This window comes from Glycine max, chromosome 18 (genome assembly GCF_000004515.6).
Source record: "Glycine max cultivar Williams 82 chromosome 18, Glycine_max_v4.0, whole genome shotgun sequence".
In the NCBI taxonomy this organism is placed as follows: Eukaryota; Viridiplantae; Streptophyta; class Magnoliopsida; order Fabales; family Fabaceae; genus Glycine; species Glycine max.
This window is the reverse complement of record NC_038254.2, coordinates 8,165,392-8,237,480: the sequence shown is the minus strand read 5'-3', so window position 1 is coordinate 8,237,480 and position 72,089 is coordinate 8,165,392. Positions and strand designations below refer to the sequence as shown.

Sequence of the window (72,089 nt, the reverse complement as noted above, 5' to 3'; positions counted from 1 at the left end):
GAATGGTTTAACTCCCAATAAGTTGAATAACCTCATTTCTTACAGGGATCTACAAAGATTTCTAGCAGAAAGTACAGCCAGGAATGAATCAACCAATTCCATAATTTGTAATGAAGTCTGCCAGCTTAAATCATCTCTTCTAGAGGGAATTTTAGTGGTAAGTTTCCTTGTCCATTTTTACAAGTGCAGTAGCTCAATGACCTGGGAGGTGTCTTGTTTTTTTAACTATATTTTTTTTCTTTTCCTTGATGAGTAAATTCTATGGTGCCACAACTATATATACTCTTGTTGGGGGTCTTAGTCATTCTTTTTCATTTGCTCCCCTAAAATGGATTTAGTGCAACACACATGTGGGCTTTATTTAACTCTGTGTTGTCACCCTGTTAACTTTTCACATTGCCTCCAAGGATGAACAAAAATAAAACTTTCGTTCTTCTGAGTTGTTTCCATGCGGAAAATATATTGGAGACCTGAACTGAGGAGGCCTTGTATAAGATCCTTTTGTATTATATATGCTACTTTGTTGATTTTTCTTTAGATCGAATGTTGTAATTTTATTTTCTTAATGCATTTTCGTTTGATGTAAGATGTAGTTGTTATCCTTTCTAGAATAGGGATTTTGTGCAACACTCACATGGGCTTTATTTATCTCATGGTTGTCACCTTCATATTGATATGATCTAGTATAGTACTATAGTTGAATTCACAGTGTCCAAGCCTAAGAGTCGAGTCCTGTTTTGATGGGTAGCATGACATCTTTTAAAATCTAATTTTTTGGCTTCAATATGGAATAAGCAACATATATATTCTTTGTTATGAATTTGCATGTGCATTTAAGTTTTTATAGGTGCTACTATGAAAAGTTCATATAAAATTACTTATGTTGTTCCAGTAGAATTTGTGTTATGTATGCTTCAATTATACAATGTAGACTGTTTGATTATTTGTCTTTTTTCATCTTTTTTTGTCGTATATTTCCTCTCAAGTTAATTACCATTAATTTTGGGATCTTTGTATGGTTCTATTGCTTAGGGTGAAATTTATGTTTTTCTTCTTTGCCTTTACCCAAATGAATCGGGAAAAGTTGATAAAGATGGCTGGTTTAGTTAGAACTGGGGGAAAGGGCACCGTGAGAAGGTATATCTATACACTTAACCTGAGCTTTCAATGAAATGTCAGTATTTCCAATATTAGATTTAACTTAAGATGCTTTGGTAAATCTTGTTTCATTGGATGTATCATCCTTAGTCTCATATGGATGTATGACTTACTTTTTAGTATTTTCTCTCCTATTATCTAAAGAGTTTTGGCTTTTGAAATTATGATACTTGTTTATTTGGAAACTTGGCTCAAGATCTGAGGCAAATGAATAAGCTGAAAACACAGGTTTCTACATCGATTGTAAATTAACCGACGTTGGCTATGCTCATTCTAAGTCGTTGCTTACGACAGCAACGACGTAGAAAACACAGGTTTCTACATCGATCGTAGACTAACCGATGTAGAAACTAGTGTTTTCTACGTCGTTGCTAGCTAAGTAACAATTTGCTTTATGACGTGTTTCTAAGACGGTCCTTTTATGACCGTCGTAGAAGGTTTCGCATTCAACGACACTACTTTCAAAGACAGTCGTCCACCGTCTTTGAAAATCGTTTTCCACCGATGTAAAACGCTATTTTTGTAGTAGTGAGTATAACAAAAATTTTAGGTTTAAGTTATGAAGATTTGCCGAGCAATGTCAGATCCTGCTTATTATATTTCGGAATGTATCCGGAGGACTATGAAGTTAGATCTGATAGATTGATTGGACATTGGATAGCAGAAGGGTTTGTCAAACATGAAACTGGAAAAACTTTGGAAGAAGTTGCCCAACAATATTTATCAGGGTTGGTCGGTAGAAGTTTGGTACAAGTATCCTCACTTAGAATTGATGGCAAAGTTAAAAGGTGTCACGTTCATGACTTAATACATGACATGATACTTAAAAAAATCCAGGATACAGGGTTTTGTCAGTATATTGGCAGACATGATCAATCTATGTCAAGTGGGATTGTCTGACACCTGACAATTGCAACCGATGATTTATGTGAAAGTATAAGAAGCTCACCCATTCGGTCAATTCTTATCACCACAGGAAAATATGAAAAATTATCTGAACACTTGGTAAACAAGATCCCTACAAATTACATGCTACTGAAGGTACTGGATTAAGTTATGTTCCTCAAAATTTGGGGAATTCATGCCACTTGAAGTATTTAAGCTTTCGCAATACAGGGATAGAAATTCTACCAAAATCCATTGGTAAGCTCCAGAATTTGGAGATTAGTAGGCTTAAAATGCTACGTCATCTTCTGGCTGATTCTACGTGTTCAATTCAATGGAAGGATATTGGAGGCATGACATCCTTACATGAGATACCTACAGTGACTATAGATGATGATGGAGTGGTCTTTAGAGAGGTAGAAAAGCTAAAGCAGTTAAGGAATCTGATGGTGGTAAACTTTAGGGGAAAACACCTAAAGACTTTGTGTTCCTTAATAAATGATATGCCACTCTTGGAGAAACTAGCTATTGGTGCAGCTGATGAGAGTGAAGTAATTGACTTGTACCTTATGTCACCTATGTCTACACTTAGGAAGCTTGTCCTACGTGGGACGTTAACAAGGTTGCCAAATTGGATTTCATAGTTCCAAAATCTAGTGCAACTGTATTTGGCAGGCTCCAAGTTGACTAATGACGCATTGAAATCACTAAAAGATATGCCAAGGTTAATGTTCCTCTGTTTCGCTCACAATGCTTATGAAGGTCAAACTTTGCATTTTGAACGTGGATGGTTTCAAAAAGTAAAGACACTGCACGTCATATGTTTGGATAAGTTGAAGTCCATCCTTATCGACAGAGGAGCACTGTGTTCTTTGGAAGAAATTGTTTTACGAGACCTCTCCCAACTCAAAACAGTACCCTCTGGAATTCAACACTTGGAGAAGCTTAAAGATCTCTATATTGTGGACATGCCAACTGGATTTGAGCAGCGCATTGCTCCTGATGGAGGACAAGACTACTGGATCATCCAAGATGTGCCCCATGTAGGTATTTGGAGCAGGGATGCTGAAGAACCTTTGCATATATTCGGCAGAAGTCATCACTAAGATGCATCCATCTTTGAAAATAGAAGGTTTGTCTTTTTCACATTAATAACTTTGTTGAATGACATTCATGTTCCATTATGATTGAAGCCCAATAATGTGGTTTTTTAATAGATTAGATTGTGTTAATTTTAATGCTTTGAAGTATGCCAGGGAAGATAGTAAGAGGTGTTCCAATGTTTTCCGTGTTCCAATCTTATGGTTTTTTAAGTGTTATAACGCCCATTTTAGCGTTATAAACGCCAACACAGTATGAAGAAACTGTAAATAGTGTTCCTACACATGCAGACAATTATTGGCAACTGCAAAACTGAAGAATATATTCCCTCAAGTTCTCTCTTCTGCGGCCCTTGAAATGGTGGAGATGTGGATTTGAGGCATCAAAGTGCAAGATTCAAAATATTCATTTTCTAAGCTAGCTTCTTCCTTCTTCTTTTTCTCTTGTTTCCCCTTTTCCAAAATGCTTTAAATTTTTGTTAACTTTATGTCATTTGAATTCTTATCTATGATTCAAGTTTTTCTTTTAAATTTATTGTTTGTCTTTGTTTTAATTTAATATCTTTATGAATTGGTATTTGATCACTTATAGTACGTTGATTGTAGATTCCTACTGACAACTAGGAAATTGAAATAAGGATTGAATTTAGGATATAATGCAACAAGATTGGAGATACTAGGAATAAATATTAACAAATTAGGAAAATTTAGATATTCTTGAACCAAATGATTGCCCTAATTGAGAAATTCTAAATAAAGATTTAGGATTTTCAACTGGGGAATAGAATTTTTGAGTTATGAAATTCACCTTCAATTACAATAGTAAATAGTAATTTCAGTTTTCAATTATGCTTCTAGAACTTGAATTGGAGTGAAAATTTGGGTTGTATATCTTAAGGTTGAACTCGTACTATAACAAGACATATTGGATTTTGGCTTAGCATTTTAATCTTCTTAGCATAGTGCTTCAGCAACTTTTGTATCCAAACTTTTAAATGTTCAGTTTTGATCCAAATTTTTTCAAAATGAGCAAGGTAAGCGGAATTTTTTTAAGAAAAATTAGGCTATGCACTTATAATACAAAGCAATTACACATTGTTATTCACTCATAAATTATCATATATAAAAAGTATTCTTACCTTTACAATAGTCATTAACTATCGTAGAAGTTATATCAATGGTAATTTTTAAATGGTTGACAGAGTAAGAAATGTTATACTTCCAATGCATAATTATTAAACTTAAAACATTATGAAAAATAAATTACAATGTCAGTGTAAGACAGTTTTACATTGTTATTCACTTACAAATTATCACATATGATAATTTTGGATACATTTTTAAGGCTAGCCTTTAATTACTTTTCAAAAGGGTTTTTGGAGTTTTATAACTGCATGGGGAACAATTGAGATCATATTCTATAAAGGATTTTGATCTCTTTCATTCTCAATGCTATTTTCTATGATGTTTGGCTATATTGTGACCTTGGTTGACTAAATTCCTAGAGATCATATTATGATATAGTTGTACCCATGTGCTCTAATTCCATATTTAATTGAGATCTTCGATGTTATTCATGTTAATTGTATTGTTTTATAGTTTTCTCATTTATATTAATTAGAATTAATCACTTTGATTCATATTCAATTAATTGTTAGTGATCATCTACTCGGAATTAACTAACGTGTAGAACAATAGGATTCATAAAACTTACATGGTCAAACTGGTGGCATGAATCTCCTTTTTACAAACCTCTTTGTAATTCATCTTTAACCCTAAATTAAATTCCAAATGACCAATTGAGGATTAATTTAGGGGGAAGAGTATTTTAGACCTTGACCATAGGCTTACAATTACCTTTGAGGAAATCGGTGATTAATCATTAACTTAGGGTTCATAATTATAATTGGAATTATGGAAAAATGGGTACACACAAATTCATAATTCAGGCTTGTCTTCATTTATAGACTAATAATATGTTGATAATTTTCCAATCAGGTCTGCTGCCAATTGGAAAGCGTACAAAGAGATCCCTCACTAGAAGGATCGTAACAAACCATTTAATTGATAAAATAGAATAAAAAAAGAGAACCTTATAGGATCGTATCTAACAATTCCGTAATTAATAGGATAACAACTAACAATTATTCAAATAAAAAATAGTTATGCTAAAGATCTGAAATCGGGGATTCTAATATGGAGATCTTATCAAGATAAGGAAACATAAAGAAACAAAATAAACTAAAATAAAGCAAGATTTAAATAGAAAGGTATAGTAATCCTAATCAGCAGAATTATCTGGTGTCTTCCTCCTGCTGTGTTGCTTCTCCACACAGGTATCCACATGAAATACATGTAATATACCTAACAATTACCACATCTGCAGTATTTACTTGATATAGGAATCTCACCTTTTTTGTACTTTATGTGCGAGAGAAGAGATTAAATCAATTGGATGATGTTAAATATTTGAGATAGTCCCTTACATGGCAAAGTCAACGAAATAGTTTTACAATAAAGATACTGTATCAGAAAAATGCAATATCTTCAGCAAATAACAACGAGCAAATGAGTATCAAACACTTGCAAGTTGCAACTAGAAATGTATGTACAAAGGCCATTTATTGAAGCCACACCCTAGTTACAACAGACAACGGTGAAGCAACACAAACACCTAGAAGGTCCATGAGATAGATACATAGGCTAAGTAAATATAAAGACTTTCACATCACTAATCCACTATCAGTCATACAGTGCAAATTCTAAAGATCCTAAATGGATTGAGGCTATGAATACTGAAATTAAAGCATTAGAGGTTAATAATACTTGGACCCTTACTGATCTTCCAAAACATAAAACTAGTATTAGATGTAAGTGGGCTTACAAAATTAAACATAGCTCTGATGGTTCTATAGAAAAGTATAAAGCAAGATTAGTCTCCAGAGGTTACACTAAAGTATATGTTATGAGCGAGAGGAGAAGATAGAGATATCCTTGATTTGAGGGCAAGGTCCCTCCTAACTACACTAAGCTTTTACTTGAAAATGGCTTTTCTCTACTCCCTTATTCATGCATGCAGTATCCTTTTATACAATAGAGTTTACGTTGCTACATATCCTGCAACTCTCTAACAGTTGTAAAGCCTAACTAACTAACAGTTTATAACTAACTAACAACCTTGCTAACTAACTAATGGCCATGCATGCAACTTTACGTGAGAGATGTCTTCCTACTTCATCTTGTTCCTAACATTTCCTAGTCCATCAAAAACACCTTGTCCTCAAGGTGTTGGGTGTAGAAAAAATAACATGAGTAAAACAGAAGCTCAGCCTGTGCCAGCCATGGTTGTGGTTGAGGCGGTGGCTTCGGTGGTGGTGGTGGTGGATGTGGTGGCGGGTGTGGCGACGGGCGTCGTCGCCGATGATAGATGGAGCAAGACCAAGTCTTGACGGTGAAAAGAATCCAAACCAAGCGCGGAGGAATTTGATGCTTGACGGCATCGTTGCGGAGCAAGATGGTGTCATTGCCGTAAGGGATTTTGCGGCAATGGTCGTGGCGGTAATGACTGAGTTGGAAATGGGGGTTGGTCGTATGAAAGCGGGGAAGTGGCAGCGGAGCCATGGGTGCGACTGACATGGGTGCTATTGTGGGTGGTGGTTGTGCGGAGGAGGACGGAGCTGTGTTTTGATGTTCTAGCATTGCCATTGGCGTTATGGGATCCATGGAAGGTGGCACGGTTTGCAGAGCGGTGGTACTAAACAAGCTGAACATACGGTGTTGGGTACTCGCAAAATCAATAGTTGGCGGCAGCGGCGGCATCGGCAGTGGTGGCTGCACCGAAGAAGGAAACCATGGCATCCAGGTATTGCACAAGGCTAGCAAGCCGATCCGGGTACTCTCAAAATCAATCCCAAGGGATTGAGCTGGATGTATATAAGGAGAAGGTGGGAACTGAGACGGAAGGGATGGTTCCTGCAAAGGGTGGTGTGATATGGCATAGTCGGAGTAGGGGTAGAGGCAGCCATGGAAGGCAGCCATGAATGGCAGGTCAGACCAATTGTTATGAGCAAGAGGAGAAGATAGAGATATCCTTGATTTGAGGGCAAGGTCCCTCCTAACTACACTAAGCTCTTACTTGAAAATGGCTTTTCTCTACTCCCTTATTCATGCATGCAGTATCCTTTTATACAATAGAGTTTACGTTGCTACATATCATGTAACTAACTCTCTAACAGTTGTAAAGCCTAACTAACTAACAGTTTGTAACTAACTAACAACCTTGCTAACTAACTAATGGCCATGCATGCAGCTTTACGTGAGAGATGTCTTCCTACTGCATCTTCTTCCTAATAGTATAGGGGCACAACTATTTAGAAAAGTATAAATTCCACTGGAATTTACATGGTACAAGTTATAGACTGAAGATTCAAACTCACAAATGAAAGGAAAAACTTTTGTGTTACACACAATTCAACCACACACCTAAAACAAAATTATACTCATAAGGGAAAAGTGCAACCAAAGGTCCAGAACCACAATAGAAACACACAAGACCCCCAATCCCTAACACTAAGAGCTACCCCTCTCAGCTACAATAGTCCATGTTACATTTATAACTATCCCTCCTCCATCCTATGTAGCATACTAGAAACCACCTCCTAATTAGTGTATATCAGGGTTGGGCTGATGCACTTCTGTAATCTACAACGTTGTATATCTGTCCCTAGCACACCAACACCAACTCCAAACTACCCCTCATCGTGTTCTACCGTAGTGGTGGCTTTCTCTTCTATAGCGCCAAATCCACTTACTTCCACGACTTCTACAGTGTAGATCTACCTACCCCACAAAGCACGAACCCAAAAGAAGACCAGAAAATGTGAAACGGGCAAAGCAAAAGAACAAATAGGTCAAACTACTTCCGGTCAACAAGGAAACAGAGTCCCCTACCCCAACCAAAAAAACATAGTCCAACGACAACAATGTGGGTCTCTACAACAATGTCCTTATAAAAAGCAGAGAAAACAGAGTCTAAATGCAACAAAAATGAATGAAGACATGAAGCTTACCTCGAGTGGCAGCCAAAGGCGACGCAGTCGTAGCAGTGACGAACTTGGCAGTCATAGCTTCAGGTTTGCAGTAACGAACTTGGCGGTAGTAGCTTCAAGTTTGCGACAATCAGTGCTCAGGCGAAACTCGACAGTGACGATAGGGTTTTAGCACGTGGGGGATGAACTCAGGTTTTTAATTTATGAATGAACATAACAACATCTAACATTGGGTTTTAAAAAACCAATGTTAACATCATATAGTTAACATCGGTTTTGATAAAACCGATGTTAACTAACTCTACTTATTTACAAAAATGTCACCGTGCTTTTCTTAACATCGGTTTTTTCATAACCGATGTTAATTGTGCAATGTTAAATCTATAAATTGTAGTAGTGAACAAAATGGAAACCATAACAAAATCTTACCCTATGATTGCGAGTACAAAGAAGAGCAAAGAGTGCTTTGGTGCCAATGGAATGGCTGCAAGGAAAGCAACGAACGTCATTCAGAGACAATGGTAGTCACAAGATGAATTTTTCCGAGGCAACAAACTTACCAACACACGATGGTAAGCGCGATGACGACCTGAGGGTGGTTTGCGAGACTGATTGTGGGGGTCAAAGACAATGGCAGTGACGGGGGTGGGTTTACGAGACTGAGCGTAGGCATAAAAGGGTTTTGCGTTTTTAATTTAAGTAAAAACACAACATCAATTTAAAAAAAACGATGTTGACACCACCTCGTTAACATCGATTCTTTCAAGAAACCAATGTTAACATGACCTCATTAACATTAGTTTTGACAAAACCAATGTTAACTATGTCATGTTAACATCGGTTTCCAAAAAACCGATGTTAACTAATAATGTTAACATCGATTTTTCAAAATACCGATGTTAACATGACCTAGTTAACATCGGTGTTGTCAAAACCAATGTTAATAAACTGATCTTATTTACAAGTATGTCATCGCATTTTTGTTAACATCGATTTTGTCCAAAACTGATGTTAACCTAGTGATGTTAAATCTATAATTTCTAGTAGTCAGAAGAATATCCCTCACACAAAGATAATGAAATAGAGGCATTAATCTCTTCTCTTTATCTCTGACGCTTGGAAACCCTATCAAAATAGCCAGAGAAAAAACTTGAGAAATCTTAGAGAACCGCCAGAGATGATGTTATCATTGTCGGACTACACACGTGAGCCCGCTTAGAGGTAAGGGATGAGTTTATTGTAATAAGGGTTAAAATGAACATGTGTAGGGATCCTTAGAGGATCAAATGAGGATTTATTTTGGGATGTTTATCGTATTGTAATTTTGTCTTTACGATTATAATTACGAGATTATTTTGTTTGATGGGCTAATTGATACCCTTATGTGAATTGGTTGATAAAATTGAGTACTCTTGGTATTTTCGTGTTTTTGACCTGTGATTTTGATTACTTTTATTTTGATATGATTATGTGAAATTATTTGAGGGGTTTTACTCTCCATGTTGGGAGAAACATTTTTGTATAATTTGTTTGTGTTTTGGATAAAATTTATTAGAGTAGCGTGATAAATTGTTATATTGAGGTCATGAAATTATGATTGAAATTGTGTGTAAGTGATTAATTGAATATGTGATGAATTGTGAGATAACATGTTGCTTTAAGATTATAACATTGTTACTGAGATTGAATATAAGTGCAACGTTGAACATGAGATATGGTTGTAAATAAGTGTGAGGTTAATACTTGATGTGATAATACTTGTGTTGTGAGTTTTGAATTATACAATAACATGACTGGTGTTTACCATGAAAAAAATTTTTATGTGCAAAGTGTTAAAAGAAAAGTGTAAGGTTCCAAGTTAGGAACTTGAAGTGTTAAATTGTAGCGCAATGTGTTAAACATGTTTGAAAACAAGTGTAAGGTCATGAGTATTGTATAATTCATGAGCAATGTCTATGTGCAAAAGTTATTTTAGGGATTGGATCAGAATCAGGAAGTTGAGACCCTAAAGGATTCTTCGGAGTCTAGGCCTTGGGGGTAAATACACTCGGTTTGAGTGCTCCTTTAAGCATATGTTGATCTTATATGGTTGGAGTATTCTCGTAGAATACAGTGACCCTGACTTGTCATCTTATAATTTTACTTAGTGAGAGTAACCTGATATACCCATTGTTTGACATATCTTGTTATGTACTCCTAAGTGCTCTATTGTAGTTTTCATTGACATGATATCATATTACATATAGGTTTAAGTCTTATTATAATTGTTGCATAATGATCTAAATTGTTTATTATGAAATTGATGAGTGTTGTTACTTCTTGACTCGAGTGTGTGATTCTTGTGTAATGTCATTGATGATAGAAAATGAATTTTACATGATAAAGGGGTAAAGTGACGTGAATTGTATTAAGTTGAGCTATGTTATAAATATTTCTATAATAGATTTTGCTTATGTCTTTTCTTATCTGTATTTTATTTAGAAATGTGATAACTCACTCCCTATGTGTTGTTTGTGTTTGTATCTTGTGATAATCTTGAACCTTATATTCGTAGGAGCAGATGACTAGGTAGTGTGAATGTATGTGTATGAAGGTTTTGATAAAGCCAAGATGTAAGCAACACAAGATTACTTTAAGTCAAATCTGAGATCAAGAAAACAAGATCAAGATAAAGATAAGACTTAGTTTATTTTTGTTAAAAGAATCTCTTATTGGTTAAAAATGTTTGGCCTTAAAAGCATTATTTTCAAATGATTATAAAAATATTTTATCAGTGCAAAATTAAGTATTTTTTTCACTGATAATCAATTACCAATAATTTTAATCGATTACCAACGATAGATTACTATAAAGGCTTTTCTAAAAGAAGTTTGAAATTTGAAATTTAAATGTTGTAATCAATTACCATTTGGCTCTAATCGATTACCAGTAACGAAACTTCAGAAATTCAATTTGAAAAGTCATGACCCCTTAATATATAATTGTGTGATCGATTACCAAAAAACTGTAATCGATTACCAGTGAGGGAATTTCAAAATTTCTCTAAAAGGTGACATCTTTTCAAAATGTTTTTGAAAAGCCACCATTTGCCTATAAATAAGTGACTTGTTTTATGAAAAATCTTTAGATATTTTTAGAACCTTATTGTTTTATTCTCTCAAAAATAAATCATTGGTATCATCTTCTCTAAAAGAGAGAAAACTTCTATACTTTATGGAAAAAAATGTTGTGATCAAGAAACCGTTTGTCTCTTGAATTGTGAGATTCCTGAACACAACGGAGAGGGATTCCCAGGTTGTTCTGAAGTTGTAAAAGTGTTTTACAAAGATAGTAGAAAATCTCAAGTGGGTTGCTTGAAGACTAAACGTAGGCACGAGAAGTGGTCGAACCAGGATAAAATGAGTTTGCATTTCTCTCTTTCCTATCTTGATTATTTATTTCATATATTTTTTTATCTTGCATACTTTAAGAATATTGTTGAAATAACTTGTATCCTCATCTTCATCTTATATATTCTGAACATATAGATTTACAAGGGAATTAGAACTTGATTAATCGAGAAAATTTTCAAACTTAATGCTCCTCCCTCTTAAGTTATTGAGGTCACTAGTCCAACAAGTGATATCAGAGCTTGATTCTTGTATCAAGTTTAGAAACTTCAAGAATAGTTATGCCTTCATCAAACTTTCTATTTCCCGAAGGAAACTCCATTAATAGGCCTTCTATATTTAATGGTATGGGTTATCATTACGGGAAAACCCATATACATATCTTCATAGAGGCCACTTGTCCAACAATTAGATAACTTTAAGGAATCTTGTACTAGAGAACAGTGTAACATAATGCTATGATATGATGTGATATTGGTGCATGAATTTTTGTTTTAATCGCATGAAACATATACTTTACTTTATTCTACTGCCTAACTTGAGTTCTTTTGTAAACTTGGATGATCCTGTTTTAAGTCAATTTTTTTTAATAAGTTTTATTTCGTAACAATGAAGGGAATGTGACTCTTTTATCCACGTGAATTTGTTTAAAAGATTTAAATAATATTAATTTAATAAAATTTCAGATTTTTGTATCTTTTTCTTAATTATATGTATATCGGGATAGAGGGTGTCATACTTTACAAGTGTATAATGATTAAACATTCTCAAAAGAGACCAAATTATAATAATATTAATGATTTGAATGCTAATACAATATTTTTATTTTAGATAAAAACAAATTACTATATTAAACTATTCATATGAGAAAACTTAAACAAAATAAAGATATAGATAAAACCCACAACTTAAAAAAGGAAAGGAATGAGTGGTTTAATTTAATATTTTAATAAACTATGTTAACTAAAAATTAATATATTTTTATTTAATTATTAATTAATTTTAGCAATAAATTAATTATATGTTATATGAATAGGGTCGAGTTGAATCAAGTTTAAAAAATAGAATATATTATCCTACTCATATACGAAGAATCTAATTGGATTGGATTGAGTTTGACTAAAACAATTAAAAAACCGAATCCAATTTATTTAGATTGAGTTGGATACATAATATAAACTCGTTAACACCCGGATTTTGTTGGTACAAACTAACATTAACAAATACAATTAAAGTTGTTTAATCACATTATCACATTAGCTAATTCACAATTTTACAAATTGTTTTCAGTACGACATACAAATTAATAAAAGGAAAAAAATCACAACTTGCTTGGAAAACACTTAAGAAAGATATTGGAAAGCTCAAAGTCTTCATCTCGGCATAGACATTGTACTAAAATTTTGTGAATACTAGCATGGTATTATATTAATATTTTTTTTTGTAACTATGGTATTTTATCAATATGATATAGATATAAAGAGGATGTATTAGAGAGACTATGATAATTTGACCAGTACTTTTTTATTACATTTTATAGGTACAACTAACACTGACATATACAATTAACAAATGTTAATTACATTACCTAAATTAAAATTTCACAATTTGTTTTCAGTATGACATAAAAGGAAAAAAAAAATAATTGCTTGGAAAACTATTAAAAAAGATGCTGGAAAGCTCAAAGTCTTCGTCTCAGACTAAAATTTTTAAAACAGTAGTATGGGTACACAATATGATATCAATACAATATAGATATAAAGAGGAAGTATTAGAAAGAACTTGATAACCGAGATAAGTTAATCATGCCATAATAATATGTAGATGATTATTTTATTTATATTTTTAACAATTTATTGTAATTATACGGACAATGTTACTGTCAGAACATCATCTTACATACTTAGTAGATATAAACAAAAAGGTTATTTACAAAAATATAAGATAATAGTAGTTGGAAACAGTGCTTTGCGGTGAAGTTATGAAGACTTGGCTATATTATTTTCTTGGAAACTGAGCCTAATGGTAAAAAAACATGCAAAACGACTAACGAATGAAGACAGTTGCTGAATTAGCCCAACAACGGAAGAGAAAAACAAGCTGGGACAAAATAATAATAATAAAAAAAACAGCGCAAAGAATTCAATTATAGATTAGTGGCCATTTTACATCTTCCTCCATGACTGACAAAAAATAATAATAATAATAAATAAAAGACCACTTCTTCTATGTAGGTTAGCATTTTCCTTCTCCCAGTTGCTCAAATTGTTTCTTTACTCAGACACATTTACAGAGATTTGTCTTTTCTTTTAAAGCATCTATAAACATTTATGAGTTGCAAGTTGCAAAGCTCATATGCATATTAATTATTAAGGAAAAAGGGTAGTTTACGGAAGTATACGAACAATAAAAAATAAAGCAAAATGAAATTATGCCTGCAAGACATAATTAGAAAGCATTTTTTCATTAACTTTTATCAATACGAAGCGTTTGATTTTGTTAAATTTTAGAGGACTGGACAATAAAAAAGCACTTTTCAATGTTTGTTTCAAATAATAATTAGTAGACAACATAAGATGAGGAAATCAAGACCGACTAAACTAAAAATTTGTAACTCACTGAATCAGGGGACAACTTACCTTTTGTACCTGGCTAACAAATGGAAAAGTTTAAATTATATACCTTTTTCCCTCCCCTTTATCTTTCACACGTTCCACCTCTTCTTCTCCCACTTCTGGCTTTGTTGCGGTTCTCATTTCTCATGTTCCCAAGCAATCAATTGCATAATGGCGTTCTTTAAAAAAGTAGTAAGAAAATTAAAATAAAAAAGAAATCTACTGTTAGTATAGAGCAATAAAAAAAGAGATGAAATAAAGGGAAGAAAGAAAAAGACACAAAGTTTAACGTGGTTCAGCACACAATGTATGTGCCTACGTCCACGGCTACACTAGGAGAACTTTTTATTACTTGCACATAAAAGCTTACAAGGTGTCTCTATATATAACACTAATGAGACACAAGTTTTTACAAACCAAGCGATGTGAGACTAAGACCACACAAGTTTTACAGACCAAGCGATGTGGGACAAAGGAACTAAGACCACAAACTCTAACAATTCTCCCACTTGGGGTCTAAGTTCCAAATAGCAGCTCCTTGTAAGCAATGAGTTCATCGACTCTTTACCTAGTGTAGCGCCTTCATCTTCAATTATCCTTAAAGGCCAACTGAGGTAATGCAAAGCCTCAGTTTGTCAGTTGTAACAGCTTTAGTCAACATATCTACTGGATTTTCTGATCCTAAGATCTTCAATAAAGATAAGTCTCCATCATTTATCAACTCCCTGATAAAATGGTATCTTAATTGAATATGCTTGCATCTAGAATGGAAGACTGGATTCTTAGCAAGACTTATAGCACTTTGACTGTCACTAAACATTGGGGCATCATCTTGTTCTTTCCCTAATTCATTGAGAAAATTCTTTAGCCAAATCATCTCCTTAGCTGCTTCTGAGATAGCTATGTACTCGGCTTCCATGGTTGAGAGAGCAACTCTATCTTGAAGTTTAGACTTCCAACTCACAGCAGTACCTCCCAAGGTAAAAATGTAGCCTGTGGTGCTTTTCTTGGTATCAAAATCTCCTCCCAAGTCTGCATCTGAAAATCCCTGTAAAGTGAGATTGTCTTTTGTGAAGCACAAACACATCTCTGAAGTACCCTTCAGATATCTGAGTATCCACTTTACGCCTTCCCAATGCTCCTTTGCTGGATTTGATAGGAACCTACTGACAACTCCCACTGCATGTGCTATGTCAGGTCTGGTACACACCATAGCATACATCAAACTCCCAACTGCTGATGCATATGGTACTCTTGACATGTAACATTTTTCTTCATCTATCTGCAAAGACTGCTTCTTTGAAAACTTCAAATGAGATCCCAAAGGGGTATTCCTGGTCTTAGAATCTCCAAGGTAAAACCTGTCAAACAATTTGTGTATATATTTCTCCTGAGACAGCTTCAAGATTCCTTCTGATCTATTTCTAAGAATTCTCATACCAAGGATTTGTTTAGCTAGACCAAGATCCTTCATTTCAAAGTTTTCTGCCAACTACTGCTTCAACTTGTTAATTTCTGCCTTACTAGATCGTGCAATCAACATGTCATCAACATACACGACAAGAATAACATAACTATTAGTATATTTCTTAACATAGCAACAATGGTCCATGTCACATATTTTGAATCCTGAGTTGCTCATAAACTCATTAAATTTCTTGTACCACTGCCTCGGTGCTTGTTTCAAGCCATATAAACTTTTGTGAAGCTTGCATACAAGATTCTCCTTGCCTGGCACTTCAAAACCTTCTGGTTGGGTCATATAGATGTCTTCCTCTAAATCCCCATGCAAGAATGCAGTTTTAACATCTAACTGCTCCAAGTGAAGATTCTCTGCAGCTACTATGCTTAGAATAACTCTGATGGTAGTCATCTTTACAACTGGAAAGAAGATCTCTGTGAAATCAATTCCTTGTTTCTGCTGAAACCCTTTCACCACAAGTCTCGCCTTGTATCTTCTTCTACCGTCAAATTCTTCCTTTAGCCTATAGACCCACCTATTCTGTAACGCTTTCTTTCCTTCTGGCAATTTAGTTAAAGATCACGTCTTATTCTTCTAAAGGGATGTCATCTCATCTTTCATCGCTAGCTCCCACTCAATAGTGTCATTCCCCTGTGTAGCCTCACTGAAACATTCTGGCTCACCAGCATCAGTTAACAATAAATAATACAATGAAGGGGAATACCTATCTGGTGGTACTGAAATTTTGCTAGATTTTCTTGGAGGAGTTGATGGTTCTGGTTCTGACTCAACCTCTACGCCTGTACTCTGGTTTCTGTTGGCTACATCACTTTCTGAAATTTCTTCAAGTGTTGCTTTCTCAGAAATTTCTGACAGTTTACCTGCACATGTAGATTCTGCAGAAAATTTGTCCTTATAAAATAAGTTCTCATTAAAAGTAACATTTCTGCTTCTGATAACTTTCTTGGTTTGGTCATCCCAAAACCTGTAGCCATACATGTCAGATCCATAACCAATAAAATAACACTTCCTCGCCTTCGGATCCAATTTATCTCTACTATTAGAGTCTGTCAGTATATATGAAACACAACCAAAAATTCTCAAATGTGAAAGTTTTACCTCCTTTCCAGACCATACTTCTTCGGGCAACAGATAATTCAAAGGAACTGATGGTCCTCTATTGATGAGATATGTTGCTGTGTTTATTACTTCTGCCCAGAATGCTTTAGGCAAGCCAGATTGGATCCGCATACACCTTGCTCTCTCGTTCAAGGTTCTATTCATCCTTTCTGCAACACCGTTTTGCTCAGGTGTTCCTGGTATTGTCTTGATCATTCTGATCCCATGTTCTGAACAGAAGTCTTTAAACTCCTGACTATCATACTCCCCGCCATTGTCAGATTTCAGACTTTTAACCTTCAGACCTGTCTGATTTTCAACTTTTGTTTTCCACCTTTTAAACACAGAAAACACATTAGATTTATTTTTAAGAAAATAAACCCATACCTTTCTGGTAGAGTCGTTGATAAAGGTGACATAATAGCGTGAGTTTCCAACAGATTTCACTGGGGTTGGCCCCCAAACATCTAGGTGCACCAATTCTAGCTTTTAAGCTTTAAGAGTCTTCCCTGCCCTTTTTCTGCTTTCCAAGGATACAATGTTCACAAGCACCAACATCAACATGCTTGAGGCTTGATAGCTTACCCTTTGCCGCCATAAGCTTCATTCTTTTTTCACTCATGTGTCCAAGTCTTTGATGCCACATGGTTGAATTATTGACAGCCTCAGTAACTGCTACTATATCCTCATCTACAATCATGTAAAGAGATCCTCGCTTCTTTCCACGAGCCACAATGAGATTGCCTTTTGTTACCTTCCAAGCTCCATCTCCAAAAGTGGTGTGATGTCCCTCATCATCCAACTGCCCTATAGATATTAAATTTCTCTTTAAGGCAGAAATATGTCTGACATTGTGCAATGTCCATAGAGATCCACTGGAGGTCTTGATGTTGATATCACCTCTTCTGACAATGTCAAGAGATTTTCCATCTGCAAGGTAAACTTTTCTAAATCTTCCAGAAACATAGTTAGACCATAAATCTTTAGAGGGAGTAGTGTGGAACGACGCACCTGAGTCCATGATCCATGAATCAACAGGACTATCCAAACTGCAAATTAATGCATCATCAAGTTCATCAGTTGCTGCATTTGCGGATTCATCATCATCGCGCTTCTTGTTTTTGTGCGACTTGTTTTTCTTTGGTGCCTTGCACTGATTGCTAAAGTGACCTCTCTTGTCACAATTCCAGCAAGTAACGTCACTTTGAAATTTTCTCTGACCTTTCCCTCTTGACTTTGATCTGCCTCGACCATTCTGACCCTTCTGGGTAGTCCTTCCCCTGCCTTCAGTATTCAATGCTGAATTGGAAACATGACTGGAAGATTCTCCTAAATCTCTCTTGCGAACATCTTCGCTTAAGATCAAGTCACGGATGTCACTAAGCTTTAATGTGTTCTCCCTTGTAGAACTACTAACTGTAGTAACAGTTACAGCCCAACTATCCGGTAGTGATGACAATAGAATCAATGCCTTCACCTCATCCTCAAATTTAATCTGCACTGATTCCAACTGGGCAAGAATAGTATTAAATTCATTAATATGATCAGTTACAGAGATACCTTCTCCCATCTTGAGGTTGAACAACCGGCGCATCAAGTATACTTTGTTGGCTGCCGACGGCTTCTCGTACATATCTGATAACGCCTTCATTAAGCCTGCAGTAGTCTTCTCATTCACGATGTTGAACGCGACGTTCTTGGCTAATGTCAATCTAATCACGCCAAGAGCCTGTCGATCTAGCTAGTTTCATTCTTCTTGCTTCATGTCTTCTGGCTTAACCCTTGATAAGGGCTGATACAGCTTCTTCTGATATAGATAATCATCTATCTGCATCTTCCAAAAGCTGAAATCTCTGCCATCGAACTTCTCGATCTTCACCTTCCCCTCTTCTAATGCCATTGCTTCCACTGCCTCCTCTAAACTGAGAAGACTCCCACTAATTCCTTTAAACTAAGGAAATCCCGTGGAGTAACCAAAAGCTCTTGATACCAGTTGTTAGTATAGAGCAATAAAAGAAGAGATGAAATAAAGGGAAGAAAGAAAAAGACACAAAGTTTAACGTGGTTCAGCACACAATGTATGTGCCTACGTCCACGGCTACACTAGGAGAACTTTTTATTACTTGCACAAGGTATCTCTATATATAACACTAATGAAACACAAGTTTTTACAAACCAAGCGATGTGGGACTAAGACCACACAAGTTTTACAGACCAAGCGATGTGGGACAAAGGAACTAAGACCACAAACTCTAACAATCTACCCATGGCATTATCAGGAAATGGATTTTGAGAACCATTACTGGTTCATGAATCATGATAAGTGAGAACCATTACTGGTTTGGAAATTGGAAAAAGCGAGCAAAATAGAAGATGTGTTTGGCCATGTTGGTTTCTGGAGGAAAGAGATTAAATTTAATTAAAATTTTAGGATTTGGGAAGTTTGATTTTTGTTCCTCCTAAATTTTCCGTTGTTTATTGGATGCATTTGTACAAATGTACATAATAATTGTTCACGTACATCCACAAGTTCACTTGCATATAATCGTTAATTGGTATTTTCATGAATTTGTTAGTTTGATCTTTTATTTTCGTCAGTTGGCTTTAGATTGTATTCTTCTTAATTATTTTTATTGTAGTTTCATAGAAACATGACCAGAAAATAGGTATTGCAGTGGTCATATATAGTAGTATCTTGAGGCATGGTTGTTTCAATGTTGATGGCTCCTACCAAAAACATTAAAAGAGGAAAAAAAGATAAAAACTTAAAAGTCTAAAACTGCAAGATTTAGTCATATTATAATACTTTTTCTTTGCCTGTAAAAAAAAGGAAAAAGAACATGGGTGAAGAAGTGAAGAAAAGAAAGAAAATTGTTGAAATTGCTACAAATTTCTAGAATATTCTTAAATATACTGTGTATGAATATGGTAGAACAATCTAGAACTATAATGTGTATGAATATGGTAGAACAATCTAGAACTATAAGTGTATGTATAAGATAGAAGAATCTAGAACTATCATGATACTAATCTATCATGAAAACTCTAGAAAGACCTAAAGTAATGTAGAAACATTCACTACCATTGAGAGGTTGGTGACTTGAGCCTATAAATAGGCAATTGGTATGTTGTAATTGATCATCCAAGAAATCAATGACATATAGCCTTCTTTCTAAAACAATTCTCTAAAACTATCAACTATCATTTAACCAACTACCAACAGTGGCATCAGAGCTACGTTCGGTCATATATTGGGCGTAGTTATATTACCTACCTACCATTCCAAAATCATCTCAACTACTTCAAAAATTTCCTTTAACCCACTCCAATAATATTTTTTTAAGCTATGGATAACACTACTCAATCGTCTACTATTTCTGTCCCTATCTTCAATGGTGAAAATTATGATTTCTGGCGTGTTAAAATGGAAACATATTTTTCATCTCAAGATTTATGAGACATAGTAGAAGAAGGCTTCACCGTTCCCGCGGATACTTCAACTCTTAATGCATCTCAAGAAAAAGAGTTGAAAAAAAATAAACAGAAAAATTCAAAGGTGTTGTTCACCTTGCAACAAGCGGTGACTGATCCAATTTTCCCAAGAATTATGGGAGCTAAGACTGTCAAAGAAGTGTGGAACACATTGCAGGAGGAGTTTCAAGGAAGTGTTAAGGTACGTGCCGTTAAACTTCAATATCTAAGAAGAGATTTTGAACTATTGAAGATGAAGGAGTCTGAGACAGTTAAAGATTATTATTCTAAAGTTAAATAAATAGTTAATCAAATGAGAGCTTTTGGGGAAGATATTCTTGACAAGAAAATTGTTGAGAAAATTCTAATTACTATGCCCCAAAAGTTTGACCCAATCATGACAACGATTGAGGAAACCAAAGATCTGTCCACTCTATCAAAGATAGAACTTGTGGGCTTTTTTGAAGCATATGAGCAAAGACTGTATAGGCATAAAGAAGATACACTTGAAAATGCCTCCCAGTCAAAGTTTAAATTTTAGCCCCAAAACAAAGAAAATGGAGGAAAGAAAAATTATGGAGAAACTTCCAGAAGAAGAGAAGGTTCTAGGAATTTCCTTAAGAACAAAATAGATAAAAATCCTCCATGCAAAATTGTTGGTTCCATAATATGTCACAATGCAACCATTGCAAGAAGTTTGGGCTCGTAGAGAAAAATTGTCACAACAAAAATATGCATCAAGCGAATATCGTAGAGGAGCATGATCAAGAACGATGTAACAAACATTGCCATGAAGGTACAAGTTGATGATTCATGGCTATGACATCAAAGATTTGGCCACTTCAACACACATGCCTTGAAGTTGTTACATGAGAAGAACATGATGAGAGATCTTCCAAGCATAAAGGAGAACAATGAAGTGTGTGAAGGATGTCTCCTTGGCAAGCAACATTGATTTCATTTCTCAACAAGCGGAGCATGGAGAGCGAAAGATCTATTGGAGCTGATACATACGGACGTCTGTGGACCAATGAGGACGCCATCACATGAGAACAACAGGTACTTCATACTCTTCATTGATGACTTCTCTAGAATGACATGGGTATATTTTCTAAAAGAAAAATCATAAGTCTTTGGAGTATTCAAAAAGTTCAAGGCCCTTGTTGAAAATCAAAGTGGAAAACGGATAAAAGTACTAAGAAGTGATCGCGGCAAAGAGTACACCTCTCGCGAGTTTGAAAGATTTTGTGAGGATGAAGGCATTGAGCGACAACTTACAGTCGCATATTCTCCTTAACAAAATGGAGTGTCCGAGAGAAAGAATCGCACAGTTATGGAAATGGCTAGATCGATGCTCAAGGAGAAGGGACTACCTAACACATTCTGGGCTGAAGCAATCTACACTGTTGTTTACATACTCAACAGATGTCCAACCAAGTCTGTAAAAGACAAGACTCCAATTGAAACTTGGAACGGGAAGAAGCCATCAGCAAAGCACCTAACGGTCTTTGGATCTATATGCTATATTCATATTCCAGACGTGAAGAGGAACAAGCTTGAAGACAAGACTATACGAGGTATCTTCCTTGGGTATAGCAATATCTCTAAAGGCTATCGTGTCTACAACTTGCAAACTAAGAAACTCGTCATCAGTCGAGATGTTGAAGTTGATGAGTACACTTCTTGGAATTGGGATGAAGAAAAAGTGGAGAAGAACGTTCTTATACCCGCTCAACTACCTTAAGAAGAAGCTGAGGAAGAAGACCCAAGTGAACCACCTTCACCTCCACCACAACAACAAGATCAAGAACTATCATCACTAGAGTCTACTCCAAGACGAGTAAGATCTTTGGTGGACATATATGAAACCTGTAACTTGGCCATACTTGAACCTAGAAGCTTTGAAGAAGCGTCAAAGCAGGAAGTATGGGTCAAGGCAATGGAAGAAGACATACAAATGATCGAGAAAAACAACACATGGGAGTTAGTAAATCATCCCCATGGAAAAGATATCATTGGGGTTAAGAGGGTCTATAAGACAAAGCTCAACCCTGATGGCACCATACAGAAACACAAGGCAAGACTAGTAGCTAAAGGTTACTCACAGCAACCTAGAATTGACTACAATGAGACATTTGCACTAGTAGCTCGTCTTGATACCATAAGAGCTCTAATAGCTCTTGCGTCACAAAAAGGATGGAGTATCCATCAACTAGATGTCAAATCCACCTTCCTTAACGGCGTACTTGAAGAAGAGATCTATGTGGAACAGCCACAAGGATTCGTGTCTGAAGGCAAAGAAAGCAAAGTGTTAAGACTAAGAAAAGCACTCTACGGTTTGAAGCAAGCACCTCGAGCATGGTATAGCAGAATCGATCAGTATTTCATGGATCGAGGATTCAGGAGGAGCAAGAGTGAGCCTACACTTTACATCAAGTCTCAAGGTCAGTACACTTTCTTACTCTCTCTATATGTAGATGATCTTATCTACACGGGAAACAATACTAAGATGATGATGGAATTTAAAGAAGACATGATGAAGACCTTTGAGATGACCGACCTTGGTTTGATGAGTTACTTCCTTGGCATAGAGGTAAGTCAGAGAAATGAAGGGATATTCATCTCGCAAAAGAAATACACAGAAGGCTTACTTAAGAAATTCAAGATGTATGGTTGCAAACCTGTTGCTACTCCACTCATAACAAATGAGAAACTACAGAAGAATGATGGAGCACCAGAAGCTGATGCATCCAAATACCGAAGTCTTATTGGAAGCCTCCTATATTTGACAGCTACACGGCCTGACATAATGTATGCTACAAGTCTTCTATCAAGATTCATGCAAAGCCCAAGTCAAATACACTTTGGAGCAGGAAAACGAATTTTGAGGTATCTACAAGGAACAAAAGAGTTCGTTATATGGTATACTACCGAAACCAACTCAAAATTACTTAGCTACACCGACAGTGATTGGGCAGGTTCGGCAGATGACATGAAGAGTACCTCTGGCTATGCTTTCTCTCTAGGATTGAGAATGTTCTCTTGGGCGTCGAAGAAGCAAGCTACAGTAGCACAATCAACAGTAGAAGCAGAGTACGTGGCAGCCGCTGAAGCAAGGAGTCAAGCTATATGGCTTCATAGGATACTTGAAGACATGGGAGAAAAACAAGATAAGCCCACTAAAATCAACTACGACAATGCAATGGCGAAGAATCCAGTTCATCACAGCAGAACAAAACACATAGCAATCAAGTATAACTTTATCAGAGAAGCTGAAGCAACTAAAGAGATCAAACTTGACTACTGTAGAACAAAAGATCAAATTGCAGACATATTCACAAAGGCGTTGCCGAGACCAAGATTTGAAGAATTACGAGCTATGATCGGAGTCATAGAAATTTGCATCAAGGAAGAGTGTTGAAATTGCTACAAATTTCTAGAATATTCTTAAATATAGTGTGTATGAATATGGTAGAACAATCTAGAACTATAATGTCTATGAATATGGTAGAACAATCTAGAACTATAAATGTATGTATAAGATAGAAGAATCTAGAACTATCGTGATACTAATCTATCATGAAAACTCTAGAAAGACCTAAAGTAATGTAGAAACATTCACCACCATTGAGAGGTTGGTGACTGAGCCTATAAATAGGCAATTGGTATGTTGTAATTCATCATCCAAGAAATCAATGCACTGCTAGAAAAACGGTTTTCTACGACACAGAACCTAAGACGGTTCTATAGAACCGCCTTAAAATGTCACACGGTGGCATTTTTGTAATTAATGAAGTTATAAATGAATTTTACGTCGCGAAATCTAAGACGATCATAAGGGACCGTCTTAGAATGGCACATAGTGGCAATTTTGTAATAATGTTGCATAAAGACAACGACGGTCTCTTTTGATGACCGTCTTCGTTCCCTGAGATAAAAGTGCCCTAGACGCGCTTGCGGCCGAAAACCATCAACCTGCTGTTGCTCCACCTTCGATGATGCCAACCCTATCCGTTTGGCGTCGGACTTGGAGTCGCAGGTGCTGGACGTGATCGGGTAGAGCCGCCACGCTCTCTCCTTCGCCCGCTTCGCTTGTCGCCACGACAAGCGCTACCATTCTGTCGGCGAGATTCGCAACGACTTCCAGATCTTCTCTGATAATCTTAAACTCATCAGATCCACCAACAGGAGGTCTCTCACCTACACGCTTGGCGTCAATCGTATGTGCCTCAGTCACTGAATCACTATTTCATTCTCTTCTCATCCTCACTTCAATTTTGACTTAATGTGAAATTGTAAATTCTGGACTCGCAGATTTTGCTGACTGGACTTGGGAGGAGTTCACCAGACACAAGCTCGACGCTCCTCAGAATTGCTCTGCCACACTCAAAGGCAACCACAGGCTCACCGATGTTGTTCTTCCTGACGAGGTAGTTTCGCCAACTCTATCTGTTACTGCTTCATTTTGTGTAATTCATGAACTTCAATCGTCAACTGAATAATGTGCATTTTGGAAAATGGGAAACAATACAAGGGAATTGTGATTGGAATAAAATTATGTGAATATCTGATCATGTAACTGAGTAGATAGAGATTGCATTGCATAGAAGTAGAATGTGGCATGGGCATACTTGTTGTATGAGTTGTATTTCTTGCCATGCTACACAACTGGCTTTTCATATATGATTAAACCATCACTGCAGTGATTCCTTGATTTTATATGCATGGGTCATTTTAGCATATTCTTTCTTTCTTGTGTGCTTGCAGAAAGACTGGAGAAAAGAAGGTATAGTCAGCCAAGTTAAAGATCAAGGCAACTGCGGATCTTGCTGGACATTCAGGTTGCTTTTTGAGGCCGAAAAACTGTTTGGAATGAGTAAAATATTATAATTTATCATTCTTCTAACCGCAGCACTTGTCATGTGCAGCACAACTGGTGCATTGGAGGCAGCTTACACACAGGCCTTTGGGAAGAATATCAGTCTTTCTGAGCAGCAGCTAGTGGATTGTGCCGGTGCTTTCAATAACTTTGGCTGTAATGGTGGCTTGCCATCCCGGCTTGACACAGAGGAAGCATATCCCTACACCGGAAAAGATGGTGTCTGCAAATTTACAGCTAAAAACATTGCTGTTCAAGTCATTGACTCTATCAATATCACTTTGGTAATTAAATTGATCGATAGGTTTCTGCTTCTGCTTGATGTGTGTGGATAACTGTAACATTACAGTTGACTCTTGGGAGACATGGCAGAATCAGATCATTCGTACTTCAACTACTTCTATATGTGGTTTTTCTAATGGTTTTAGTTTTGTCTTGGGTGTAGGGTGCTGAGGATGAATTGAAACAAGTGGTTGCTTTTGTTTGGCCAGTTAGTGTGGCATTTGAGGTAGTGAAGGACTTCCGATTCTACAATAATGGAGTTTACACTAGTACCATTTGTGGTAGCACGCCCATGGTGAGTATTCTGCAAGAGAATAGCTCACCCTTCTCAATCCAGTGTTAATGCAATTTTCAGAACAAAATATTTAGCTACAAGTTCAATTCATCGGTTGTTTGTGTTGAGCTTATGGTTATCTCGAAACAAAGTTGCTGTTCTCAATGCATATTTATAACTGTTGGCATATGTAATAGATATATTTTGCATGTGGATAATTCAAATTTAAGATGTAGAGGATTAAGACACTCATTGATGGGACATTAATAAATATGAATTTGTGTGGCAGGATGTAAATCATGTTGTTCTTGCTGTTGGGTATGGAGTTGAAGATGGTGTTCCGTATTGGATCATTAAAAATTCTAATCCTTTATATTGTGGCAAGGGCCTTTTTGATTGTGATACCGAAAGCAATTACAAAAAATTCTAATCCTTTATGAATTTGTCCGTATTGGATACCTTCATTTTTACTTCTAAAATTTTCATTAATTGGTTTATTTCTCTTTGCAATTGAATTGGTTAAATTATTACAAAAAGTCATAATTTATTTCATATCATTTGTGTATCTTTCATAATTTTTATGGCCTTCTTTATATTGTTAGGAAGGCGGCAGGGGTGTTGCCACTGACTTTTTGTCCAAATAATGTTGACTGTAGTTGCAAATTTATTTGGATGATTTAAAGCCAAATTCTTGTTTATCTATGAAGTAGCATTGTCCTGATTTTGATAACGAATTTGTAGAAGTTAGTTCTTGTGATGGCCTACTTTGACATGCCAAGTTTTCCTTATATGTATATGTTTTAACTCTGATTGCAGGGTGGTCCTGGTGGAAGGCCTGGTTTTGGTCGTGGTTCCGGTGGTTATGGTGCACCAACTAGTTCAAACTTTCCTTCTTAAATATAATGTTATGTGCTCTAGTTTTTGCAATTTTTGGCTGTCATTGGAGTTGATAATAGTTGCTCTGGTTTTGATGTGTTCTTCCCATATTTCTATTTTATGGTGGTCCTGGTGGAAGGCCTGGTTTTTGTCTTTTTTTTAATTTAATGCCTTTATATATTGATATTTGGTCACTTATAGTACGTTGATCGTATATTCCTATTGACAACTGTGAAATTAAAATAATGATTGAATTTAGGATATAATGCAAATGAGGTTGGAGATTCTATAGGAATTAATATCAACAATTAAGACAATTTAGATATTCTCGAACCTAATGAGTGTCCTAATTAAGAAATTCTAAAGATTTAGGATTTTCAACTGCGGAAATGAGCTTTTGAGTTATAAGATATATTCACCTTCAATTACAATAGTAAATAGTAAATTCAGTTTTCAATTATGCTTCTAGAACTTGAATTGGAATGAACATTTGGATTATACATGTTAAGGTTGGGTGAACGAACTCGTATTGTAACAAGATATGTTGGATTGTGGCATAGCACTTTAATCCTCTTAGCATAATGCTTTGGTACCCAAACTTTTATGTTCAGTTTTGATCCCATATTTTTCAAATGAAAAAAATATAAAAAAATAAATTATGTATTGACAATCAAAGGAATCATACATTATTATTCAATCATACACAATCATATATAGGGTATTTTTTTACCTTTACAATGGCTAGTAATTACATTTAAAGTTATATTAATGATTATTTTTAAATGGTGTACAATATAAAAAAATTTATACTAACAATGTACATAGTCTTTAAGCTAAAAAAATTATAAAAAATAGTTTGCATTATTAGTGTAAAACAATTTTAGACTATCATTCCCTTGTAAATCATCACGTATAATATTTGATAAATTTGTTGACTTTTATTATAACTATTTTAAACTTCATATCAACACAATTTTTTAATGGTTTCATTGATAAACTGTTATTTGATTGTGTTTGAACCATAATTTGTGCCCCATTTTTTATTGTTTTGACTTAATTTTGTTAACAGAATTTAGTGCGAAACATACTTGGAATACTGTGACTGCACTTAAATTTAATGCGAAACAGAATTTAAAATCATATTAACTAAATTTGTTTGTGTTTTCGTGACTTGTTTCATGGAATTGAAAATCAGATTGAGTGAGAAAAATACTTGGAATACTGCACTTAAACATTGTGTAGAATGTAGTTTTTCTTTTATTATTTGGATGGAATGATAAGATTAATAAATATCAAGTTGATTTTTTTTCTTATTTGGACTTGTAATGAGTTTATGAAATAGTTGAAATGAGTTTATTTTTTATTTTTTAGTTGAAATTTTAATAAATTTTTTTATTGGAATATGACTGAATAAAATTTGGATAATGAAAAACTGAATTTGTTTGACTGTGTGCACTATTATGCACTACACTTAAATCCACTGCAAGATAGTATTCATTAGTAATGAATAAGTACGTGTAATATAGTTTTCTTGCATTATCATTATTTTTTCTTATGTTTCTGCATCAACTTTAGAAAAATTCAACTCAGAGGTATTCAACTAGAGACAATAATTGTTGGCACCCAACCAGGAAAGGCACACATACGATCTTTGAAAGCACTAAGTTATCTACTTTCTAACAAGTTATCCCATACCAAATTGTCAGCTTGTATACAATTTGATCCATCAAAGTACTAACTCGTATCTTTGAGAGAACCAAAGCAACACAAATTACCTACCACTTTAGGTGACCCAATTGTATATTAACTCTCAAAACTAATTATAAAAGTAGAATTTGTTTTTATTTAACAATTCTAGTGGAACATAATAATTGTTTGAGCGAAAGGTTGTACTACACTTGTGACTTGCCAATGAAGTATGTGTTCTATCATTTATGTGTTCATGCAGGGACCAATTATGCAGTGTCATTAGTGTGCTGTGTAATCAGTGAGTGTCATTAAGGTGCTGAACCTAGTAGCGTATACAATGTATGTGTGTCATCTAGGTGCTGATTTAGGTCCGTGTGAAGGAAACAAACACTACTAAAAAATAGCCTTATTACGACACTGGATCAAGGACGGTCCTTCCTAAACGTCGTTATCTTCGATAGTATGGTTTTTTTGTAAATATAATAAATATTTTAAAGGCGGTTTATACGAAAACCGCCTTTGTACAATTAAAATAACAAAACAAAGGCGGTTTTGATATATGACCGGCGTAGTTATCAAATATTCAAAGACGGTCCATTTGGAAAACCGCCTTTGAATGAAATGAATTTTTATTTTAATTTTAATGCTAGCTGTAGTACCGAAGGTTCTAGAGAGAGAGTACGAAGAGGAAAAGACGGTCCTTCTCCCTCTCCCTCACCCTCTCCCTCTCCGCTGGTCCAGCACTCCCAATTCCCTTTCGTGAGTTTCCTCTCAAGGAGGTAGCTCCGCTTCCAAATGCGGCCTAGCCGGTGGTAGTACTACTTCAACTTCAGGAACTGGTCCAGATCGGACTTCACCTTGTTCTTCAGCTCCGCGTCCATCGCCACTCACCGGCGTCGGAGTTCACGTACAGCTTGATGTCCTTTTTTCTTTGTTGCTCAATCTCGTCAGCGACAGAGAGAATATGCTAGAAGTACTGCCGGAAGACTCTGCGCTTGTCTTTCTTCTTTAATCGAAGAACGAGCGCGTCGCCGGAGGCATTGGTCCAGGAGAGCCTGGCGCCAAGGAAGGTATCATGAACGGTGTGGTTATGGTCAAGGTGGAGGAAGATGTCGAAGGGATTGGGGTAATCAGAATCTTCAACAGAGGGAAGAGAATCGAGGTAGGTGAGGATTTTCTGGTAGAGGCTATTGTCCTTATTGTTGTCTACTCTGTTATTTTTAGATTGTCTCTTTGTTGAAGAATGACTATACATTTATCCAGGAGTTGTTTGCTAGGCTAAAATCGCCAACCACCTCTCAAGAATCAAAGAAGAACTTGGTATCCAGGTTGCTTTTCTCTGTTTTATAATATTTATGTATTTATAATGATAATCATCATAAGTAAAGTTAATTATGACTAACATAACTGGGTTGGTATGTGGGAGGGAGTAGATGTTTTAATTTGTGTGAGCGTGTGTTTTTTAGCTGGCAATTGCCAAACTATAGGTACCAAAAATATTTTAGCTGGCATATTATTAATAAGAAAAGAATCTCAGTACAAGCTTTATATATATAAAAAAACTCAGTATAATTTGTTGTTGAAAAAGTTATAAATTTCATTTTTCTTAGAATTGATAACTTTGGCCACCACCAAGCCATAAACAATTTGTAGTACCATGTAAGCTTAACTAGAGGATACCACATTGCCACTTTTTGCTGATTAATTTTGTCTATTCTGCAACATTAACAATGCAGGGGTGAATTTGCTCGATTTGTTGCTGATAAAAAGAGCCTCAAAAGCCTCAAGATGGAAGATTGTTCTAACCTTGGAGGTTTTGTTCTTTGTTCGTCTAGTCTTTTTACCCTTTGGCTGTCTGATTTATACTCTTTGGTGATTAACTTTTCAGAAGAACCATATATAGATGGTGAAACTTTTTAAATAATAAATATTGGAGTTCAATCCATATAATTAAATATAAGAGGTTTGGTGCTTGTAACCTCCTGATCTCGCTCAGTATTTAGTCAACTGAGTTATCTTACTAAAAAGGCAATGATGTTTTATGTTTTAGAGTTATGATGATAAAGGGCCTGCCATAGATTCTGTTGTCTGGTATGATGGAGAGGTTTGGAGGGTTCCTCTTGACACACACAGTCTTGATGATGATCCAGATTGTGGGAAGCTTGCTAACTTTATACCCTTAACCAATTATAGGTACATTTGGTTGCTGATGTTATTTCTTCTAAAATTTTAATCTCAGCCGATTGCTTTTGTGCAGAGAAATATTGTGAAATTGGTAGATACTCATTTTTGGTAGATACTCATGTTTTTTTAGCTGCTATAAGTATCATTTAACTAAAGTTTTTATGGTCGTTAACTGAGAGCTGACAAATAATAATAACAACAGTTTACATAATTTTAGTTATAGCAGAAGTCTACCTCACAGTAATGATGCTAATTAATATTATTAAGAAAGATAATAAATTAAATTAAATAAAACTATAAACAAAGGATAGAGCAGGTGCCAAACTAACTTGGAAATAGAATCCAAAACCTGAATAGTCACAGATGTTCCATTAGGGCCTTGCAACAAGGATGATACTTCAAATGCTGATTTTCCCTTTACCTCCATGTTATTGACAGCCAATATTTCATCCCCCTAGCAGACAAACAGCAAAAGTAAAGGAAACAGTGAAACAGGCATTTCATATATTGCATGAGCAGGTAGCTATTTTTTTTCTCTCAGATGAAATGAAAGTTTCCAGAGTCCTTTAAGCATATTTAGTAATTTTTGCCAAACAAATTGGTGCCATTTTAAATTTGCCAAACAAATTGGTGCCAAACAAATTGTTCGATCCTGCAGAGATCAATTTATGAACTTATGTAGATGAATAAAGGCAAGTGATGATGAAGGGGGCGTGGCAGACTAGGGGAGCAGAGCTGTAGCAGAGGATTTTGATTATAGACTACTAATTAATTTCTGCTAAAGGTAAAAATAATACACCACTTTCTACTAATTAATTTCTTGCTTTATGTATTTGTCCTAAATGAATGTGTATAATTTTTATCTGACTCACTCCTCTCTATTGTTGATTGTGTAATCTTATTTGTCCTAAATGAATGTATAGTTGCTAGGATGGTTGTTGTAAAATATACTCTATTTCTTCTATAGATGAAGATCATCTAAAGTGAATGGTGCGATGGATAACTTTGACTAAGATTTTTAACATGGTTATCCTCATATATTCTTTGTCACAGGACCTTACAAGCTTCTCCATATCAGATCAGTGTTCTATGTAGCTTTTGAAAAAGGTGAACTTTGAACCACTGAGACTTGCTTCTTCATGATATCTCTAGTTAGATATTTTTTTAGATTAGAACTATACACTAAGAAGTTAGTTACACTTAGATCTCATCTCCTTTAAATCTAACCAAATAAAAACTAACTTTTTACAGCGGTATAGAACATACTAAGAATCTCTTTTTTTATTTAACAAAAGAAAAAAAATTACCTAATACTACGTGATCATGATTTCTATAATTTTCAGTTTTTTCAATTTTCTTCTTTAATACTTCAAATTATATAGTTTTAATTTCTATAATCTCTCTCTCTCTCTTGTTACGTTAAGGTGCTCAACAAGTGATGGTAGCTTTATTTGAATTATATTTTGCAGCTCGAGATATTCACCCATAATAAATGATAGCCCAAGTCCTTGCCACGTAGAGGTAGAAAAAAGTAAAACAGACTTGATGAATATGCGATTATTGGTCTCCTTTCGTGTTTCTTCCATTAGAAAATTACATTCAGAAAAGAAAAAAAAACTTAACCAAGTGATCGAGGGTGTTAATTTTTAACCACTTGTTATTTTCTAATTGGGACAACAGGGAAGGAAACGAACAGTAAAACAAGTTATTTCAACTTGCTGCTATGCTATCCGTTAATGGATAATGTTCTCAATGTCAATTATATCAAATATGTATTAGGTTTGGAAGTTAGTTAGTAAACATATTTGATATAGTTTATTAATATTGGTAGGTATAAAGTAAGTGGATAAATATTTTTAGTTAATGGAAAACCATATTTAATTAATTAGTTAGCCAAAGTTCATATTAAGAGAGAAAGAGAGAGAGATAGAAGGGAAAAAAGCATCAAAGATCATGAAACCCAACTTTTCCTTTTTATCTAAGCTTTTGATACTGCAATATCTATCAGTTTTATGCATTTCTCAGGAATTTGATTTCTTCTACTTTGTTCAGCAGGTAAGTCATGATGAGTTCTGCATATTATAACGTTGAATAGTTTAGTGTTTCATTTTCTTTTTTTATTTCTACTGGATTCATTTATGTATGTCTTTGTGTATTCACATTTTATTCTGATTAATTCTTCACGTATCATGCAGTGGCCAGGAGCATACTGTGACACAAAGCAGAGCTGTTGCTATCCTAAGACTGGGAAACCTGCTATCTATCATATTTTGGTGCTAGAGGTAAATTGTCTTGCCTCCACGCTCAAAGTCTTAAATCTCACTGTAATTTTACCTAATACATTATCTTTTTCATTTCACCTTTGGGTTTAAAATTGAATGATGAGACAAAGTCATTATGTTAGTTAATTTATATATAAATAGGCACTGATGTATGAATAAGTCTAGAAAATAAAGCTTTCTACATCGGTCGTAAAAGGACCGATGTAGAACATGTGATAAACAAAGTCGTTTCTATGCAGACAGCGATGTAGAAATCATAACTTTCTACATCGGTCATAAAAGGACCGTCATAGAACACGTCATAAAAGAAGTCGTGTCTACAACACCACCGATGTAGAAAATCACGTGTTTCTAAGACGGTCCGTTTACAACCGTCGTAGAAATCCGCCCTCTACAACGACACTCGTATCAAAGACGGACATCCACCGTCTTTGAAATACGTTTTCCACCGATGTAAAATGGGATTTTTCTAGTAGTGAAAATAACCATATACAGTGTTCTGATTAATTGTGGGAACCACATTTCCCAAACCAATGCACAATTCATGAAGTCAAATTTTGAAAAGTCCTTACAACTTATAACAACAGAAATCAAAAGAGTATTTATAATTATGCGTAAAAAAAGAAAAAAAAACAATAGCGTATTCTGAAAACTTGTAAGGTTCATAAACAATACTGAAATTTTCCCATAGCGTATGTATGGGGTCGGTCCAAGCCAGTTATATATATATATATATATATATATATATATATATATATATATCACTTTCTTGACCTAATTTTGTGCAAATCAATTCAACCATAGCTGTAAACCAAAACCTTCAAGAACTATAATAATAAAAATAAGGAAAATTAAAGATAGAGACATGGATTGGGATATATTTATAAAGATTCTAATCTTTCAATCTTGACATACATGCTACTTGTTCTTTTGTCACCCTTCTATTCTTTTCTCCTGTCTTTTTTTTCCTTGTCACTGACTGCTAGTTTTTCTTTTCCTTTTAGCTTAGCATGTCTTCTAGAACTTGTACTTTCTTGTTTAGACAAATAAGACCCAAAATCAAGTTTATATTTCAAGATCATAGTGCCCCAATCTTACACTGTAGAAGGATTTCTGCCGGATATGCTGGACATGCTTTGCAATGAAAAAGTGCAGAAGGCTGCTCCAAGTGTTCCTATAAGATGATAGATAAAGTCAGAAATGGTTTGTGCAATTGTCATGTTTGATGATGTATGGAAGAAAATTTTTTAGGATGACATTAAATTTTCTCTTGTTGACAATAAAAATGGCAGTAGGATATTAATCACAACTAGGAACGAGGAGGTTGCTGAGTTTTGTAAGAAATCTTCATTGATTGAGGTGCATAAGCTAGAACCTTTGGGGTTGCTATGTAAGAAGCCATATTGGTATTGTGTTAGGGCCACCTCTAGTTTTCGAGGAACCAGTACCTCCAGTAAGCACAAGTAAGAAGGAAGGGATAAAGAGAGAGTGAGGGAATGGACTATTTCATTGCATGCCTTGCTTGTTATTTACATTCTATATTTATAGACTCCTTCATAACAGAAAGGATTACAAAATATTTGGCCTAACGGATTTTATTCCTCTTGTCCCCTAGAAGCAGACAATTCAAGCAAGCAATTCCTAAAAGGATCTTCTAGAAGCTTAGAAGCTGGCTCTCCTCACACTGCCTCAAACTATTCATTGAGGTAATTGGGTTTTACAATTCTTCTCTTGGTCTTGGCTGCTACCTGCACCTCCATTTCTTCTCTTGTACCTCCTGTTTGTGCTTCATGAACATTCGTATCATATGGTTTTAATGGATGTTGTCCAAAAGAATATGAAGATGTAGGTCTTGAAATTGTTAGAAAGTGTCAATGTTTACCTCTAGCAATTGTGGTCATTGGTGGTCTTTTATATAGAAAAAGTGCACCAGAATGGAAACAGTTTAGTCAAAATCTAAAGTTGAGAAATGGAGGAGAGGAATTTTGAGTTAAATATTGTAAAAAAAATTTTAAGTCTAAGTAACAATAACTTGTCATACAATCTCAGATCATGTTTTTTGTATTTGGGAATGTATCCTGAGGACTACGAAGTTAAATCTGGTTGATCGATTAGGCAGTGGATAGCTGAAGGGTTTGTCAATCATGAAAGGGGAAAAACTTTGGAAGAAATTGCACAAAAATATTTAATAGAGTTGATCTCTAGATGTTTGGTGCAAGTATCATCATTTACCATAGATGGCATAGGTGTGATTGGTTTGAGGGTGAAACCAACCGAAATGTATTAACTGTATGATTTTCTTGAGGTAATAATCAATGATTATTTTGGCTCCATAAACCACTCGTTTTCATTGTGTTCCTATTGGTATTGAAGCTATTAGTTTCAGGCTATGATAAATTGTAGTAGCTGAATGCGATTGTTAGGGAAACAAACCCTTTTAGCTACAATGAACATCAAAGACAGAACACACTAACAACACCACCATAAAATAGAAATATGGGAAGAACACATCAAAGGATAAAAAACACTAACTACAACTCCATAAAATAGAAATAGTAGAACAACACAAATTTAACATTTTCAGTACTTCTTGCTTATGTCCACAGAAATATCTTAATAAATATCCATTATCTCAAATAAGTTGAGAGAAACTTCATCAAATAATGAACGCATGATTTCAAACTTTTTTCATCACTCAATTGTACTCTACTTCAGCCTAAAACCCTCACAACTAACCCAAAATCTTAATAAAAATAATTTTCATTATCTATAACCTATTTGGCATTTTTTTAAAATTAAAATTCCTTCTTACGGATCAAGTTGATCCGTCAACAAGCTTACGGATCAACTACATCCTTAATCAAACTTACGGATCAACTTGATCAACCTAACTCTGGCAACAATTAACTAAAAGACATGGTTACGGCGCGCTTACCTCGATGGTGGACGGTGACAAAGCTCCCTCGACGGTGGACGGTGACGTTGCTCTTCACGGAAATCTCCTCAATACACCTCACGGCAAGCTCCCCTTCACGGCAAGCTCCCCTTCACGGCAACAATGGTGGTTGAAGAAGAAAAACCTCTTCCCAACAACCTCCTCTTAACGGCAACAATGGTGACAAATGGAAACGCCGGTGAGGCGAGCAAGAAGAAGACAAAAACGGCTGAGGTGAGGAAGAAGAAGAACAAATCGGACTGAGGAAGAAGAAGCCGAAACGCGGGCGGGAGAGAGAGAGTCTCGCATTTTTTTTAATAAATAAACCAGGGTTATTATGAGCTTTTCACTTCAAGTGTTGGGTGCACCAGCAAAAATACTGGGTGCACCTAGCAACACTCTTCGAGTTTTGGTTTAGGCTTACTAATATGTTGGGCCCGGCCTGAGGAATGGTCAACCAACATAATATAATTAAGTCCTTGCATTCTTAAATTTTAAGGGACGTACAGGTATGATATATGCATGGTGCGATTCTTGACAGTGGGTGTCTCTCGCCGATAATGACATAATTATGTAGATGAGGGGGTGAGTATGTTGTGTTTGATGGTTAGTCTTGCATCTTCCTTTGTGTATTTATTCTTATGTAGATTAAGATGTAAGGCGCAGTCATTTGTTGGGTAATGCTTTCTTTCGAGCCTTAGGGGTAGGCTAGTAGTTCTTTGCATTCCATGTACGGGCCAATACAGCCACTTGTATTTGCACTGCTTGTGCTTCTTATTATCAATATATATAAAGAAAAACTTATCGTGTGACCCTAATATCAAATAAACAATACCAATCCACAAAAAGAAAAAGAAATAACCTACTATATAGAGTCAAACAAGTAGTAGATAATTTGAGTAGTTTCATGAAATCATAAGTTTTAAATGTTAAGTTTGTATTCATCTTCTTAAGCTACGATAAATGAAATTATATATATTAAAAGGATTTTATTTAAAAATAAATAGAATTTTAGAAAAATAATGAGGTTTTTGTGATTAAATAAATCAGGAGAAATAATTTTATTAATTAAAATAATGTTTGTAAGATAAATAAAATAAATATATGTCCTTAGAAAATAAAAAGGATGTTTTATTTATTAATTTGATATAAATTAAAATAGAATTCCTTTTTATAAAATAAATATATGCTCTTTTAAGACTTTAACATATTCTTTTTTTACACACTATTTTCTATTAGTTGAAATTAATTATTTTGTCTCCATTTTTATTTATAAGACTTTTAAAATGATATTTATTCTATTTTATAAAACTCAATCTATAATATTTCTTTTATTAATTATTTTTAGACTAAAAATATCCATTATTAAAAGAAGAAAGAAAATGTATTGACAAACCATTAGACAAGAGAGAAGTATAAGTACAAGGATAATTTTAAAAAATATTATAAACATAAGACAAACTTATTAAAAAGGATGGGATAAACTTATTAATCACTCATCATGGGTGACATGCAATGGAGAATGTAACATTTAATATAAACTTATTAATCACTCATCATGGGTGACATGCAATGGAGAATGTAACATTTAATTTTTTGTAAAATAAATTAAACAAGATTTTACTTAAAAATAAATAATTTTTTAGAAAAATAATAAAATTTTTGTGATTAAATAAATAAAGAGAAATAATTTTATGAATTAAAATAAAATTTGCAAGTAAATAAAATAAATATATGTCCTAACCGACAAACATCATTTGAATCGAATATAGTTTTCTCTAACATAATTAGTTTTCGTACTTATTTAAAAATTGGGTAGCGTGATATGGTATGGATAGGTGACAAATAATTAACATTAAGAATGGCAAATTCAGTGCTGGCATACACACGTTCAGCTTTGTCTGAAACTAGCGCTGGTCATATCTAGCATCTGTTTTTAGGACAAGTGGATGATACTTCAACTTGGAAATGTAATATATTATGACTTAAACCAATATTACTTTGGCGTTTTCGTATTAATTGGTTCAATCATAATGGAATATTTCAATACATTGGAATAAATAACTACTTCATAAATTAACAATACATCCAACTTGCTGAATAAAAGAATATTAAATATTAATCAATTGTCCCCCTCTTACTACGGACATGGCTATATATAATGTTGAAGAACATCAAGTTTTACACTCACAACAAACCAAAAAAAACAGAGCTAGCTAGCAAGACTAAAATGGCAGAAACTGCAGTGTCCTTGGCTGGTCAGCATGCGCTTCCAAAAATATTGGAAGCTGTCAAAATGCTGAGAGATCTCCCAAACGAAGTTAGAGACATTACAGATGAACTTGAAAGCTTTCAAGATTTCATCAATGATGCTGATAAAGTGGCTGAAGCTGAAGAAGATGATGGAAGGCGTCATAGAATAAAAGAAAGGGTGATGCGACTGAGAGAAGCAGCTTTTCGCATGGAAGATGTCATCGATGAATATAACATCTCCTGTGAGGATAAGCAACCTGATGATCCTCGATGTGCAGCTTTACAATGTGAGGCTGTTGACTTCATCAAAACTCAAATCCTTCGCCTTCAAAGTGCATATAAGATTCACGATGTTAAATCGCTTGTTCGTGCTGAAAGAGATGGTTTCCAACGCCATTTTCCTTTGGAGCAAAGACCAACCAGTTCTAGAGGAAATCAAGATGTCACCTGGCAGACACTTAGAAGGGCTCCTCTCTTTATTGAGGAGGATGAGGTTGTGGGGCTCCATAACGATAGAGCTACATTGAAATATTGGTTGACAAAGGGAAGAGAAAAACGCACTGTCATCTCAGTGGTGGGAATTGCAGGGGTGGGAAAAACAACTCTTGCCAAGCAAGTTTATGACCAGGTTCGTAACAATTTCGAGTGCCATGCGTTGATCGCAGTGTCTCAATCCTACTCTGCAGAAGGACTGCTGAGGCGTTTGTTGGATGAGCTTCCCAAAGTGAAAAAGGAGGACCCTTCCAAGGATGTTTCTAACATGGAGTCGTTGATCGAAGAAGTCAGAAACCGCTTGCGCAACAAGAGGTATGTTGTCTTGTTTGATGACGTATGGAATGAAACATTTTGGGATCACATTGAATCTGCTGTAATTGATAATAAAAATGGAAGTAGGATATTAATCACAACCAGGGATGAGAAGGTTGCAGAATATTGTAGGAAATCATCATTTGTTGAGGTGCATAACCTAGAAAAACCTTTAACTGAAGAAGAATCTTTGAAATTGTTCTGTAAGAAGGCATTTCAGTATAGCTCCGATGGAGATTGTCCAGAAGAACTTAAGGATATATCTCTTGAAATTGTCAGAAAGTGTAAAGATTTACCTCTTGAAATTAAAAATCTTAATGAAAAAAGTCGAGAGACATTGACCCGTCAAATAAAAATGTAAGAACTAAAAATCTTGATAAAAAAAAAGTTGAAAGATCTTGACGAAGAGAAAAAAAAATAAAAATTAAAAACTAAATTTTGAAAAAGTTTAATAATAATTAGCCCAAATATTTAAGAGAGATGATGGAATCTCAAAGTCTTCCTATCAAGTCTCAAGGTAGACGTTGCACTAATTTTTTTGTAAACACTAGGGTGGATAAAAAATATGATGTCAATTTGATGTAGATAAAAGTATGTCGTAATAAAAAAATCATATTAAGTGTATATGTCATTTTTAAAATAATTATTATAAAAATTAATAATTAAATTTATTATTTATTTATATATATATATATTTCGTAATTAAGTAAATATAAAATATAGAATATATTTTAAATTAAAATATTAATAATTAACAAGTTAATATGTATTTTATTTACAGAAAAAATTTAATAAGAATTTTTAAACGAAGATGATTTAATAGCATTTTAGTGGTATATATATATATATATATATATATATATATATATATATATATATATATATATATATATATATATATATATATATATATATATATATATATATATATATATATATATATATATATATATATATATATATATATATATATATATATATATATATATATATATATATATATATATATATATATATATATATATATATATATATATATATATATATATATACCATTTATGATTAGATGAGAGAGTAAAGTCTTATATTTTCGCATTAACTATATCTTGCTTCTACAAAACATTTATTCGTAGTCAATTTATCACCTGAAGACTCTTTGTAAGCATCTTTTAGTACTATTAAACTCTCTACGAAAATCTTCATCCAGTATTTTAATGACAACTAGGTGATCCTCGATCCTGCGCAAAAATAGGAAAGCAAATTTTGTTCTCCTAAATTAAAGACCAACGAAATAGATTAAAAATTTCCATTTTTGAAAGAAAAAAAGAGAGTAAATTTTAAAGCTTAGAGTAAAACCATATGCAATGATAAGAAGGATACACCAGCCTGTATATAGCTTTTAAAAGTAAATAGAATAGCTTAATTACCCTCTTCCACCAATGGTTAACCTAGTTAAAAAAAAACTGTTCCTGTGGATCAGCATTTAATTTCTTGCTCATCATATAACATATTATTATTGCCAATTAGATCAAATCAGGTGGCTGACCTATTCAACGACAATTCATCATCTCAGACCAGTTTCAAGATCAATCCTCAAAATGATGAATTGTGTAAATTATCGGCGCAAACTAAAACACTAGAGCCAAATGAATGATCAAAATAATATATATATATATATATATATATATATATATATATATATATATATATACCTGCAAGGTAAATACTTTGACAAGTGTAAGATATTTTATTTAAATTTTATCGGTATAATAACTCTGACAAAATGCATCTGACATTGTTTAATTAATCACATTTGTATACAATTAACTAGATAGCAAATTCACAACTTGTTATAGCACGACAAAAATAAAGGGAAAAATATCACAACTTGCTCATAGTATATTTAAGATAGATGATGCTGAAAAGTTCAAAGTCTTCCTCTCGACAGATGTGATAAATTTTTTATATAACACTTATGGGTACAAAATATATAACACTAATATATGTTATAGATAAAGGAGATGTATTCGAGAAAACCTGATGGCCAGAAAAGTTAATCATATTTGTATAATTAAGCATAAATTATTATTTTACTTAAACTTAATTTTATATTTATTGTATTTGTACAATTAAGATTAATTAATCATGCTCGAGGCTAACAAGAGTTGACACATTTGATGGAGACTTTGTCCACACTTGCTATAACTTGACAGTCTTCCTTAACTTTACAAGAGGTGGCATGGCTTCCCCTATTTTAATTTTTCACCTCAAGAATAGGATGAATAGTATGTGAGAACATCATCTTACACAAGGCGATATGAAAATATACAAGATATTATAATAAAGTTTGTGCCAATGTGTGTCCTCGCGTGTGGTTAACATGCAATCAATACATTGATCGAATGGAGAAAAAAAGATCATAATCATAATAAGAAAAATATTAAGAGCATGTTCTTTTAAGACTTTAACATGCTCTTTTTTACACACTGTTTTCTATTAGTTGAAATTGATTATTCTTTTCTTGTTCCTATTTATAAGACTTTTAAAATAATGCTTATTCTTTTTTTATAACATTTAATTTATAATATTTCTTGAATTAATTATTTTTAAACTAAATATGCGTCGTTTCGCGTTCGATCTGCAATGGTTGGAGGTACGCTCGTAATATTTAGTTTCCGCTGTTTGATCTGAATATACCATTTAAATTAATTTGCATGTTTAGATAAGTACCTGTTACAGATTCAACATTAGGAAAAGAAGTTCGGAATGGAGAACATCTAACTTTCATCAATGCTTCCATCCAAAAATTACCACACTCCATGTAATCTACCACCTATGCTCAATAACTTGGAGTATTCATGAGTGTAATTGCTGCCTAGATTATTTTAACTTTTGAGTTCAGGTTTTTCTCACCTAGGATGCACAGGCTGGTGGACACTGCAGTGAGGAACAATTCATTTGATGAGATGTTCTTGCTGGCCGGTGGGATTGGTACTCTATGAGGTGTTTAAGATACAGGCATGCACTGATTCAGCTTGAATGGATTGGACCAGAGCTCTTTGTGTTCTCTTCTAGAAGAAGTGTTTGAGATACAGGCACCGATTCAGCTTGAAATGAATTGGAGTATGCTTTATTTCTCTTTGTCTACATCACACTAATAGGAGTTAGACATAAAACTATGGCTAAATTACTCTGTTGGTCTTGTATCTCTATTTTATATTGTAATTTAAGCTTCTATTTGTTAAAAGTTACAAAATGGTATTTTATTTTTTACAAGTTGTAAAATGGTTCCTTACATAATTTATTTATTGTATCTTTACTTCTGAAGTAATATAATGTCTTTTTCAGTTGTTTTGGATAAATAAAAAATAATTATTAGTTATAATTAATATTCGCACACTGGTAGACCCAAAGATAGCTGAGACAATAATGTGTTTTAGGTGGCATCTTCAATTTGAAAGACAGCTAGATTGAGAAATGACAAAACAAGCCGAGAAGGCATGTGCAAAGGACTGTTAAATGATTATTATTGATTGCATTGTATTGAGGAATTCTTTTGACTAGTATGATCTATTTTTCACAGGCTGAGATGACAACAAATTAAGTTTCATCTCAAGTTTGGCACCTTGTTTCCCATGATATATTTAATTTCCTCAAACGTTTTTTTTTTTTGCAGTATTACATCTAATATTCTAGTTTATATATATATATTATATAGATCAGAGAGAGAGAGAGTAAGTGTGCGTATATATATATATATATATATATATATATATATATATATATATATATATATATATATATATATATATATAATCTAATATTCTAGTTTTATGCTCCTAATATATAAATTTCGTGTATGATATGACTGATTGTTGTGTTCATTCTAACATAAATTTATTCATTTAAATGCAAATTAAAATAGATAAAAAGGATAAAACATTGGACACGGAAAAGTTTAGGAATGTTGATAGGTGGTAAAATAATTTAAGGATCAAAATCATAAATTATAAGAAATTTAAGGATAAAAAAATATTTTATCAAAAAAAATTAGAAGGACAAAAAGTCAATTTTTTTTTATTAAAGATTAAATAAAAAATTCAAAAAATTTAAGGGCCAAAAGTATATTATGTCTGTCAAAAATACTAATCATTCATCCCCTTTGTCTTTCATCTCACATCCACCATTTTTTTTTACTTAGCTAGCTCCTTCCTTTTTAATATATTACTTATCGCATATATCACTTTGTCTCTGTATCTTTTTTCTTTTTTCTCTCATCTTTCCATTTCAATTCATCCTAAAACGGGGTAGAAGAAAATCATCTGTATACAATTATTAGCGGCAAAGCTAGCATATATATACGAACTGTTAGGGGCGAAAAGTGGTTTACAAAATTATGAGCCTTAAGTGCTAAATGAATAATCAAAATGAAATTATTCCTTTAAAACAAATAATCTGATAATCACATTTTCACATTAGCTGGACCACAATATCACAACTTGCTCGCAAAAGAGACGCTGCAAAGCTCAAAGTCTTCGTCTCCGCGTACACAGTGCACTAAGTTACAAAATATCATCTCCGTATGATATAGATAAAAAGAATTTATAAAAAAAAATCTGATAACCGACGCCTGTTAATCATGACTCTAGAACTTATAAATAGAGATTCATGTTAATTTTAAAATTTTATTGAAATTATATGGTTAAGATATTATCATAAACAGTGTCCGTGTCATTGTTTGGCTAAGTACATTTATTGGCTATATAACGTTGCAGAACATCAAGTTTGCACTCACAACAAACCAGAAAAACAGAGCTAGCTAGCAAGACTAAAATGGCAGAAACTGCAGTGTCCTTGGCTGGTCAGCATGCGCTTCCAAAAATATTGGAAGCTGTCAAAATGCTGAGAGGTCTCCCAAAAGAAGTTATAGACATTACAGATGAACTTGAAAGCTTTCAAGATTTCATCAATGATGCTGATAAAGTGGCTGAAGCTGAACAAGATGATGGAAAGCGTCATAAAATAAAAGAAAGGGTGATGCGGCTGAGAGAAGCAGCTTTTCGCATGGAAGATATCATCGATGAATATAACATCTCCTGTAAGGATAAGCAACCTGATGATCCTCGATGTGCAGCTTTACTATGTGAGGCTGTTGCCTTCATCAAAACTCAAATCCTTCGCCTTCAAAGTGCGTATAAGATTCAGGATGTTAAATTGCTTGTTCGTGCTGAAAGAGATGGTTTCCAACGCCATTTTCCTTTAGAGAAAAGATCAACTAGTTCTAGAGGAAATCAAGATGCCACCTGGCAGAAACTTCGAATGGATCCTCTCTTTATTGAGGAGGATGAGGTTGTGGGGCTCGATAACGATAGAGCTACATTGAAATATTGGTTGACAAATGGAAGAGAACAACGCACAGTCATCTCCGTGGTGGGAATTGCAGGGGTGGGAAAAACAACTCTTGCCAAGCAAGTTTATGACCAGGTGCGTAACAATTTCGAGTGCCATGCGTTGATCACAGTTTCTCAATCCTTCTCTGCTGTAGGATTGCTGACACATATGTTGAATGAGCTTTGCAAAGAAAAAAATGAGGACCCTCCCAAGGATGTTTCTACCATCGAGTCGTTGACAAAAGAAGTCAGAAACCGCTTGCGCAACAAGAGGTATGTTGTCTTGTTTGATGACGTATGGAATGAAACATTTTGGGATCACATTGAATCTGCTGTAATTGATAATAAAAATGGAAGTAGGATATTAATCACAACCAGGGATGAGAAGGTTGCAGAATATTGTAGGAAATCATCATTTGTTGAGGTGCATAACCTAGAAAAACCTTTAACTGAAGAAGAATCTTTGAAATTGTTCTGTAAGAAGGCATTTCAGTATAGTTCCGATGGAGATTGTCCAGAAGAACTTAAAGATATATCTCTTGAAATTGTCAGAAAGTGTAAAGATTTACCTCTAGCAATAGTGGCCATTGGTGGTCTTTTGTCTCAAAAAGATGAAAGTGCACCTGAATGGGGACAGTTTAGTCGAGATCTAAGTTTAGACTTGGAGAGGAATTCTGAGTTAAATAGTATAACAAAAATTTTAGGTTTAAGTTATGATGATTTGCCGATCAATCTCAGATCATGTTTATTGTATTTCGGAATGTATCCGGAGGACTATGAAGTTAAATCTGATAGATTGATTAGACAGTGGATAACTGAAGGGTTTGTCAAACATGAAACCGGAAAATCTTTGGAAGAAGTTGGGCAACCATATTTATCAGGGTTGGTCCATAGAAGTTTGGTGCAAGTATCCTCACTTAGAATTGATGGCAAAGTTAAAAGGTGTCGTGTTCATGACTTAATACACGACATGATCCTTAGAAAAGTCAAGGATACAGGGTTTTGTCAGTATATTGACGGGCGTGATCAATCTGTATCAAGTAATATTGTTCGACGCCTGACAATTGCAACCCATGATTTTAGTGGAAGTACAAGAAGCTCACCCATTCGGTCAATTCTTATCATGACAGGAAAAGATGAAAACTTATCTCAAGACTTGGTTAACAAATTCCCTACAAATTACATGCTACTGAAGGTACTTGATTTTGAAGGTTCTGCTTTTAGTTATGTTCCTGAAAATTTGGGGAATTTATGCCACTTGAAGTATTTAAGCTTCCGGTATACATGGATAGCAAGTCTACCAAAATCCATTGGTAAGCTCCTGAATTTGGAGACCTTGGATATAAGAGGCACAGGTGTGTCTGAGATGCCAGAGGAGATTAGTAAGCTTAAAAAGCTACGTCATCTTCTGGCTTATTCTAGGTGTTCAATTCAATGGAAGGATATTGGAGGCATGACATCCCTACAAGAGATACCTCCAGTGATTATAGATGATGATGGAGTGGTCATTAGAGAGGTAGGAAAGCTAAAGCAGTTAAGGGAACTGTCGGTGAATGATTTTGAGGGAAAGCACAAAGAGACTCTGTGTTCCTTGATAAATGAGATGCCACTCTTGGAGAAACTACTTATTGATGCAGCTGATTGGAGTGAAGTAATTGACTTGTACATTACGTCACCTATGTCTACACTTAGGAAGCTTGTCCTATTTGGGAAGTTAACAAGGTTTCCAAATTGGATTTCACAGTTCCCAAATCTTGTGCAACTGCGTTTGCGCGGCTCCAGGTTGACTAATGATGCATTGCAATCACTAAATAATATGCCAAGGTTGTTGTTCCTCGTTTTAAGAGACAATGCTTATGAAGGTGAAACTTTGCATTTTCAACGTGGATGGTTTCAGAGACTAAAGCAACTGTTCCTCCAAAGTTTGGATAAGTTGAAGTCCATCCTTATCGACAGAGGAGCACTGTGTTCTGTGGAAGAAATTGTTTTACGAGACCTCTCCCAACTCAAAACAGTTCCCTCTGGAATTCAACACTTGGAGAAGCTTAAAGATCTCTATATCGACGACATGCCAACTGAATTTGAGCAGCGCATTGCTCCTGATGGAGGAGAAGACCACTGGATCATCCAAGATGTGCCCCATGTACGTATCTGGAGTGAGGATGCTGAAGAACCTTTGCATATATTCGGCAGAAGTCATCACTAAGATGCGTCCAAATTTGAAAATAGAAGGTGCGTCTTTTTCACATCTATAACTTTGTAGAATGACATTCGTGGCCTTTTTCTTTTCTTCAATAAAAAATGCAATCATTATCTAATTCCTAAAATAATTACTTTTGCCTCATTTTCTCTTATAGTATTTGCTTCATTTTTCTTTCTCTACAACATCTCACGTACAAGTTAGCGATAGAATTGTCTAACAAGTATATGTCTACACCAACCAAAGTTAACGTTTCTTCATTATAAGATTCTCACCATTATAATCCTTTCTTTTATTGTGCTCGGAATTGGTAGATGTTGACCTGGATTGAGTTTTTTATTTCCATGTTGATAAAATACTTGAACAATTTCATTGTATCATTTGAAGAAGAAATTAACTTGGTGTTTTTATAGGGTCGTAAGCATATATTTAATTTGTGTAAATGTTGTGGATTTTTTATGTTTCATTACGATTGAAGAACAATAATGTGGATTCTTTTCATAAATTAGATTGTGTTAAATGTTCCTAATTTTTATGCTTTGAAGTTTGATCCACTTTGTACAATCATGAATTTTAGGAAAGCAATGAGGGAAGATTGTAAGAGGTGTTCCAATTCCAATGTTTCCGACGTTCCAATCTTGTGGTTTTTTGACGGTTAATTACTACGCCCGTTTTAGCGTTATTAACACCAACACAATGCGAAGAGGCTGAAGTTCTTTCTTTTGCGGCCCGTGAAATGGTGGATGCATGAGTGAATATGAGGCATCAAAGTGCAAGATTCATCAAATTGATTTTTTAAGCTTCCTTCTTCTCTTTCACTTGTTTCCCTTTTTTCTAAAATGTGTATTTAAATTTTTGTTAACTTCATTTAATCTGAATTCTTATCTATAATTCAAGTTCATTTCTTTTAAATTGATTGTTTGTCTTTGTTTTAATTTAATGCCTTTATAAATTGGCATTTGGTCACTTATATATAGTGCGTTGATCGTATATTCCTATCGACAACTGTGAAATTGAAATAAGGATTGAATTTAAGATATAATGCAACAAGGTTGGAGATTCTATAGGAATAAATATCAACAATTACGATAATTTAGATATTCTTGAACCTAATGATTGCCCTAAATGAGAAATTCTAAAGATTTAGAATTTTCAATTGTGGAAGAGAGTTTTTGAGTTAAGATATATTCACCTTCAATTACAATAGTAAATAATAATTAAATTCAGTTTCCAATATATTATGCTTCTAGAACTTGAATTGGAGTGAAAATTTGGGTTGTACATGTTAAGCTTGGGGTGAACTCGTATTGTAACAAGACATGTTATATTTTGGCCTAGCACTTTAATCCTCTTAGCATAGTGCTTCAGCAACTTTGATACCAAAACTTTTATGTTCAGGTTTGATCCCATATTTTTCAAAAAAAATAAAAATTAATGGTTGAATATATATTATTATAATCAATTTATATATCACTTATCTGGAGTAAGGTAAATTTTTCAAGGCTTAATTTTTTCTTTTTGTCTCATTCATTATTTATTTAATTTAATTTTTTCCTCCTAATAATAAAATCTTTAATTTGATCGCTTAATTCCAAATCGATTCAATTTGATCTCTTTGGTCCAAATTCACTTGACATTGTTTATTAATAGTGGGATGAGATTGAATCAAATAAAGGAACAAATTAAATTGTTTATAAAATTTAAAAAACAAACAGTGAGAACAAGAAGTTTATTAAGGGGTCAAATTGCACTGGCCGGTTTGAAAATTAAAGTACTAAATTAAATTTTTTATTAATAGAGGACCAATGCCAAATAAATAAATAGCAAGACAAAACTCTTTTTTTTTAAATTGTTTCTTAGTTGGCTAGTTTTTTTCTATTCACTCCTTTTTTTTCCTTTTAATTCTTGATGTTTGAAAATTTCAAAACTCTTTTTGATCACAAACATATTTTAACTCTCATAAAATAACACAACAATATTTCCTAAAATGGGACTGTTATAAGTAATTGATCGATCACTTTCTGAGTGCTATTTTATACAAACTTTTGTGTTATTTTGTATGCATTTTCTTAGTAAAATTCACATTTGAACACTAGTTTTGTATTCCAGAAGTATAACCATTCAATTGAGTGAAAAGAATAAGAAATTACACCGCGGAGGAGATGGCGACGAAGAAGGTGATGCTCCGCCATGGGTGGTGGTTGCATCGCGTTGCATCAGGGTCGCTCGTGGTACTGTTCTTGGCGGTCACCGGAAGGTGCCTCATACTTCTTAAATTAATTTTTTTTTTCAAACCTATTTTCTTTTATCATGGATTATAGTTTATTTGGTTGGTGTTGAGTAACAAAACTATTGACATTTACACATATATAAGAAATTAACATTATATTTTACAACAGAAAAAAAAATAATCAGTAGCTTTAACATTATACCTCTAAAAATAAAATAAATGTGTAAATAGAATGGAGCATTTGGTAGGGAATTTTTTTTATCATACACTAAAATTCCTTGAATCATGATTCACAGATATAAGTAATTTTTTTTAGTTGATCATAAATATTCTTAAAATTATTTATATAATAAGTTTCTAAAAATTAAAGAGTTACATGATATTGAGAATTATATTATATTTTTACAATTTTTTAATGACAATCAAAATGTAAAGTGTTTTTAAAATAATAATATTTGATTGATTGAATAAATTTAAAGATTATTTTATTCTAATTATAAAGATTCAACCATTAATTTATTAAATAAATCACCATTGATAAATCAATTGTTTGTGTTGAATTATTGAAAGGTTAAATAGAACAATAAATGAGAAATTGAAAGAATATTATATAAATCCATGATATTATAAAAGGATCTCTGAAAACTATAAAATTAATTTCAAATACAATTATAATGTTTTATATTTAAATATTTTAAGTGAATATTTAAATCAATCTATATATATATATATATATATATATATATTTTGTTGTTATTGTTAAATATTTCCTTTAAATCTAAATGCATGGAAAATAATCTTTAGATAAACACAAATAATCAACATAATAGGAGGATCGTGTTTTTTTCTTTTTCATGTGTGAAATTGTCTTGGACGAACGACAATTATCCACAGTGAGTAAGATTAGTGTCAACCAAATGGGTTGGAAAAAACATTTGACCTAAAACAAAAACAAAAAAAAAAAAACCATGGAAAACACGAGGAGCCACGAAATGATGATCTATAACAAATATCTGATGAAAAAAAATCTATAAACAACAAGAAAACAAAAGATAAATTACATAAAAAAAGCCAAATCAGATCTAGATAAAAAAAAAAAAAAACTAAGAAGAATCGATAGTAAGTGTCAAAATTTTATATATTACAGTAAATGGTATTCACGGTGAGAGATGGTGAATTGTATGGGCTGCTTTGGTTTGGAATATATGGAAACAGAGGAAACTCTAACAGGACGAGGTAGGTAGATAATGACTCACCGAGATGATTATGTTTTTTATTGTATTCTGTTAGGTTCTTAGTGCTGAGGGGCAGCTCTGTTAGAATCATAGTGCTGGGGTTGTTTTTGTTATGGCATGATAGCATTAGTGCTTTCCGTTATCGCTTTTGTATTTTGGGACGTGGTGTTTGTCTGGTAGCTTGTTGCAATCATGTTATAAATATCATCGTCTCCATGCAAGAAAGGAATAAAAAAAGCAATTTCTTCTCCCTTTCTCTCTTCTAAGGAGGCATTCCTGGACCTCGAATCCTAGGAGGTTCACTGTGTGAACCTAACAAACTTGATCGTCTTTAGGGGAGCAACATTTATTTGACACTCAAGTTGTGTTGAAGGACACCATCTTTTACTCCGGATCATGGTTAAAAGGTATTCGAAGAGTTTTTCCCTACTCTTTTCAGCAATGGCAGGGTCGACCCAAGGCTAAGGCCATCCAAACTTTATTTTTTATTAGTTGAAATTAATTATTTTGTCTCCATTTTTATTTATAAGACTTTTAAAATGATATTTATTCTATTTTATAAAACTCAATCTATAATATTTTTTTCATTAATTATTTTTAGACTAAAAATATCCATCATTAAAAAAAAAGAATGTACTGACAAACCATTAGACAAGAGAGAAGTATAATTACAAGGAAAATTTTAAAAAATGTTATAAATATAAGACAAACTTATTAAAAAGGATGTGACAAATTTATTAATCAATGCATGGGACAAACTTATTAATCACTCGTCATGGGTGACATGCAATGGAGAATGTAACATTCAATTTTTCGTAAAAAAAATTAAATTTTTTTTACTTAAAAATAAATAATTTTTTAGAAAAATAATAAGATTTTTGTGATTAAATAAATAAGGAAAAATAATTTTATGAATTAAAATAATATTTGCAAGGTAAATAAAATAAATATATATCCTTAGAAAATAAAACCGACAAACATCATTTGAATCGAATAATTAGTTTTTTCTAACCTAATTAGTTTTCATCCTTATTCAAAAATTGGGTAGTGTGATATCGTATGGATACGGTGAGAAATAATTAACATTAACAATGGCAAATTGGGTAGCTGGAATACACGTTCAGCTTTGTCTGAAACTAGCGCTGGTCATATCTATGACTCAAACGTGGATGATACTTCAACGTGGAAATGTAAAATATTATGACTCAAACCAATATTACTTTGGCGTTTTCGTATTAATTGGTTCAACAACCATAATGGAATATTTCAATACATTGGAATAAATAACTACTTTATAAATTAACAATATATCCAACTTGCTGAATCAAAGAATATTAAATATTAATCAATTGTCCTCCTCTTACTACGGACATGGCTATATATAATGTTAAAGAGCATCAAGTTTTGCACTCACAACAAACCTAAAAAACAGAGCTAGCTAGCAAGACTAAAATGGCAGAAACTGCAGTGTCCTTGGCTGGTCAGCATGCGCTTCCAAAAATATTGGAAGCTGTCAAAATGCTGAGAGATCTCCCAAAAGAAGTTAGAGACATTACAGATGAACTTGAAAGCTTTCAAGATTTCATCAATGATGCTGATAAAGTGGCTGAAGCTGAACAAGATGATGGAAGGCGTCATAGAATAAAAGAAAGGGTGATGCGGCTGAGAGAAGCAGCTTTTCGCATGGAAGATGTCATCGATGAATATAACATCTCCTGTGACGATAAGTAACCTGATGATGATCCTCGTTGTGCAGCTTTACTATGTGAGGCTGTTGCCTTCATCAAAACTCAAATCCTTCTCCTTCAAAGTGCGTATAAGATTCAGGATGTTAAATCCCTTGTTCGTGCTGAAAGACATGGTTTCCAAACCCATTTTCCTTTAGAGCAAAGACAAACCAGTTCTAGAGGAAATCAAGATATCACATGGCAGAAAATTAGAAGGGATCCTCTCTTTATTGAGGAAGATGAGGTTGTGGGGCTTGATGGCCCTAGAGGTATATTGAAAAATTGGTTGACAAAGGGAAGAGAAAAACGCACTGTCATCTCTGTGGTGGGAATTGCAGGGGTGGGAAAAACCACTCTTGCCAAGCAAGTTTATGACCAGGTGCGTAACGATTTCGAGTGCCATGCGTTGATCACAGTTTCTCAATGCTTCTCTGCTGAAGGATTGCTGAGGCATATGTTGAATGAGCTTTGCAAAGAAAAAATGGAGGACCCTCCCAAGGATGTTTCTACCATCGAGTCGTTGACAGAAGAAGTCAGAAACCGCTTGCGAAACAAGAGGTATGTTGTCTTGTTTGATGACGTATGGAATGGAAAATTTTGGGATCAAATTGAATCTGCTGTAATTGATAATAAAAATGGAAGTAGGATATTAATCACAACCAGGGATGAGAAGGTTGCAGAATATTGTAGGAAATCATCATTTGTTGAGGTGCATAAGCTAGAAAAACCTTTAACTGAAGAAGAATCTTTGAAATTGTTCTGTAAGGCATTTCAGTATAGTTCCCATGGAGATTGTCCAGAAGCACTTAAAGATATATCTCTTCAAATTGTTAGAAAGTGTAAAGTGATGGAAGCTTGCTTGTGGAGCTTCTATGGAGGCTGGATCTTTGAGCTTCAATGAGGTCCTTTAATGGTGGTTTTCCACCATGGAGATGCAGCGGAAGACAAAGGAGAAGAGGGGAGAGGAGGCGCCATCCACTAGGGAATAAGCCATGGAAGAAGGAGCTTCACCACCAAGATGAGCCTTGGATAAGAAGCTTGGAAGGATGCTTCAATGGAGGAAAAGAAAGAGGGAGAGAAAGAGAGAGGGGGGAGCACGAAATTGAAGGAATAAAGGAGGGAGAGAAGTGGAACTTTGAAAGATGTCTCACAAGACTCTCATGCATCAAAGTTACAACAAGTGTTACACATGCTTCTATTTATAGACTAGGTAGCTTCCTTGAGAAGCTTTCTTGAGAAAACTTCCTTGAGAAGCTTCTTTGAGAAAACTTCCTTGAGAAGCTAGAGCTTAGCTACACACACCCCTCTCATAACTAAGCTCACCTCCTTGAGAAGCTTCCTTAAGAAGATTCGTAAAGAAGCTAGAGCTTAGCTACACATACCTCTCTAATAGCTAAGCTCACCTCCTTGAGATGAGAAGCTAGAGCTTAGCTACACACCCCTATAATAGCTAAGCTCACCCCCATGACAAAAAACATGAAAATAAAAAAAAAAGTCCTTATTACAAAGACAACTCAAAATGCCCCGAAATACAAGGCTAAAACCCTATACTACTAGAATGGCCAAAATACAAGGCCTTGACGAAGGAAAAACCTATTCTAATATTTACAAAGATAAGCGGGCTCATACTTAGCCCATGGGCTCGAAATCTACCCTAAGGCTTATGAGAACCCTAGGGCCTTTCCTTGGATCTCTAGCCCAATCTACTTGGAGTCTTCTAACCAATGCCCTTGCGGGGTAGGGTTGCATCATTCCCTCCACCTTGGAAAGGATTTGACCTCAAATCCCGAGGTTCTTCATACTCTGGGCTCCTTCCCTCAACACCTATAAAAAGAACAAAAACACATGTATTAGTGGTGTTTGGTATGTTGAAGTAAGGTAAGGTCTGAAAACCCATTTCCTGGGCATCTTCCCATGAAGGAACACGGTTTCTCACCAACTCAATGAGTGGTGCTACAAGTATAGAAAAATATGGGACAAACCTTTTGTAAAAGTTTGTTAAGTCATGGAAGCCCCAAATTTTTCTTATACTTGGTGGAGTAAGCCACTCAGGAATGACCTTTATTCTCTTAGGGTTCATGGGAACCCGTTGATCACTATTTGAAAAATTAAGAAAAGTAATGCAATAAAACATACCTTTTTCTGTATTTTCATATTGATTATTCCTACCAAAAAGTATGACAAACCTAAGGTGTCCCATATGAGTACCTAAGTTTGTATTGAAACTAAAAATAAGAACAAACCTACCTAATGGGTCCCTATGTACACACACCATGAACATGTTAGGTGTACGAGTGATTTTACAAAAGAGGGTTGCACCACTCAAAACATTCATCATACCACCTATTTTAGGGACTTGGTGCCTAATAATACCTATTTTGGGCACCAAAAAAGCACAAGGATTTAAGCTCTTGCGAACCAAACCCTCATCCAACAACTTCTTTACTTGAGGAATAAACCCAAGCCCAAGAGGTGCGGCAATGCTAGCAAGTGTCTTTTTACAAAAAAGAGAAAATGTGGAGGTTGTCTAAGAGGAAAAGTTTCTTTAATGTTTGTCTTTATTGTAAAATGAGTTTCCTTCTTAGCTAACCTCTTGGAGGAGACACTTACCTCCTTACACTTCTCTTTAACCACTAATGGTTGTCCATCTTCTTGGGGGTAGATTTCTTCACTAGATTCTTCCCATTTTGCTTCTTCACTTTCACTAGAGGAAGGTGAAGTAGTAGCCTCATCTTGGCTACTATAAATGTCTTGGCCCCTCATAATCATGGTTTTTGTGGTGGGGCATTGAGAAGTAATGTGTCCTCTTCCAAGACATTTAAAGCACTTTATAGAGCTAGTTTTCTCTTGCATACTAGCCTTAGGGGCTTGCTTTTCTATTGCCTTCCCCTTATCATCTTTGGGCTTAGAAGGTGTCACCCCTAAGATGCCTTGACCTTGGTCTTTCTTTGGATAAGAGTGAGAGCCATAAGATTTTGAAGTAGACTTCTTTTTAAGTTGTTGCTTTACCCTTATTTCCCAATCTAAGTTAGCCTCTACATTGTCCTTCCCATGGAAGTATGAGAGGTTAATGTTAGCCTCTTGAGGCTTTCTTTCCTTTTCTCTTCTATGGGAGTGAGTTCTAAGATGTGACCTATGCCTTCCTTCGTAATAGTCACGAAGTTCTTCACTTAGGCTCTTGCAAGAGTTATGACTACTATAGGAGGCATGTTTTTCTCTTTTCATTTCTTTCATTATTTTTCTTCTTTCTTCCTCTCTTATTTTCTTTCTTTCATCTTGACTTATTTCTTCCACTCTTTTTTTTCCTTTTTCTTTTCTCTCTTGTTTTTCTTTCCATAACTTGAGGGAACTCAACTCATCTAAGATTCTAGATAAAGGGTCTTTATGACTAGTACCCTCGCCATTAACACTAGATGAATGATGACTCATGTTGGTTCCTAATTTGTGGTTCTTTCTTGTTGGAGGTTTGAAAAGAAAAGGTAAAAGAAACTATGGTTGAAACTATCCAAATAAACACTAAAAGAGGTGTGAAAGATAAGGTAAAAAAAACTAATTGGTAAAATGCAAGCTATCTAGGCGGTTTGACAATGGAAGGTAAAAGAAATAAGCTATGAAAGTAAGCAAGAAATGTAAACTAGGTGAATCCTAAGAGTGTTTGGATGACCACATTCAAGGTTCCCAACAAAACACTCACTATCCTAAGTAAAAATTGCCTAAAATTATTACACACAAATGGAAGTTTGGTAACCTATTGGAGGCTCCCAACACACTTCCAATGAAAGGCCTTTTTGTTACAAAAACTTGAAAGCAATGAAGGTAAGTAAATTGCAAATTACAAAATTACAAAACGGTCCTCAATTTTGGTGGTTGTTCTCTCTTTGGTGATTCACTCAATTTGGAGTGCTTCTTAGTCCAATAGCTCTTAAGGTGGTTGGCCCCTTACTTCTGGACTGAAATTCTTCAAGGGATGGCACCAATCCTCCTTCCAATTCCTATATGGCAACCCACAAACAAGGAAACAAAGAGACAAGCAATAACCAAAGACCAAAAAAAATAAAATGAAAGCTAAACCAATGGATTTTTAACAAGACAATTTTTCAAGGATTATTCAACAATTAAAGCAATGAAAAGGACATAGAAGCAAGCTAGGACTCAAAGAGAAACTTAGAATGGCTCTAGAGTAGAGTAAAAAAAACTGAAAAAAAAAGACTCAACAAAACTCTAGCTTTGGCACTTGTCTTCACACTAATTTTGAATTGAAATTTCCAATTATAGAATAAATTTTGAACCAAAACAACAAGCACACTTCCCTTTCACCCGTTTTTTTCTGGATACTGATTTTCCTGCCAACTTGTGTGGTTTTTCGTATTTTTTCCTTTTATCCAAATCACTTGTTTCTTTTTTTATAACTTTTTTCCAGATGTCTAGAAAATTCTGTAAAAATTTCAGCTCAAAATTCGAAGTAACCAATTCTCAGTAATTTTTACAAGTTTGTATGTCCAAGCTGCCAGCACCAGCGATTTGTTTCTTTAAGCATGGTATATTGATTGCCTTGGGCTTACTTTCAACCTTCCTATGTATGTTGAACTCACTAGGATTGTTTACCACAGTTTTAGGAGTTCAATATTCACTTAGGATCAACATTTCAGCCAGCAATTCAATCACCAAAACTCAAATTCACAATAGACACAATCATAAGGAAACCTAAAAGTTCAAGAAAAGGTTCACAATCAAAGACTCTCTAAGAATTTTGCATGAACATGTTAAGGACTAATTAACATGAAAGATTTGACTCAAATCAAATAATAGGCTAAAAGAATTTCATACACTCATGAACAAATGAGTTAGACAAAGAAACAAGAAAATAAAATTCAGCACAACATAAGAAATCTTATGTGACAAGTTTCATGACTAGACATGACTTCTATGACAAAACTACAATAGGTGAACAAGTCACTCTAGATTTTTGAGGTTTTCTTCTACTTTAATATTTTTGTAAGAATTTTATGGTTTAGGTTTCAGCCACAAAAAATAACAAGACAAAACTCAAAGGATCCTAAACTCAACACAATTCATGGTTCAAGAACAAGAACAAGAAATTTGAACCATAGAAAATCAAATCTAACTTCTATAGCAAGTTTAATCGGTGAAAACTCTAAAGAATCATGTTAACAACATTTAGAACAAGACATGTGAGGAGATACATGTAGAAAAATGAAGAAAAAACAATGGAAGAGAAGGTAAAGCAAAAAATTAATGGAGGTTTAAGGAGCACCTACTTGAAGCTCTTGTGCTCTGATACCACTTGATGGAAGCTTGCTTGTGGAGCTTCTATGGAAGCTGGATCTTTGAGCTTCAATGAGGTCCTTTAATGGTGGTTTTCCACCATGGAGATGCAGCGGAAGACAAAGGAGAAGAGGGGAGAGGAGGCGCCATCCACTAGGGAATAAGCCATGGAAGAAGGAGCTTCACCACCAAGATGAGCCTTGGATAAGAAGCTTGGAAGGATGCTTCAATGGAGGAAAAGAAAGAGGGAGAGAAAGAGAGAGGGGGGAGCACGAAATTGAAGGAATAAAGGAGGCAGAGAAGTGGAACTTTGAAAGATGTCTCACAAGACTCTCATTCATCAAAGTTACAACAAGTGTTACACATGCTTCTATTTATAGACTAGGTAGCTTCCTTGAGAAGCTTTCTTGAGAAAACTTCCTTGAGAAGCTTCTTTGAGAAAACTTCCTTGAGAAGCTAGAGCTTAGCTACACACACCCCTCTCATAACTAAGCTCACCTCCTTGAGAAGCTTCCTTAAGAAGATTCGTAAAGAAGCTAGAGCTTAGCTACACATACCTCTCTAATAGCTAAGCTCACCTCCTTGAGATGAGAAGCTAGAGCTTAGCTACACACCCCCTATAATAGCTAAGCTCACCCCCATGACAAAAAAACATGAAAATAAAAAAAAAAGTCCTTATTACAAAGACAACTCAAAATGCCCCGAAATACAAGGCTAAAACCCTATACTACTAGAATGGCCAAAATACAAGGCCTTGACGAAGGAAAAACCTATTCTAATATTTACAAAGATAAGCGAGCTCATACTTAGCCCATGGGCTCGAAATCTACCCTAAGGCTCATGAGAACCCTAGGGCCTTTCCTTGGATCTCTAGCCCAATCTACTTGGAGTCTTCTAACCAATGCCCTTGCGGGGTAGGATTGCATCATAAAGGTTTACCTCTAGCAATAGTGGCCATTGGTGGTCTTTTGTCTCAAAAAGATGAAAGTGCACCTGAATGGGGACAGTTTAGTAGAGATCTAAGTTTAGACTTGGAGAGGAATTCTGAGTTAAATAGTATAACAAAAATTTTAGGTTTAAGTTATGATGATTTGCCGATCAGTCTCAGATCATGTTTATTGTATTTCAGAATGTATCCGGAGGACTATGAAGTTGAATCTGATAGATTGATTAGACAGTGGATAGCTGAAGGGTTTGTCAAACATGAAACCGGAAAAACATTGGAAGAAGTTGGGCAACAATATTTATCAGGGTTGGTTCATAGAAGTTTGGTGCAAGTATCCTCATTTGGACTTGATGGAAACGTTGAAAGGTGTCGTGTTCATGACTTAATACACGACATGATCCTTAGAAAAGTCAAGGATACAGGGTTTCGTCAGTATATTGACGGGCCTGATCAATCTGTATCAAGTAAGATTGTTCGACGCCTGACAATTGCAACTGATGATTTTAGTGGAAGTATAGGAAGCTCACCCATTCGGTCAATTCTTATCATGACAGGAAAAGATGAAAACTTATCTCAAGACTTGGTTAACAAATTCCCTACAAATTACATGCTACTGAAGGTACTTGATTTTGAAGGTTCTGCTTTTAGTTATGTTCCTGAAAATTTGGGGAATTTATGCCACTTGAAGTATTTAAGCTTTCGGTATACATGGATAGCAAGTCTACCAAAATCCATTGGTAAGCTCCAGAATTTGGAGACCTTGGATATAAGAGGCACAGGTGTGTCTGAGATGCCAGAGGAGATTAGTAAGCTTAAAAAGCTACGTCATCTTCTGGCTTATTCTAGGTGTTCAATTCAATGGAAGGATATTGGAGGCATGACATCCCTACAAGAGATACCTCCAGTGATTATAGATGATGATGGAGTGGTCATTAGAGAGGTAGGAAAGCTAAAGCAGTTAAGGGAACTGTCGGTGAATGATTTTGAGGGAAAGCACAAAGAGACTCTGTGTTCCTTGATAAATGAGATGCCACTCTTGGAGAAACTACTTATTGATGCAGCTGATTGGAGTGAAGTAATTGACTTGTACATTACGTCACCTATGTCTACACTTAGGAAGCTTGTCCTATTTGGGAAGTTAACAAGGTTTCCAAATTGGATTTCACAGTTCCCAAATCTTGTGCAACTGCGTTTGCGCGGCTCCAGGTTGACTAATGATGCATTGAAATCACTAAAAAATATGCCAAGGTTGTTGTTCCTCGATTTAACTTACAATGCTTATGAAGGTGAAACTTTGAATTTTCAAAGTGGAGGGTTTCAGAAACTAAAGACACTGCAACTCATATTATTGGATCAATTGAAGTGCATCCTTATCGACAGAGGAGCACTGTGTTCTGTGGAAGAAATTGTTTTAAAAGACCTCTCCCAACTCGAAACAGTTCCCTCTGGAATTCAACACTTGGAGAAGCTTAAAGATCTCTATATCAAGGACATGCCAACTGAATTTGAGCAGCGCATTGCTCCTGATGGAGGAGAAGACCACTGGATTATCCTGAAGACCCTTCGCATATATTCGGCAGAAGTCATCAGTAAGATGCGTCCAAATTTGAAAATAGAAGGTGCGTCTTTTTCACATCTATAACTTTGTAGAAAATAGAAGGTGCGTCTTTTTCACATCTATAACTTTGTAGAATGACATTCGTGGCCTTTTTCTTTTCTTCAATAAAAAATGCAACCATTATCTAATTCCTAAAATAATTACTTTTGCCTCATTTTCTCTTCTAGTATTTGCTTCATTTTTCTTTCTCTACAACATCTCACGTACAAGTTAGGGATAGAATTGTCTAACAAGTATACGCCTACACCAACCAAAGTTAACGTTTCTTCATTATAAGATTCTGATCATTATAATCCTTTCTATTATTGTGCTCAGAATTGGTAGATGTTGACCTCAACTGGATTGAGTTTCTTATTTCCATGTTGATAAATACTTGAACAATTTCATTGTATCATTTTAAGAAGAAATTAACTTTGTGTTTTTATAGGGTCGTAAGCATATATATTGTGTAAATGTTGTGGGTTTTTTAAGTTTCATTACGATTGAAGAACAATAATGTGAATTTTTTTCATAAATTAGATTGTGTTAAATGTTCCTAATTTTTATGCTTTGAAGTTTGACCCACTTTGTACAACCATAAATTTTAGGAAAGCACTGAGGGAAGATTGTAAGAGGTTTTCCAAATCCAATGTTTTCGATGTTCTAATCATGTAGTTTTTTGAGTGTTAATTATTACGCCCATTTTAGCACCAACACCATACGAAGAAGCTGAAAATAGTGTTCCTACAAAGGTAGACAATTTTTGACAACTGAAAAACTCAAGATTCCCTCTAGTTCTTTCTTTTGCGGCCCGTGAAATGGTGGATGCATGAGTGGATTTGAGGCATCAAATTGATTTTTTAAGCTTCCTTCTTCTCTTTCTCTTGTTTCCCTTTTTTCTAAAATGTGTACTCAAATTTTTGTTAACTTGATGTAATTTGAATTCTTATCTATAATTCAAGTTCATTTCTTTTAAATTGATTGTTTGTCTTTGTTTTAATTTAATGCCTTTATAAATTGGCATTTGGTTACTTATAGTACCTTGATCGTATATTCTTATCTACAAGTGTGAAATTGAAATAAGGATTGAATTTAAGGTATAATGCAACAAGATTGGAGATTCTATAGTAATAAATATCAACAATTACAATAATTTAGATATTCTTGAACCTAATGATTACCCTAATTGAGAAATTCTAAAGATTTAGAATTTTCAATTGCGGAAGAGTTTTTGAGTTAAGATATATTCACCTTCAATTACAATAGTAAATAATAAAATCAGTCTCCAGTATGCTTCTAGAACTTGAATTGGAGTGAAAATTTGGGTTGTACATGTTAAGCTTGGGGTGAACTCGTACGATAACAAGACATGTTAGATTTTGGCTTAGCACTTTAATCCTCTTAGCATAGTGCTTCAACAATTTTGGTACCCAAACTTTTTTGTTCAGTTTTGATCCCATATTTTTCAAAAAAAAAAATAATGGTTGAATATATGTTATTAAAATCAATTTATATATCACTTATCTGGGGTAAGATAAATTTTTCAAGGCTTAATTTTATCTTTTTGTTTCATTCATTATTTATTTCATTTAATTTTATCCTCCTAATAATAAAATCTTTAATTTGATTGCTGAATTTCAAATCGATTCAATTTGGTGTCTTTGGTCCAAATTCACTTGATGTTGTTTATTAATAGTGGGATGAGATTGAACCAAATAAAGGAAAAAATTAAATTGTTTATTAAAATTGAAAAAAAATGAAAAAATGGTGAGAACAAGAAGTTTATTAAGGGGTCAAATTGCACCGTTTTGAAATTTAAAGTACTAAATTAAATTGTTTATTAATAGAGGACCAATGCTAAATAAATAAATGCCACGACAAAAAAGTAGGGTTTTTTTTTACTTTCAGAAAATTTGAAAATTTTATTGAATTCTAAAATCTTCAATTAACTTGCCTAGTTTTTTGTTTATTCACTCTTTTTTTTTCCTTTTAATCCTTGATGTTTGAAAACTTCAATATTCTTTTTTATCATAAACATATTTTAACTCTCATAAAACAACAAAACAATGTTTTCTAAAATGGGACTGTTATAAGTTATTGATAAATCACTTTCTGAGTGATATTTTGTACAAACTTCTTATGGGCGCCATTATTATACTCAATATGACTATGAAGTATGATACAATCACATTTTCCTCCTACTTTGTTATAATCTGTTTTGAGAATCAGTTAGTGACCTCAATTTTTTTCCTTAAAGAACATGGATGCAGGTGCAGCAAAGGAACTGATGGCATATTTGGTCAAGCTACAGTCCTCACTTTCAGAAGTCAATCAGTATGTTAATTTTAGTACACTAACAATAGAAGCTATTTGGTTCACTCAATTAAGAAAAGAATCTTAACAAGTTAATTTCCCATTCTTTAAAACTCAGTACATACTGAGTTTTGCTTTTATTTTGTTAACATAAAATAGAAATCTATATTAATATTTAAGACAAATAATATTTTCAATCCTCGTGAAGGAGAAACGGGTGTACTGGTGTACTAGAAAACAATATGATAAGATTGGAATCAAATCGCTTTAGAAAAGTCATGGTGTCATCATCCAGTTGTACCAATGGACTTCTTTGGCTTACAAGGTAAAGAACACCAAGCAACTACCATTTAACATGTAATTCATACTGTTATGGCATTTGAAAATTTGTTATTTTAGAGAACTATTTCCTTAATTTGCAATGTTCCAAGCCCAGAGTCTGTTGTCCATGAGTAACAAAAAACTTATCTTTCTAAAGGTGTAGCATGATAATTGATAATGATAGGTACTAGAAACTCAAGAAAGAAAGCACAAAGGTTCTTCCAACGACCTCCTTCCTTCAACGTCTTACCACTTAATTCTCTTATAATGTAAACCTTAGTAATAAGAGGATATTTATCAATAATTATAATAATTTACTAATTTTTATTTTGTGACCATAAGTTTTATTGATGATATTAAAAATCTATTTTGTTGTTTAAATTTCTGTATACCCATAAGTTTTATGTTTTTTTTTTTTGCTCAGCCCCATAAGTTTTATGTGTTGCTCTGCACCTTTGAGTCATAGTGGAGGAGCCTTGTTGGGCCATCCTTGTGTTCATCCTTTTGATATCCTTGTTTGTATATTTTGGTTGTAGATACATAAGTGCTACAAGTCACTTGTTTCTACTCTTTTGAAAGAATGAACTACTTATTATGTTTAGTGAAGCTTATTTGTTATTAAACATGTTTACAAGCAAAAAATTGACTCCTGGTTGTTTAGCTAATATAGCCTTTTAACTTATAAGGAAATTTGAAGTTACTAACATTAATATTTTCATTTTGTAGCTGCTGAGTTGTATGATTTTGATGATGAGAATGTAAGTTGACACATTATCTTTGTTAACTATGGACTATATATATGTTTTTATTGCTCAATTTTGCATCAACTTGCCTTGCCCTGCCTCTTGTGTTTTTATTGCTTAATTTTGATACCAGGGGTTTGTATATATGTGAGGATTCATATCTATTCAACATTTTGGAATTTGCATATTTGTTACGGGCTGAATTCCACCAAAAAAAAAAAACACACATTCAACATCGGTTGTCAAAAAAAACATGTAGATTACTCAACAAACTAAGGCGGTCAACCAATGTAGAATTACCTATTATGGGTAGCATTCTACATCGGTTGGGCTGAAAACCGATGTAGATACCTCAATATATTAAGACAGTCATCCCAAACAACCGATGTAGAATTAGGTCATTATTAACACCATTCTACATCGGTTGATAAAAAACCGATGTAGATTTCTTAGAATACTACCATGGTCACTCAAGTAACCCGTTGTAGAATTGCCACCATTCTACATCGGTCCACCAACCGTCGTTATAGGGTGTGGCTTTTCAACATCTCTCGCTACAACATCGGTTCATAACCGATGTAGAAAGGGTCAAATAACCTATGTAGAAAACTTAATTTCTAGTAGTGCAATATGCTAAAAATGAGTTTGAATACTATTAATTTAACCTGCATGAACCAAATAGACTATTAAACTCATATAAATAGTACGTGAAAATAGACTTGAGTTAACAGAGTTTAGTTTGAGTGTCTTGTGAGTCTTGCCTCAATATGCTAAAAATAAGTTTGAATAATATTTAACCCGCATGAATCAAATAGACTCTTAAACTCATATGAATAGTACCTGAAAATATCATCTTACACACCACTGGTTATAAAAAAGGCAATATGAATAGTATGTGAGAACATCATCGTACACATTTATTGGATATAAAAAATGGCAATATGAAAATATACAAGATATTATAATAAAGTTTGTGGCTATGTGTGTCATCGCGTGTGGCTAACATATGCAATCCATCCATTGATCGAATGAAGAAAAAAATCATAATCATAATAAGAGAAATATTGACAGCGTGCTCTTTTAATTAAGACTTTAATATACTCTTTTTGACATATTATTTTCTATTAGTTGAAATTAATTATTCTCTCCTTATTCCTAATTATAAGACTTTTAAAATGATTTTTTTATAAAGCTCAATTTATAATGTTTCTTACATTAATTATTTTTAAACTACAAATATTCATCATTAAAAGAAGAAAAAGAAAGCATTTACAAATCATTAGACGAGAAAGAAATATTAATGATGGAATTTTTTTTGAAAAAGATTATAAATGTAAAACAAACTTATTACTATTAATTAAATTAGTAACTTTTTTTAATTTTAATTAATTAGGTAATGTGATCATGTATACAAGAACAGAGAGAGTAAAAATCATAAAACTGTATATATTTCAACACTTCTTATTTAATGGGTCTTATTCGAATTTTTTGAACAAATTTCAACCAATAAGAAAGTATGCTAGATACGGCCAACAATCAAAACTTTGTGTGGTAATACTAATTTTAAGGGCTAACCATAATTAGGTTTTCTTTATGAAAGAAAAGTAATACTTCCTTTATAAGATAAAATTTATTTTTTTAGTTTTAAATATAATAAAATTTCAAGTAAATTTACTTTATTTAATGTTATTATCTCTAAAATATCCTTCATTTAATTGAGGTTTTTTTCAATGATTTTTTTATGTTTAATATCAAGTTTCAATGAAGAATATGTCGAGAGAAAAAAAATAATTTTTAATTGAGATTGATGAATTAAATGTGATTAATTAACTTTCTTGGTTAGTACAAATAAATATTTTGAGACCGGAGGGAGGGAGTATGAATTTTTCAAGTTTTTGTGCAATTAGTCAAAATTTAGAGTAAATTAAAATTAAATCCTAACCAGTCATATCCAATTATATATTGGTTATATTTGAAATTTTAAAAAAAAATCTATTTTCTTTTAAGTTTTTATCTCCACTAAGTGTTGATTTTTATTATTTTAAACTTTATGTTAATGCAAGGAAAAAAGATAAATTAGAGAATCAAACAAATTGTAATTTTTTAAAGCAAAAAAATATAGTAGAGAATCAAACAAACTGTAATTGGATATTCAAATTTGAAGTAAAAAAAAACTAATTAATGGAACCAATTTGAATCAAAATAATTGGTTTTATTTAGAATGTCGAGTTTATGATCAAGTCAATTTGATCAATGCTCCTAAAATGAAGAAAATAAATGAAAAATAAAAATAAAAAAGAAGTATAAAATGACCTAATTTCTTAGGTTTTTTTTGTTGTTATTATATTATAGATGCAAAGTAATCTACCAACAAATAATTTCTGTTAAAGAATCTGATTTGTTCATCTTTTGTGATTTTTTTAAGAGAAAAAATTTAAAAAAATCTTTATTTTATATTTAATTATGTAGAATTTTTTTAAAAAAAAAGTTATATATACTCAAAATAAGAAGTATATATACTAAAAAGGATAGTTTTATATCGTCCGTCTTGCATGTTCCCTCCGTTTTCTCGGAAAATAAACAAAGCTTGAAAGTTAGCCCGCTTGAATTGATATTGCACTGTAGCTGGTTAACAAGTTGTACTTTAAACATTAAAATAAGAAGTATATTCACAGAGATTGTCTTTTCTATTTGTTTAAACTTTGTAGTTGCTGAGTTCAGATGTTATTGTTAAGCAAATAAGTTGTTGACGGAAGTATGAGCCTACAACTTCAAAGCCAATAGAACATTCTAAAGCAAATATTAATTTATTCCTAACAGGCTATTAAGTTGACAAGCATGGCCGTTTAATTTTGTTGGTAAAACTAGATAATACCGACTAACATCATTGAAACAAATAATTAGTTTTCTCTAAGATATTAGTTTTCATAATGTTGAAGAGTATAAGAGTGAGGTGAAATCCGAGAATAGAAGTGGAAAGTTGCATCATACAAGTTAGAATAAGATTTATAAATCTAAGTCTTAAAGTTTTGGATTAAAGTGTGTTATCAAGTTTTCTTACTTAATTTTTTATGGTTCATTCCAATAAATATCCACTTATGTGGTAGCGTGATATGATGTGGATACAGTGGCAAACAATTAACATTAACAATGGCAAATTCAGTGCTGACATGCATGTTCAGCTGCGTCTGAAACTAGCGCTGGTCATATCTAGCATGTGTTTATAGGTCAAGTGGATGATACTTTAACTTCCACATGCCAAATATTATGACTTCGTATTAATTGGAATAAATAACTACTTTATAAATTAGCAATACATCCAACTTGCTGAATAAAAGAATATTAAATATTAATCAATTGTCCTCCTCTTAGTACGGACATGGCTATATATAATGTTCAAGAACATTAAGTTTTGCACTCACAACAAACCAAAAAGCAGAGCTAACTAGCTAGACTAAAATGGCAGAAACTGCAGTGTCCTTGGCTAGTGAGCATGCGCTTCCAAAAATAATGGAAGGTATCAAAATGGTGAGAGATCTCCCAAAAGAAGTTAGAGACATTACAAATGTCATCGATGAATATAACCTCTCCTGTGAGGATAAGCAACCTGGTGATCCTCGATGTGCAGCTTTACTATGTGAGGTTGTTGCCTTCATCAAAACTCAAATCCTTCTCCTTCAAAATGCGTATAAGATTCAGGATGTTAAATCGCTTGTTTGTGTTGAAAGAGATGGTTTCCAAACCCATTTTCCTTTAGAACCAAGACTAACAAGTTCTAGAGGAAATCAAAATGTCACCTGGCAGAAACTTCGAATGGATCCTCTCTTTATTGAGGAAGACAATGTTGTGGGGCTTGATGGCCTTAGAGGTACATTGAAAAATTGGTTGACAAAGGGAAGAGAAAAACGCACTGTCATCTCTGTGGTGGGAATTCCTGGGGTGGGAAAAACCACTCTTGCCAAGCAAGTTTTTGACCAGGTGCGTAACAATTTCGAGTGCCATGCATTGATCACAGTGTCTCAATCCTACTCTGCAGAAGGACTACTGAGGCGTTTGTTGGATGAGCTTTGCAAAGTGAAAAAGGAGGACCCTCCCAAGGGTGTTTCTAACATGGAGTCATTGACCGAAGAAGTCAGAAACCGCTTGCGCAACAAGAGGTATGTTGTCTTGTTTGATGAGGTATGGAATGAAACATTTTGGGATCACATTGAATATGCTGTAATTGATAATAAAAATGGAAGTAGGATTTTAATCACAACCAGGGATGTGAAGGTTGCGGGATATTGTTGGAAATCATCATTTGTTGAGGTGCTTAAGCTAGAAGAACCTTTATCTGAAGAAGAATCATTGAAATTTTTTTCTAAGAAGGCATTTCAGTATAGTTCCGATGGAGATTGTCCAGAAGAACTTAAAGATATGTCTCTTGAAATTGTTAGAAAGTGTAAAGGTTTACCTCTAGCAATTGTTGCCATTGGTGGTCTTTTGTCTAAAAAGGATGAAAGTTCACCCGAATGGAAACAGTTTAGTGAAAATCTTTGTTTAGACCAGTTGGAGAGGAATTCTGAGTTAAATAGTATAACAAAAATTTTAGGTCTAAGTTATGATGATTTACCGATCAATCTCAGATCATGTTTGTTGTATTTCGGAATGTATCCGGAGGACTATGAAATTAAATCTGATAGATTGATTAGACAGTGGATAACTGAAGGGTTTGTCAAACATGAAATCGAAAAAACATTGGAAGAAGTCGGGCACCAATATTTATCAGGGTTGGCCGTAGAAGTTTGGTGCAAGTATCCTCATTTAGAATTGATGGCAAAGTTAAAAGGACTCGTGTTCATGACCTACACTACTAGAAAATACACTTTCAACATCGGTTATTTAGAACATTCTACATCAGTTCTAAAATTGATGTTGAAAGTGACGATGTTGAATGTATGAATGTTAACATCGGTTTTGGAGAACCGATGTTAACATACATATGACAACATCGGTTCTCCAAATACCCGATGTTAAACACAATGAACAACAGCAAAAAAAAGTGTAGGCATGATGAACGTTGACATCGGTTTTTCAGTAAAACCGATGTAAATATGTTAGTTTAACATCGGTTTTCTAGAAAAACCGATGTTAATATATGCCCTTAACATCGGTTTTGCTAGAAAACTGATGTCAACGTTGATGATGCATACACTTATTTGGTGTAGTTCTTTGTGTATAACATCGGTTAATTATAAATAACCGATGTTAATATTCAAATATTCACATCGGTTATTTATAATTAACCGATGTTAATGTACACTAGTTAACATCGGTTTTCTACAGATAACCGATGTTAAAATACAAACGCTAACATCGGTTATACACAAAAAATCGATGTTAATATACAAACATTAACATCGATTTTCTATTATAACCGATGTTGGTTATGATATTAACATCGGTTTTTGTTAATAACCGATTTTGTTTTCAAATATTTTTTTTATATATACTTTCTGTTTTTACAGTAAACCCAAAATTGTACCTGTCAAATGCAATTTCAGGAGGCCCAATTCACAGCAAATAAACATTTTATTATGCTTTCAAGCAGTTTTAATGACAATAAACATCAAATAATTGATTTATATATTATAAAGAACTATCAACAAATGAATTCAATGTTCATGTTACATAGAAAATGTAAAAAATGTTAAAAAATGTCCCTAAATCCTAGGCCTGATCTCTAATTCGGAGATAAAACTGTGCCCACTGGATCCGCAATGCTTTTAATCTCTCAGGCTCCAATGGTCTAGGGTCGTTAAAATACTGCATGATTAAATAAATCATATTAAGTTAATAATGTAATACAAAATATAAATAAATCGATTTTCTTTGAAATAAACTTACCGCTTCCCAATTATTTCTAAAAGTTCCTAAAATGATGGTGGACATCCAATGCATGACATAGTAGCCGCACTCAGTAGTTCCTTTTTGTCTATTACACTAAATACATAATGAAATTTGGATATTAATTAAACAACTAGTGTACAGACACATAAAGAACTATATATAAGTAGAAGTTTTATGTAAATGACGTACCTTGATGACAATCCACCTAGCAGGAGCCTTTGATTTAGGCTGTGGAGCATCATCAAGACCCTTGATAGCACTGTTCCATATGAGTAACAATTAAAAACTGGTGTTGTACGTTGAGGTATTACAATGCAAATGTATTGAAAACAACACTAACCTATTAATAATCCCCTTAAGGTAGTTGTCTGGCCTGTTATGCAATGAACAAAACCAGACAACTAAGTGTTCCTTGGGCAGGATGACCACCATCTGCCAGTGTCCGCTGCAGTGGAACCTAAAATGGGTTAGTACATTAGTAAACATTAATTAAATTTTGTTATTTTGTGACTTACCCATTTAGGTAGGCTCCAAGATACACATCGCGTTGTGAACTATGCATCCAACTCTTTATGTAACTTTCAGATTCAAACTGCGATTGCCCAGACCTCTGAATGGACTGAGGCTCGAGGAATCCATAGATATCAAAATTCCCCGCTCGCATAGATGTTTCAGTGAGATGCCTGTTTATGTTAAGTCAAAGTTAAATATTTATGAATTGAAAGCCATAACTTAGGTAAATAAAAGCCTTTTATATAAAGACTTACAGAATCCACAACTATAACACTGATATGCTGAGACATTGACCACCGTGTGCAATTTCGGAGAGGTCTTCGTGCTTTATGTACAGGGGGAAATCTGGATTAACGACCCCGAACACGGTGGCATCCCATCTAACCAGATAAGGCCTTAAGAAAAGCTCTGGGATGGTCAATGTCATCAGATAAAGCGGATCATCGACCTCCGGATTGGGCTTCGGAGGTGGTTTTGGTGGAGACACAGCTACCTGTTCATGAAACAAAGTTAAATAGCCTAATTTGAAAAGAAGAAACATATAGTAAGGACAATAAGTACCTGCTGTAATAAAGACTTCACCAGATGTGTCGGCCAAGCAAGGAAGGTGTGAAGTGCCTGCCCCACTAAGGAAACCTCATCAGTGGGTACAGGAACTGGAGCATCTGCATCTCTAACCTCCTCCACACTCACCTTTACATGGCCAGACAACAAATGAGTGTTATGAACAACAGTGGATCCCTCATAAACTCTCCCGATGGCAACCAGGCGGGCAGGATCTACTTCTATGTACAAGCCGCACCTGTCAGAGTCATCGGTCTCAGGATCATTTCCTGAGGGATCAACACAACTCCCCTTTGTGCTCACTCGAGGACCGGAGGGACCAGGACCAACCAGAGGCTCAGGAGGCACTGCAAGTCCCTGAGATTGCATCTACAACTGAAGCTGGCTGAAGGATGCCATGACCTGCCTCGTCACTTTCTCTGTGATGGACTCCTCTAGCTGGTCCCTGATCTGCTGAGTCAGCTGGTGTAATTCGTCAGGAGGCAGGGAGGAAGCGCTGCGGGACGTCCGTGGAGCTGATCCAAAGTATTGCTTGATGGTGACACTGGCTCCAGTACCACGAACACGTCCAGGGTGCTCTGGACATCCAATAGCAGCGGCCAGAACATCCTGACGTCCATGGGGGACGAACGATCCCTGTGTGGCCTGCTCCTCCAACGAATCCTGCACAAAAAAAACACACAGTGGTACATGACATTCTCAAAATATTCAAACATAATTGTAATGGTTAGTTGAACATGACTTACAATCTTCTCAGCGATTTCCTTTGCGGCCTCAGTCGTCATCTCCCCTGTCTTCTTCGTGCGGGCCATCTTCCACTTCACGTGGCGTCTGACCGGGGATGGAGGGTCGATGACGCCATCAACGCTTCCTGACTGTGCAGCTTCCTGCATCTTCTTCTTGGTCTTCTCAGCCAGGAGCTTCTGCTCCAAATAATCATAACCCCCACGAGACAAAACGTGGGGGGCAGTATTATGCTTCTGGATGGCCTGTGCCTTCATGCGCACATCCTGAAAAAATTAAACAATAATGTTTGAAATGGGTAGAATGAAGTATAACAACATCATGTTTAATATGAAAAACAACTTAAATGGGAAAGGAACATACCTCCCAAGAAGGGTCTCTGCGAGTCTGGCAAAACTGGGCCCAGTTTTCCTTGCTGATGCCGTATTTGTCACAGACAGTGTCCTCGACACCGTCCTGATCGGCTGTAAGGGCCCATTTCCTCGTGAGGTCTGATTTAAACTGCCTCCATCTCTCCCCCACGGTCTGTAGTAACTTCCTTTTTGTCCTACTGTCAGAAGCCTCTGGGATATCAAATTCCGCCTGACAACATGAAACAAAGTTTATTTGTTACAATAATGAAATTTTTTGGCTATTAATTACACACAATCAAATAAGAAAAGAGAAATACCTAAATATCCTCCCAAATCAGGTCCTTCTGAGCAGTAGGGACCTCCTTCCAGTTCTCGTAGGTGATGTCCACCTTATCACGTGCCACAATCCCCAAATATGTTATTAATTTCTTCTTGTGGGGACCGTCGGTCTTCCCTGTAGCAGGATCAACATGCACCACTGGTCTCTCAACACCAGGTGGTCTAGTGGACAACGATCGTAGACGTGAGGCTTTGCGTGTCTGCTTCACAGCAGACGTCGAAGCCGATGCATCCGAAGTAGGAGGAGGAGGAGGAGGAGAAGGAGGAGAAGGAGGAGAAGGAGGAGGAGTAGTGGAGGCAGGTGGAGAACCCATGATCTTTTATACAATAACATACAAAATTGGATTAATGAAAAGAGGATTAGTGATAAGTTTTTTTTGGAAGGCAAAAGTATAAGATTATTAAACAAAACCCCACCACATAAGGAGACAAGACAAATTAACCAAAGGACTCTGAAAGATAGGTAGTTATGCTTTTTAATTGTGATTTCATCCATGTTTTCTTTGATATTGATTTTCTTAGGACTTCATCCATGTTTTGACAACATTTGATTTTCTTTTTTGCAGAAAACAAAGAGGGGAACGAGCAACAATTTGAAGGTTGTAGATTGAGGAACTAAAGAATTGAAAATAGCTAGTAATAAGAGGGATTTGTTTTTGGGATTTTCTGAGCACCAAGAGCGGCTACGCAAGAAGCTTGCACTTGAGGAGGGAAGGATATTTGCAACTAATGAACAACTTATCTGCAAAGATTGTATCTTTAAACCAATCATAGAAAGTTTTGTTATGCTTTTTCAACGCCCAATTCTTTGACATTTTCGGATTTTTTTACCCTTAACAATCTTAGAAGTAAATATAGACCATGTTTTTACGCCATACCCTTATACCATTTATATTTACATATTAACAAATCTTCTACACTTGGAGTGATCACTTGCAGTCCTCTTGAACCCTTACCACCCACTCTGTCATCATGCCGACACTCAGGAAGC

The 72,089-nt window shown here is 34.4% G+C and overlaps 2 protein-coding genes, 1 non-coding gene and 4 pseudogenes across 11 annotated transcripts; all 7 read left to right on the top strand.

Annotated features, from left to right (window-relative positions):
* LOC106796859 (disease resistance protein RPM1-like) overlaps positions 1 to 3,149 on the top strand; it is a 6,889-nt pseudogene extending 3,740 nt beyond the window's left edge.
* LOC113000281 (small nucleolar RNA Z159/U59) lies at positions 399 to 485 on the top strand. The gene has a single exon (XR_003265572.1). It is a non-coding gene; the product is annotated as a small nucleolar RNA Z159/U59 (small nucleolar RNA).
* Positions 3,150 to 24,099: 20,950 nt separating the features above from the next.
* LOC113000162 (pro-cathepsin H-like) lies at positions 24,100 to 31,549 on the top strand (annotated as a pseudogene).
* Positions 31,550 to 37,835: 6,286 nt separating this feature from the next.
* LOC106797177 (disease resistance protein PIK6-NP) lies at positions 37,836 to 42,055 on the top strand. 8 transcript variants are annotated; one of them, XR_005889790.1, is made up of 3 exons: positions 37,836 to 38,708; positions 40,236 to 41,529; positions 41,611 to 41,753. XR_005889790.1 is itself a non-coding variant. In XM_014771196.3 (2 exons), exons 1-2 carry the CDS (start codon positions 37,879 to 37,881, stop codon positions 41,708 to 41,710), a joined length of 906 nt encoding a protein of 301 aa, XP_014626682.1. In that variant the 5' UTR covers positions 37,836 to 37,878; the 3' UTR covers positions 41,711 to 42,055. The 8 variants fall into 8 exon arrangements, 5 of the variants coding, with proteins under 5 accessions (XP_014626682.1, XP_014626681.1, XP_014626680.1 ...); XR_005889791.1 differs by having other exon boundaries at positions 41,626 to 41,677; XR_005889792.1 differs by having other exon boundaries at positions 41,635 to 41,653.
* Positions 42,056 to 43,251: 1,196 nt separating this feature from the next.
* LOC100305454 (disease resistance protein) lies at positions 43,252 to 47,210 on the top strand. Of its 2 annotated transcripts, XM_006601662.4 has the most exons (2): positions 43,252 to 46,330; positions 46,876 to 47,210. In XM_006601662.4, the coding sequence occupies exon 1, from the start codon at positions 43,542 to 43,544 to the stop codon at positions 46,302 to 46,304; it is 2,763 nt and encodes a 920-aa protein (XP_006601725.2). In that variant the 5' UTR covers positions 43,252 to 43,541; the 3' UTR covers positions 46,305 to 46,330; positions 46,876 to 47,210.
* A 3,944-nt stretch (positions 47,211 to 51,154) lies between these two features.
* On the top strand, positions 51,155 to 59,494 carry LOC100795111 (disease resistance protein RPM1-like; annotated as a pseudogene).
* A 6,661-nt stretch (positions 59,495 to 66,155) lies between these two features.
* LOC106796858 (disease resistance protein RPM1-like) overlaps positions 66,156 to 72,089 on the top strand; it is a 20,133-nt pseudogene continuing 14,199 nt past the window's right edge.

Excerpts from the sequence above, each read along its gene's own strand:
- LOC100305454 (XM_006601662.4), top strand. The coding sequence starts at position 43,542 with ATGGCAGAAACTGCAGTGTCCTTGGCTGGTCAGCATGCGCTTCCAAAA.
- LOC106797177 (XM_014771193.3), top strand. The coding sequence starts at position 37,879 with ATGGCAGAAACTGCAGTGTCCTTGGCTGGTCAGCATGCGCTTCCAAAA. Across the intron at positions 38,709-40,235 it reads AACCGCTTGCGCAACAAGAG|ATCAAATCAGGTGGCTGACC; the intron begins GTATGTTGTCTT and ends ATTGCCAATTAG.